Source organism: Paramormyrops kingsleyae, chromosome 9 (genome assembly GCF_048594095.1).
Source record: "Paramormyrops kingsleyae isolate MSU_618 chromosome 9, PKINGS_0.4, whole genome shotgun sequence".
NCBI lineage: Eukaryota > Metazoa > Chordata > Actinopteri > Osteoglossiformes > Mormyridae > Paramormyrops > Paramormyrops kingsleyae.
The window spans coordinates 23,538,621-23,610,238 of record NC_132805.1 but is presented as its reverse complement, the minus strand read 5'-3'; the positions used below and the strand labels follow the sequence as shown (position 1 = coordinate 23,610,238).

Here is a 71,618-nt window from a genome sequence, read left to right as displayed (position 1 = left end):
ATACCGAAATAACTGGTACAACAGCAGCATGGCCCTGCTAAATTAACAGAAAGAAGTTGAATCTATAAATAACTATGTAAAATGTTACAGTTCTAGTATGTGAAATTGACAGACTGTTTTATAAAGCTATTTTCATTCTTAACGAATTTTTTTACAGAATTACTCTGGTAGCCACAGCTGCCAGCACTTTCTTGCCGAGGTAACACGCTCTTTATTAGTAGTCCGGAAAAAAAACTACATCAGGCAGCCAAAGAGCCCCGAACCTATTGTATACAGGAAACACGAGGTTGTCAGACGCTCAACTGTAGGACACATACACGGTGGGAGATTTACGGACACTAATTACACACGAGGATCGGACAGGGTACACATAAGACACAGGTAAACACACGCGACAATAAGGAAATATAACCATTAGCAATAACAACAACAATACAAGGGCTATTTACAAATGCGCGCGGGGCATGCTGGGACATGAGCCCCGCCGGTGCTGCAGTATTTTTTATCACCTCAGTGGAAAAATATCTTCTTATCAACAGACCAGAGGTGTTGCTCCGAATGTACCGTCAAAAGCTGTCTGACAAACCAGAAAATCCTGAGTTGTGTGGACTATTTCTTGTTGGTTCGTAACGCAAAAGCAAGTGTGATATATCATTTAAAGTTTTACTGTTTCTCATCTGTAAAGCACAGAATATTAATTTGTAAAATGTTTCTTTCAGTATAAACAAAGTTGACCTGATTAAAAAAATATTATTTTCACACCGTTATGGTGTAATTTTAACTGTATTGTACTGGTTTTTATATTACAGTTTGTTTGCGTTTAAACTACAGTAATTTGTTAACTATACCAAAAAAATATTTTTTAAAAACATATTTTTACTGAAAAATTAACAGTTGTTTTTTGTTAAATATTTTACAAAATCTTAATGTCAAATATATGCTGCTCTATTGTTTTTCCTTTCACAGTTTTTTTATGTCGTTATTTTACAGAATTTCTCAGTTAATTTGATTTTTTACAGTGTAGCATAGCTTACTTTGCCTGCTGTGCCACTAGGAAGATCCCAGAAATTACGTTTTTAGTGTTGGCAAAGACACAGAGACATATGGTTTTTTCAGATAACATTTCATTTACAGTGGGAAACTAAGTTCATCTGGGACAGCTGGAAGCACTGGTTTCAGTGATGATGTGAAGTATTTGTCAGCTTGGTACAATGCACACAGATTAGGCCTCAAAGCTCAGTTACAGGTTAAATTCATTTTCTGGTTTACAATGGTAATATGGGTACATGGTCTTTAATTGCCTGAAATTGACAAATAGTTCTCAGAAATTAATTGTTTGTTCTTGCAGGAGAGAAAATGGCTTATGAGAAACAAATATTCTCTGGAGAAGAATTAAACGGCTTGTGGGACTATGATAACTACAGCGACCAAATTTTTGACAACACCAGTGACACATGCTGTTCTGGCCAAGTGTGCGACCCAGAGAAGATGATGCGATTTGATGCTGTGTTCATCCCGGTGCTCTACACCCTGACTCTGCTAGTGGGTCTGCTGGGGAATGGCTTAGTTCTGGCCATTCTCTGCCAGATGCGACGCACCTGGAGCATCACCGATACCTTCATCCTGCACTTGTCTGTGGCTGATCTTCTTCTGCTCATCACGCTGCCTTTCTGGGCTGCTGAAGCTGTCCAGGGCTGGAAGTTTGGAACTCCTCTCTGCAAACTGATGGGAGCCATTTTCAAGGTAATGGCTAATCCTTCCACCTAGGTTATGGGCAAAATCTGTCATAAATACATTCTGAAGCAGATCAGATGTTCCTCAAAACATTCACTTTAACAGGCATATCAAACTACATATGGAGATTGACAACAAGTTCTACCATCTAAAATACAGTGAATACTATAGAAATGCATATATGTCATGTTCACAAGTTTAATCTAGTACCACATTGAGCCCATATTTTTTTCTGTATCATTCTGGCCTTTTGCTCTCTCTAAGCTCCCTCACATTCAAAGTTTCTCCTCATATTTTTCTTCAGATCAACTTCTTCTGTGGCATCTTCCTACTCGCTTGCATCAGTCTGGATCGTTACCTGTCCATCGTCCACGCTGTGCAGATGTATTCCCGTCGAAAGCCCTGGCAGGTGCAGGCCAGCTGTCTGTTCGTCTGGTTCTTCTGCCTCATCCTGTCTGTCCCTGACTGGGTCTTCCTAGAGGGGCAGTATGACAGTAGATCAGAAATGTATAAGTGTGAACACAACTACAGTAAGTATTCTGCCAATGTTACTAATTGGCGCTTGGCTTCCCGCCTGCTCTACCACATTGTGGGCTTCCTCATCCCCTCTGTGGTCATGGTCTTCTGCTACTCCTGTATCCTGCTACGGCTTCACCGCGGCTCCCAAGGCATCCAGAAACAGAGAGCCATACGTGTGATCCTGGTGCTAGTGGTGGCCTTTTTCATCTGCTGGACACCTTTCAACATAACTCTCATTGTAAATACCCTACACGCCAACGATACAATAAATAGGACTTGTGAGAGCACCACAGCCTTGGACATATCCATGACAGCCACGACCACACTGGGCTACATGCACTGCTGCCTGAACCCCATACTCTATGCATTTGTCGGCATCAAGTTCCGAAATCAACTCCTGGAGATGTTGAAGGCCCTGGGCTGCAGGCTGCATGGGCAATATCGCATGCCCTCACGGAAGAGCTCTGTGTGGTCTGAGTCTGGAGACACATCCTACACCTCTGGCTTCTGAGGAATGCCTCTTACATCACCAGCTCCTTTTTTTCGATTGGCCACATGCCTTTTACATCAGCAGATATATTTTTTTAATTGGTCATGACTTTTTAAGGATGGTGAAAATATATGATGGTGTGATGCCAAAAATTGATCAGAAAAAGGAACAAAAGTGTAACACGTAATAATGAAACTAGCAGAGAGTGGTCATTTCTTGAAATAAGATGAGAGAGGGTGATGAGGAAAACTGATGCTTCATATGCATCATATGGAACAAATTTCCTGTTTTGAGCTATGGTGTCTGCCATAGAATGCTAGCTCATGAAATGACTAGGCCTATATATCAGAAACCAAAAGTCAAACAAGAAACTTTCAAAATTTCGATCAGAGATGATATCTGGATTTGGTTTCTTGTTATATAATAATAATGCTATTGTTGTTCACTGTGCTAAACATATTTTGCTCTGAAAAGGCTCCATAGTACAGTCATTATTAATCACAAGTGCTTCCATTACAGAATAAATCAGTAAACTAGCATTATGTCATTTTTGGTAAAGTAGTGCTGGTCTGCTATAAACCTACCTAATACATTTATCTGATGCTTTTGTCCAAAGCAATTTACAGTAGAGGAAAAAGCTGTAGTTTATTTGCATTCTCAGGGATTTTAGGTTATAAGCACAGCTTGCTACTTACTGAGCTACAAATATAGCTGAGTTTGAGGTATTTTCCACAGATAATCATAGGAATGTGCTTCTCTTTTCTGTTGCTTATATGGATGTGTTTGAACTGAAAATGTAGATCCTCTTTTGTTGAACATCAGTGTGTACAGTATTGTGTTCTTTTTTGTTGTTATTCTAGGTACAGGAGAAAAGATTAATAGAAAAACATTTCTGTTTTTAATAACTTTTAACAAATTTGAAAGGTTGTCATAAGTATGTTTTATATGCCATCCCAATGTTTTGCTTTAGGGCTTGTGAATGGTCCATCACTCCATCCATCTCCCAACTTATTATCCTGGTCAAGCTAATTTCAGCATAAGTATGGAAGACACAACTGGGAATTTAGAGACACCACTGGCCTAACTGCCTAACATTTTCCACCCCGGGGGAAATCCACACAACACGGGGACAAATGTGAGTTGTACCCTGTGGTAAATATTTCAGTCTTGAATCTTTCAGAAGTATCAGTACCCAGCAGTGTCTTCGCGACTTGCTTTTTCCTATAACTCAGCTCAACATACTTTAACCGACGTCCTTACAGTAAGTAAGAAAGGTCTTACTAAAAATGAAATAGACGAAAGATCATTGAGGTGAACGACAAAGGGACAAGGCAGGGCGTGTACGCTGTCATAAATCTGGAAGTACCTCCTTCAAACCTTCTCAGTCGCGAGGCAAATTCATCAGTGTCCTGCACTTAAAGGAAACGTGTAGATTTTTTTTGAGGAACAACTGAATTTCTCAGTTCCCTTCTTTACTTCGTCCACATGTAACCTGGGATAAATTATGTAAAACCAGAACGACGGGGTGTATTTTTGCCCAAGCCACTTTATTTACAACCCCTTACTTTGTAGCTATCTGGCGTCTGAAAAAACGGCATATTTGACTTGTAATGGACAAATGGTAGCTATAGGCTATAGCAGGGGCGTCAGAAGCATTTTGAATGTACGTGGGGCGGACACACTGGCATAAAATATACTACAAAAAAATATAAAAGCAACCAATTTAAATAAATAGAAAAACGAACGTAACTGCGGACTCATCTGCCAACTTAATTATCTTTCCTCAGATCAAGTCAGAGCCTTTTTCGTTTGCATTGTATATTTTAAAATGAGCTATTTGTCTCATAGAAATCGTTCAGTTCTTACTTGGTGTGAAACTCTCATCGGAGGTAGGCCTACTTACTGTAACGAAGTTCAATCTGATCGGCTGAAAAAGGTATACGTTTTACTTATTTAAAATATAAGATCTGAAAATAAACATCATCAATTGTGTTTCGATGCATATTGTTATCTACGAGCTATGTAGCCTTAAAAGTTGATTACGCGTAAAATACAGAAACGTTTTAACACAGTTTATCCTCTTAGGTATGCACTTTCTAACTTTTTTTATAATTTATATTCTTGCAAATATATTTTCACATTTTTACATTTTGCAGTTTTTTAACATGGGAGATTTAATGTGTTTTGGTGAAAATACATTTGCGATTTAGCCTATGTTTTAGTTTTATATGTTCAGAAATGTTATTTTAAACAATTTTATTAACATGCAAGCTATGGTTCAATTTATTTTTTTATGCATGTCACACATATTTGGCTTTTTCCTTAATAAAAGTTCAATCTAATGTCCTTTTGTTGTTGCGTGTTTGTAACTGTTGGTATTGTTTAGGTTAAATCGTAAAAATCAGTGAAATGGTCTTACCACGTGTCATACGACGGGGTATTTGTATTTCTTAAATTGGGCGGTGTGGTTGCTCGGTGGGTAGCACTATAGTATCACATCTTCAGGATTGTGATTTGTACTCGTCTATTAACTCACTATGAAATAGCTACTAAGTATGAACGGGTAATGCATCACTGTCTGTTACAAAATATTGCTCGTCACTGAGGCCAAATACACTCTAAGCGCATATCGTAACAAAAACCAGAGAAGTAAAAAAAAAAGGAAAACCAGTCATTCGCCTATATAGGTCTATATTTTTTTCAGCGTTCACGTTACTGATGTGTTTCTGAGTAAACCCAAAACCCCAGAAGGAAGTGCTTTTTAGATGATCAGATCTGATAAGCAATGTTTCCTTAAAGTAAGATGAAACATAATTTTTGCTTCTGTGGTTTTTCGATAATATGCATACGAGGAAGCCATGGGCTTACATATGAGTAAACAGGTGCGCTGACGGCTCCGGACGGACAGACTTTAGGATACCCTGCACAACTAACGATATTTCGCAGCTTCCAAGTTAGTGCCGAGGCCTGGGTGGGTTAGTAACTTTCCATACCCGTTTCATTTAACTCCTACTCGAATAGAAAACAGCCAGTTCACGCACTTCATACTGCAGTCTTGCGACGCTTAAGGACCGGGATACGTTCCTTATAATGCGTCATTAGGCGGTTTCGTCCTTGTACACTAACAGAAAAAAACATCAATTTGAACCTTTGAGAGTACAATTAATTGTCACTGGGGCTGTACCCTCAGGGGTCTGCCAGCTGTACCCTAGCTGTAAGTAAATGTACCTTTTATGGTACAGAAATGGACTCAGAAGAACATGCATCATTGGTGGTGCATTCATATTTGTAGTTGGGGAATAAGACTGTACCAGGGCTGTACTCTTTTTTTCTAATAGTGTACGTACTTAGATAAACCTAGATGGTGTAGCCTACTACTAAAGAAGATTGAATACACTCCAAAATAATGATAAAATGTGCACTAATTAGACCTATATAAACCAGTAACATAGCTGCCTATTATCATTATCAAATATAATGTAGATAATTGTGTATGTGCTATATTTTTCTTAGACTGGTAGTGCAGTAGGTTTGTTTACACCAGCATCAGTTTACACCCTAACAACATGGTGTGCCTCCAACAGTCTCATCCTCAATGTGCAGAAGACGAAGGAGCTGATTGTGGACGTCAGGATGTCCGAAAGCTGCTACCATCCCCCCATGTATATCAACGGGGTTGAAGCGGAGCGTGAACCCAGATTTAAATCTCTAGGACTACACATCAGCGAGAATCTGTCCTGCACGAATAACACACACTTCCTCGTTAGAACAGCACAACAATGTCTGCATTTCCTGAGGAGACTGAGGAGTACACTCCTCTTTCCCAAAATCCTCTCCACCTTCTATCGCTGCACTATTGAAAACATCCTAACCAGCTGCATCTCAGTGTGTTATCTGTATCTAACCAGTATCTACCTTTAATTTATGTACGTCTGGATACCTTATGTATAATGTTGCTAATATATGTCTCATTTATGTATATATGTATAGTTTATGTATAATGTACGCAACTTATGTCTAGTCTATGTATATTCCCTCCCACCACCTCCCCTGTCTCCCTACGTTTCACGTTCTTCTGAAGCCACAACTCTATTTTCATTTACACATGTCCCCGCACATTGCGTTAATTACAATAAAATACCGAATTGAATTGAAATGAATGGAATCACCACAAACAGGAGAGTAATGCGTTGAGCTATGAGGTCACTAGGCGATAGGAATTTTATGGCTCCGTCATAATCTTATGAGACTGCCGTCGTATGTGCAGTCCGTCGTTGACGGACATGTCCTTATTTGGAGCATGACTGTTTCTCACTTTTCATTGACAGATCATTCCTTACGTAAATACAATTACTGATATCATTGATGTACATTCACAATCTTCTTTTATTGTCTCAATCTGATCTCTTTATATATTTTTTCTTTCTACAATATGGTACAATCCTGAAAGCAAGTTTAAAATGCATTTTACTACACACATGTAGAGCGCATGTGCATGGAACAAATAAAACCTGAAACTAGTGGTCGCACTTGTAAGTTATGCCTTGTATACATACTTCTGCTGCCAACAAGTGGTAGAAACAAGACATAACAGCCATTGTACGTGCATAGTTTGCATATAAGTTTATCTGAACAGAACATGCTGTAAAAATATTTGTATAATTTTTAGTTAGGTGTAATAGTTGATATATGCATGAGTAAAAGAAGGGATAAAATATGAAATGCTTTATGTATATTGAAAAGTTATTGCACTATTATGTACACTGCCCGGCCAAAAAAAAAGTCGCCATTTGAATTTATATCAGCAAATACTTAAGAGCCAATGACTGGATCATTATTACAGCTCAGCTACGTTATGCAGCAATAAAGTGAAATCAGCTGAGTAACTGAATCTACTGAATGGCCAGGTTACACCTCCATTCATCATCAATGGATTTTTTTCTTCCCTGTTGGCATGGGCATATTCCAGGACAAGAATGCCAAGATTCATTGGGTTCGAATTGTCAAAGAGTGGTTCAGGAAGCATGAGGAATCATTTTCACACATGACTTGGTCACCACAGAGTTGTGACCTTAACCTCATTGAAGGTCTTTGGGATGTGCTGAAGAAGGCTTTACGGAGTGGTTCAATTCACTTTTCAATACAGGATCTCGGTGAGAAATTAATGCAAATATGGATTAAAATAAAGGGTGAGATATTGCTTAAGCCTGTGGAAACAATGCCATGACAAATGTGCGCCATAATCAAAGCTAAATGCGGTCCAATGAAAAATTCAAATGGCAACTTTTTTTTTTGGCTGGGCAGTGTATATGTAAACGTCTTCACTCATTTTAAAGATTATAAACTATGGAAGATTATAAGCACAAAAATTTAAATGGCTATTCATTTTGCAATTGGCAATTCAATATTCAGAGTGTCATGCCGCACCGGGGAAGTAAGAGCACAGAGACAGATGATTGGGAAAATACGGGGTTTAATGAAACACAATGGCAAGCAAACGCAGACTGACTATACAATGACCAGACTGGGGAAACAAACGGAAATGTGGACTAAATACATTGGACTAATGACAACAATCAGAAACAGCTGGTAAACATAGGGAATCCACACAGGGTTAGCGAGGGGGTGTGGCACACGGAAGGAACGGACAATTGGGGCACTCCGGGAGTGCCTAAGGGGAGCGAAGCGATGGGGACTGGGGACACAACAGCATCTGGGGAGACAAAAGCAACAACATCAATGGGGCACAGGGAACAGCACAGACACACAGAACAAACACAAGGAGACCAACTCTGACAACAGACGATAAACCACAGGAAACGCAGACATGCACAGGGACACCAAAAAAGGAAGCATGGGACCTGGGGACACTAATAGGGACAACGGAGGGACCACACCAGGGGGCACACCCACAGAAGGCACATAGGGACTAGCAGGGGACCTAGGCACAGAAGGATGGGAAGGACACACAGGAGGCACAAAGGAACACGGAAGAGACACAGGGGGCACAAAGAGACCAACCAGAGACGAAGGCACAGAGGGACGGGGAGAAAACGCGGGGGGTACATAGGGACTAGAGAGCACTCAGGGACGAGGGGGAAACACAGGGGGCACAAAGGGACCAGAAGGGAGCAAAGGCATGGAGGGAGGAGGAGTAAACATGGAGGGCATGAAGGAACTAGAGGGGAAAGACGGTGAAGCAGGACAGGCAGTGAACGCAGGGGGCGAGGGAGCTAAGGGCAAGGGGAACCCTCAGCAGGCGTGAGGTGGGGCACGTTGGAGCAGCAGGCCTCCACGGGGCCGGAATAGGGGCTGATTGGGATGCTGAGGGTGGTGAGGAGGGAGTCGAAAGGGGAACCAGGAGAGGCGAGGAGGACATCGGGGGGGGGGGGGTGCCGGTGGCCTTGAGACCGGAGCCGGGGCTGAAGGGGATGAGGAGGAGGGTGATGGGGCTGGTGGAAATGGCAAGGATGGAGTCGAAGGGGACTGTGACAGAGGGGTGAAGCAGGGACGGATTATGGACCGGGCCAGCGGGGCCGCTGCCCAGGGGCCCTTGGGGTGCCCAAAACAATTTGCAACGCTTATCAACAATGTATTTTCGTTTGTCTATTTTAGAGGGCCTACATTCTTTGATCCTCTGCCTACATGGGCCCCTGACCCTATAGGGCCTCTAAAATAGACAACGTTTTGCCCAGGGGCCCACACAACCCATAATCCGTCCCTGGGGTGAAGGGAACCGTAGCCACAGCAGATGGAGGTGTTGCCACCACTGGCTCTGGCACCGGCGACATGCGCTTCAGAGGTGGAGGTGCAGTCCTCGTCTGCCTAGGCGCAGGCTCCTGAGGACTCGTAGATGGGGAACCCACCAGAGTCTGTGGGAACAGAACCTGGGGGAGCGGAGGTGGGTCAGGGAATCGACCCCAACATCAGTGTCCCCTTCCTCTCCGGGAGACCGAGAGGTGGGAACCCAGTCAGGATCTGCCGTGTTGTGATGATGGAGGGGGAGTCCCACGGGGAGTCACAGGGGAAGTCACTTGAAATGACAGCAAGAGCCTGCCTGCATTTCCACGGACTTGAGAGCCCAGTGGGAACCAGGTGACAACACTGCGGCCACGTCACAAACCACGCCCACTTTCGGACATTATCATAGACTCCGCTGCGCCCCTCCTCAGCTGACGCACATTTTCGCGCACCTCCTACACGAGGCACGCATCTTTGAACGGGGACAGGGTCTCCAGAATATCCCTGGAGCGAGTTGCAAGAGCGAAAGCAGCAGGGTCCCGCAGGACCTCGGCTGTTGTAGCCAATATACTACCTTGCTCGCGGAGTCCGGTCATTCTGTCATGCCGCACCAAGGAAGTAAGAGCAGGGAGACGGATAATCGGGAAAATACGGGGTTTAATGAAACAGAATGGCAAGCAAATGCAGACTGACTATACCGGACCGGGGAAACAAACGGAAACGTGGACTAAATACATAGGACTAATGACAACAATCAGAAACAGCTGGTAAACATGGGGAATCCACACAGGGTTAGCGAGGGGGTGTGGCACACGGAAGGAACGGACGATCGGGGCAGGACACAGAGCATGCATTTGTCATTTCAATATTTAATCTGAGCATGTAATTTGAAAATACATTTTGCAATCTGCAATTTAATGTGCAAAGTGCTTATGCAATCCTTAATTCATTTCAAAATATTTGAAATAAAAAATAGAATAACAATTCACTGAATTGCATTTCGTATTGCCATGGGTTTTTGCCTCTTTATTCAAATGCAATGGCATCCCCGGCAATTGCATTGTGTGTTGGGGGGAAAACTCAATTGGCAATTCCCAACTGTCAGACCGCTCATCAAGGAGGACCTTCATTTAACGACGTCACTTCCTTGTTTAGGACCTCACCAACATTCAATGGATTTGTTCGTTTACAGTCAAGAGGGTCTAGCTGCAGACGCCTGTAGAGTGGAGCTCCACCCAAAATACATCACCTCCACAGGAGACACGTGATCTTTAAGGACTTAAAGTGGAGCTCCGGTTAGGGTTAAGGTTAAGGTTAGGGTTTATTCGCTGGAATGGAGTTGAGGTCACGTGTTTCCTGTGGAGGTGACGTATTTCCGGTGGAGCTCCACTCTACAGGCATCTGTAGCTGGACCCTGTGGCTGCCCAAATTGCGATCCTGACCCGATCTGCGGATGCATGCGCAAACTGGTTTTCCGCGTATACTGTTTTTAATTTATGATTGCTGCTTGGTTACTATAAAACTGTATTATGTGTATAATGTTAAATTGCTATCTTTAAGAAGTATTAATAAAAAATAACATTCATTCAGTTACTTTTATTGAAATTACTAACAACAATACCAGTCCAATATGAAACCACGTGAGGTACAGATACATTATCTTGTAGAAAAAGATTCTTTTATTGTTGTGACTTACTGAGAAACACGTTTCCCACATTTGCTCCACAGGGATCAAAAGCTGAAACAATAGTAACTAGACTATACCATTAGCGTAGACGCGTTCTCACGCATGCATTATCATAGATAGGGAGGCTGCCGTAAATAGGGCTTCCGGTCCAAAATGCTGGTGACATACGCAGGCACACATGTAAACTATGCATGAACTGGATCCGAAAGCTACGGATCCCGTAGAGTGTATGGATCACGTAGTGACACTTTTGTTACTGGCCCCTTTTCCACTCCACTGGTGCCAGTGCTGGCACTGGGGCTGGTGCTCGGCCGGTGCTGAAGTTGGGAACCAGCAAGAGCCTGCCTGCATTTCCACGGACTTGAGAGCCCAGTGGGAACCAGGTGACAACACTGCGGCCACGTCACAAACCACGCCCACTTTCGGACATTATCTTTATTTTGCGTTGCCTCGGTTACTCCGCCCACCTCTCATGACAACACAGGTGCTTCATCCAGACCAGCAAAGGTTTGGTGCCGGTTCGGAGCCGATTTTAAGGCACCGGCGCCATTTTTTTTTTTCTGTGGAAAAACGAGGCACTGATTCCAAAGTGGGGATCGGCACTGGAATAGCACCGGCACTTTTGCAGTGGAAAAGGGGTAACTGTGGTTGCCCGATCGGCGATCCTGGCCCGATCTGCGGACGCATGCGTAAAGTGGTTTTCCACGTACGTCACTATTTGATCTGTATACTGACTGCCTGGCTGTGGCTGTCCGATCTGCGATTCTTGCCCGATCTCAGTACGCATGCGTGACACCAGCCGCCGAGCGTGGCAGTGAAGTGTATACAGTAGGAAAAGTGCGCGGTCAGATTTTTTTCCAGAATTTTACAGGTAGAAAATTGGTCAGTGATCTCTCACCTAGGGACATGGCGTACTGCGCCGTGTATCCCCAAATTATACAATCAAAGGTATGTTAATTTATATCTGCTTGTTTCACACGGTGCGAAATTGAGTTAAGTACTGGTATATGTGTTGTTATACATTCGACATCCATCCGTCCAAAATTTAGGTTATTTTAATTTTTAATATTGTTGAAAATGTCTTTTGCCATCAACTGTGTTGACTAATGAATTGCCATGCAATAATCATGTTGATTATTGATGTTGAATTTTAACTTTTCTTATTATTATTTATTTTAGCCCTGCATACGTCTCTGCATCTCAGTACAACCAAATCTTGATGAAATGTAGTGAATAATTATTTAAAGCAAGCCCATACATATTCTGTTTTGCTATGCATGTATATGCACTCACCTAAAGGATTATTAGGAACACCATACTAATATGGTGTTTGACCCCCTTTCGCCTTCAGAACTGCCTTAATTCTACGTGGCATTAATTCAACAAGGTGCTGAAAGCATTCTTTAGAAATGTTGGCCCATATTGATAGGATAGCATCTTGCAGTTGATGGAGATTTGTGGGATGCACATCCAGGGCACGAAGCTCCCGTTCCACCACATCCCAAAGATGCTCTATTGGGTTGAGATCTGGTGACTGTGGGGGCCATTTTAGTACAGTGAACTCATTGTCATGTTCAAGAAACCAATTTGAAATGATTCGAGCTTTGTGACATGGTGCATTATCCTGCTGGAAGTAGCCATCAGAGGATGGGTACATGGTGGTCATAAAGGGATGGACATGGTCAGAAACAATGCTCAGGTAGGCTGTGGCATTTAAACGATGCCCAATTGGCACTAAAGGGCCTAAAGTGTGCCAAGAAAACATCCCCCACACCATTACACCACCACCACCAGCCTGCACAGTGGTAACAAGGCATGATGGATCCATGTTCTCATTCTGTTTACGCCAAATTCTGACTGAATTTGAATGTCTCAACAGAAATCGAGACTCATCAGACCAGGAAACATTTTTCCAGTCTTCAACTGTCCAATTTTGGTGAGCTCGTGCAAATTGTAGCCTCTTTTTCCTATTTGTAGTGGAGATGAGTGGTACCCGGTGGGGTCTTCTGCTGTTGTAGCCCATCCGCCTTAAGGTTGTGCGCGTTGTGGCTTCACAAATGCTTTGCTGCATACCTCGGTTGTAACTAGTGGTTATTTCAGTCAAAGTTGCTCTTCTATCAGCTTGAATCAGTCGGCCCATTCTCTAGCATCAACAAGGCATTTTCGCCCAAAGGACTGCCGCATACTGGATGTTTTTCCCTTTGCACACCATTCTTTGTAAACCCTAGAAATGGTTGTGCGTGAAAATCCCAGTAACTGAGCAGATTGTGAAATACTCAGACCGGCCCATCTGGCACCAACAACCATGCCACGCTCAAAATTGCTTAAATCACCTTTCTTTCCCATTCTGACATTCAGTTTGGAGTTCAGGAGATTGTCTTGACCAGGACCACACCCCTAAATGCATTGAAGCAACTGCCATGTGATTGGTTGATTAGATAATTGAATTAATGAGAAATTGAACAGGTGTTCCTAATAATCCTTTAGGTGAGTGTATGTTATGTGCGTTAAAGTTTTTTTTTTCTATTAAAGTATCTGAGCTTAACATGGATAAATGATGCATATCAATTTACTATAAATATAGATGTAGGATATTCTATCCCTATGGTATCCATGTCAAAAAAGTTAATTTAAAGCTTCTAAATTGACAGATGTTATCAAATTAATTTAATGCAGAATGCAATTCTTTTTTATATCAGTGATGATATTTATGACAGATGATAGCCACAGGCAGAAACAACTCCAGTGGAAACACCAACACACATAACAAATGCCTTATTTTGACGAGTAATATATTTCCTCATGTCTTTCTCATTCATGATTTGCCCTACAGATCTGAAAGGTTCCCATATAAATGCATCTTGTACTATATTTGCTTTTAATGGCCTATTAGTTCTTTTACTGAAATACAATGACAACCTTGCATGATTTTAGTACAACAGTGTTTCATAATGTATTTTCGTTTGTTTTTAGTCCATCATCTGTGCTCTAGCTCAGCTGACCGGTTTGTCCATACAGGAAGCAGAGAACTTGTTCCTTGCTGGTCCTCAGCACAGCAGAAGGTAAGAGTTGAAGGAAAAGACCTGCAAGATTAAATGGTGCATGTAACATTGTTAACTGTGTACGTTTTTTTGTCTGTTCTAGTGAGATTGAAGACTTTGACCGGTGAATAACCTGTCAAATGAAAAAGGACGGTCTGCTGTAGGACTGTACATTTTTGTTATTGCTTTTCACTTTTCTAATAGTTTTTTTTTCTTTTCTCAAAAGAGAAATTTTACTTTACACTACTCGCAATTAATAATTTATATATAAAGCAAGTACTGACTACCCTCATAATGTTTTTGCTCTTCACTTATTCTTCACTTTCCACAGTAAATGAGTTGCACACAATCTGAAGATAAATTGATCTTGAACTTACCACTGCTAATGCTATCTGCACACTGACCTAATATTTTATTATGTTCTTGTATGGCTTAGATTTGCATTTCCAGTATTTCTTCTCTTATTGTTTCATTCCTTATATTTCATCTGAGCTATATATAATGCACCATTTCAGGTTGACACAGTGATAATTTTGTTTTGCTTACACTATGAAGATCTTGATAACTTCTCAAAACATAATAAGCACATTTAGGGACGGCCACAGTTCCCCACAGCTTAAATACAGCAAAAAAAAAACATGAGAGGAACCAAGATTCTAAGAAGCAGTCTTAGAAAACAATATTCCACTTTACCCCGACCTGCCGAACTGTCATAAACATGAAAATGAGTTGCGTTGTGAACCTGCAGTTGATTACTTTTCCTCAAGGACCCGGATTGTGCATCTCAATAGGTTGAAATTGAATTTGTGAACTGAATTCAGATTCAAACTAATAAATTCAGATTCAGTGTTTTAATGCGACAACTGCAGATTGAAATATACACAATTCATATTCAGTTTCTAGTGGCACAAATATCAGCCCATAGTAAGTTCCTGTACCATCTGTGAGAGCAAAAACAACCTATCAAACGCATCTATTTCTGATACCCAATTGTTTTCCATGTCATCTGCTAAGGTAGAAATATTTGCTACAAGCTCTCCTGTCGCCCTTATTCTAAACCAGGGGAGGGGAACCTGTTCAATGGAGGGCCAGTGTGGGTGCAGGTTTTTGGGATGGCCTCTAAACGAACAAATCCGTTGAATGCTGGTGAGGCCCTAAACAAGGAAATGACATCTTTAATGAAGGTCCACCTTGATGAGCGGTCTAAAAGTTGGGAATAGCCAATTGAGTTTTCCCCCCAACACACAATGCAATTGCCATTGCATTTGAATAAAGAGGCAAAAAACCCATGGCAATACGAAATTCAGTGCCTTGTTATTCTATGAATTATTCTGTAATGAATTAAGGATTGCATAAGCACTTGGCACATTGAATTGCCGATTGCAAAATGTATTTTCAAATTACATGCTCAGATTAAATATTGAAATGACAAATACATGCTCTGACTGAATATTGAATTGCCAATTGCAAAAGGAATAGCCATTTGAATTTTTGTGCTTATAATCTTCCATAATAAACAAGTTAACATTTTTCGAAGAAAAAGAACCAAGGAATGTGTTTCATACCAGCACCAAAAATTTGGTAATTTCCTGTCTTACAAAGATAATTGTGACGGCGGGCGTGCGAGGCGAGTGGGGAAACAGGCGAGCAAAGCCATGAATACGAATAAACGGAGTTTATTCTCAGCAAACATGAAAAAGCACGACACAACAACAATTACGGATCTGGGAAACAAAGGCAGACGTGGACTAATATACACAAGACAGGCTGACTTCAACAAACAACAGGTGAGTACAATCAGGAATTAACACGAGGTAACGAGGGGGGTGTGGCACACACGAGGATCGGACGAGCCGGGCGTCACAATAATGCACAATTTAAACAAGTTTACAAATATGTCAGGAATCTAACATGACACTAGATAACATAATTCGGTTTGCAGATAATGGCCTCCTATGTTTGCTTCTTTCTACAGAAAAATGCTTTAAACTTCTCATTATCATTAGGGTTAGTGAAGAAAAACCAATCCAAATATACCAATTATTATTAAAGCTCTATCTGGCAAGGTTTAAGCAAAGTTGCTTATCACTTTTGTAGGGGAACCGTCCACTGGCCGAATGGCGGAATCCAATTGGACAGCCGAAGGCTTGAAATGCGTGTGGATCCATCCGTGTGCTTCTGTAAAGTTACTTACCCGTTTTAGGTAAAGACCGAATTATATCTGACTCCAATTTAATTAAAGATCTTTACGGCAATTTTAGTCATGACATTTCTGTTATTTAGATTACTTCTTGGCTGTGCCGATTTTATTGCTGAACTCCCACTAATCCCGGACAGTGAGGCACACCGGATTTGCCTTGGCCGATAGGGAGATCCAAGGATCTGCTATGTAGGTTTAGAAGTTGGGCAACCACTACAATGTAATACAGTGCCAGCCTAGATACCCGTCATGACCCGGCGGCCCATAACGCCCCAGAGGCTCAGCTGACAATCGTCGAATCTGAGCTAGTGAGGGCCACAGAGGTTAAGCTGATGTCTGCTGTAACTCAGCGTGTGCACACCTCAGAGGCTGGGCCGGATTTTGTGCCATAACTCAGCGTGTGCACGCCTCAGAGGCTGAGCCGGTCTATTACCATAACCCAGCGTGTGCGCACCTCAGAGGCTGAGCCGGACTTTATGCCGTAACTCAGCGTGTGCACGCCTCAGAGGCTGGGCCGGACGTTACCGTAACCCAGTGTGTGCGTACCTCAGAGGCTGAGCCGGACTTTGTGCCGTAACTCAGCGTGTGCGCGCCTCAGAGGCTGGGCCAGACTTTGCCGTGACCCAGTGTGTGCGCGCCTCAGAGGCTGAGCTGGTCTTTTACCGTAACCCAGCGTGTGCGCACCTCAGAGGCTGAGCCGGCATTCACCGTAATTCAACTTGGCAGCCGCATCGGGTCTCGGAGAAACGGGGTCGAGTCAGAGGCTGCAAGAGAGTGTTAGAATAACCCCAGTCTCTGAGGAACATGCAGAGGTTTAGCAAAGTCAGACAGCCAAGAAGTAATCAAAACACAGTTTATTCACAATTAATATACTGTATATCACATCAGTTTAATCAAATATAACATAATAGTAATTCTAACATGTGGCCACAATTCCTAAACTATATAATCCAATTAAAAGTATACAATTCCATACCTCAGCTGAGTGGACACGTAGTAACTGCAGAAAATATCTGATTACAGATGAAGATTCATACAGCACTATGTGGGAGCTCTGATTACAGATTGACTCCCCATGCTACTCTGGAGTTCTTCCTTAAGTATTCCAAACCAAGTGACAGACTGTATCAAAGGTTGTGATTGATTATTTTAGGGCCTGCTCTGATCTTCTGTGTGTGTCCTGGAGAACTATTGATCTTATCAATTCTCAGACCCTCAGCCAATCAAATTGCTTTAGGAGGAATGTGACAATTCCTTTGTTCTACCAGGTGATAAGATCATCCACTTTGGTGGGTTTAGTCTTATTTTCTATATTTCTCTTATGTTAGAACATGCCACTTTAATGTTGAGAGTATTGTGCCCGTCGTACTGTGACCATTCAAACGAGACCAAACATGGGTGTATGTGTCCCTAATGTATACCTCCAGTGTTAGTGTGAGTTAGTGAATGTAGGATGCATCTGTGTCTTGACGCAGCCAGGCCTTGTCACTGGAATCTGTCTGCAGGGTTCTGGCTGCCCAGTGGGGGTGAGGTGTCCCTTTTGATGTGGTGATCAGGTGATTTGGGTCCAGTCTTGTCGGAGCCGGTGGACCTTTGCTTCAGGACACTGGGTGGAGCATTACAGGCTTGCCAGAGCTCAGACCGACGGGGCCTGCAAGGACTCCAGCCTTACAGTTTTCAAGTATCATTAACAGCATTAAACAAAAAGAAGCCCATTATGGAGATCTCATTGTCCTCTAGTGCAGGAAATGATATCATTATGAAACCTGAATCAGCCAGTGACAAACGTAAAGCAGTTGACTTGAGCAAAGCCTTTGAATTATTCCTATCACAATATGAAAGATTACAGTTGAATGATACCTGGAAAGTAGTTAAAGTTTATCGTGCAGACTACAGTACAGACAAAAAATAATTTGTGCAATTTGCATTTTGAAATATGCATTAAGCAAAGAATCACAAATTACAACAGGGATTGTTTTGTATTAAATGGTTCATGCAAAATGAAAGTGAAAGATCTGAGCTCTATAGGCTTGTGTACAATTTTAACTCAAAGAGGTATATTTAGAAATTTAGATTTTTTTTTATACAGGTAGATGAATGCAATGGATGTGACAATCTCTACAATGAAATTTATTATGATAACAACTGGCAAGATTCAGGAGGTGTTTTAAACCTGCACCATGAAGAGCGTCCTGACTCAGAGCATCACCATCTGGTTTGGGAGCTGGAACAAGCAGGACAGCACAGGCTGGCAGACCACCCACAGGAAATGGTGCAAGGACGGAGCAGTGAAAGAGAGAAATATGCTCGGCTTCCTTTACATAGTCCATGAATGCCTATGCAGAATAGCTGGTATTTCAGCCAATCAGATGGTAGGGATACAACCAGCTTGGTTTGGTCACGCTTTCAGTCCTGCGAGTAAGCAGGGCCATGTCAGCATGGGTATGGCTTGGGTACGACTTGCATAATTTACAATGGAAAACCGCTTCTTCACACTTCGGCTCAGTTCTTGGAGGCAGTGGAAATTTGCTAAAATTAAAAATAGAGCCCACCCAGCCCACATTTGCTTCTTCTCACTGCTGCAGTGAGGGAGGCCCCACCACAGCCTGAAGGCCGAGAAAGTGTGACTGGCGAACCGCTTCTTCCTTCCAGATGTTTCTATCCTGAAGGAGGACAATCCCTAGCTAACAAGACACTTAATAAATTTTATCATTCCATAATGTAAATGGCACAGCACTGCACTAATAATAAAATAATAATAATAATAATACATTTTATTTGTGGGTGCCTTTCAAAACTCTCTAGGTCACCTTACAAGGTAAGAGCAATAATTTTACACACAGTACAGGCCAGTGTGAATAAGTGGGTTTTGAGAAGAGATTTAAACTCAGTAAGTGAAGTAACTGTGGGTATGTGAAGAGGAAGAGCATTCCATAGCCGAGGAGCACTGCAGCTAAAAGATCTTAATCCTACAGTGGGTAGTAATGCAGAGGGTATAGAGAGAAAAGCAGCAGAGGAAGAACGGAGAGAGCGAGATGGTATACGTATGGTTCAAGGAGTTCAGAGAGGTATGGTGGGCCCAAATTGTGTAAAGTTTTAAAAGTTAGGAGAAGAATTTTAAAATCTATACGAGAATGGATTGGAAGTCAGTGATGTTACAAAGGTGAAAGTAAGAAGCCTGAATAATATTATTAATATGTGAAACAAAAGAGAGAGTGCTATCAAAAATAACCCAGAGGATCTTAACCTGGGGGGAAGGAGAAAGAAAAGGTGCTAAGATTTGAAAGTGTGGACTTTTTACCAACTAAGAGTATTTCAGTTTTGGACCCATTTAATTTAAGGAAATTATGAGAACCAAACTTCTACATCCTGAATTGCTTTCAGAAGAGGCTCAGGTGGAAACACACTATTGGGTTTAGCTGAAAGATAAAGCTGAGTATCATCAGCATAACAATGAAAGTTAATGCCAAATTTCTTCCTGATCTGGTAACTTCCTACCTGATCTGGTAACTCATTTTAGCTGAATTAGCCTAGGTGGGTCTTAGACATATATAAACAGTGGCCGTAGTGCTCCCGTTTGACCGATCAAAACAAAATTTGGAGGGTCTGTCTATGGTACAGCCCTACAGTAGTGAGAGAAATTTGGTAATGATTGGCTGAAGCATGCCAGAGATATAGCTGTCTGATTGAAATGGGCGTGGCACCAGTAGAGTCAGGGTGCGGCTGGTGGCCATACCTTACCGAAAGTTTAATTTTTTTTTCTAAATCTTTAAAAGGACTGTCTCCTGATTTGAATGACACCAGATTTATGTAGGCTGGGCGAAAATTCTAGGAGGTTAACGAAATAACCTGTTTTCAGACAAATATAAATCATGCAAAAACATGCATTTGTCTGATTTGGTAGGACAAGCTAGGACTTCAAGGAAAAAGTAGGATTTTCAAATTATGCAAATTAGCAAAACATCTAAGTAGGCGGAGCTTCACAGTCCCATTGACTTTTTGGTAGGGCATGTCTGTCTATCAGCAGAAAAAAGAATTTCGATTGTCGGACATATAGGACAGGAGATATCGACCGAAACATCAGACTGAGTCGGACGAGTCGGAGGGGCTGAGTAGTGGGTAGGAATAGGCATCTTGCTGCCAAATTTGGTCGGCCTAGGACTTACGGTTTAGGCTGGGCATTCAGTTTTAGGGCAGAAAAATAATAATAAAAGAAAAAAAAATCTTAAGAAAAACAATAAGGTTTCATAGCACTATGTGCTTTGGACCCTTAATAATAATAAACTTGAAGCATAAAAACAGCAGCAATTACTGAAATGTTACAGTACAAACTAACTTTCCTGAAAATGAGGCAAGACTCAACTGTTGCCCTAACGAGGTATGATCTCTTACATTCGTGGAAGACAGCTGGAATTTCCGAAAAAAATACAGAAAAACAATGAATGTATTAGCATTTCATGACTGTAAACTAAGCAAAATGAAGGAAACGACTGATCAAAATAGTTGGACATCAGGGACAGAATGTTTCCATGCCAACATTGACTTGCTTTTAGGAAGTGAAGAACATGAATAGTAATCATGAAAATTGTCTTCACAGTTCAGAAAAAAATAGAACATGAACACTATAAGATAAACCCTGTCACAATCGGTGGTGCAGGCGAGCGGGCAAGTAGACGAGCTGACCCAGGAAGCAGGGTAAACGTGACTTTATTGCACAAAGACAGGACCGGGGAAACAAGACAGCAACGTCAATGACAGAACTGGGGACTACTGACTCAGACACGGACTAAATACAAGAGACAGGCTAAGGGTAACGAATCACAGGTGAGAACAATCCGGGAATCACACGAGGTAACGAGGTGGGCGTGGCACACATTGGGATCGGACGAAGCGGATCGTGACAAACCCCATATAATGTCTGAATTTATTCTTTATGGCCTTTGGTTCTATGGATGCCAGTCATAAAACTCTTGGTGAAAATGTCTGGCTAAGTCACCCAGATTCTGTAGGAATTTGCTACATTTTACAGGACAGCATTTTAAAATGTCACCTGATTTGTTGTATTATGCTAATGTTTTGTGCTATATTGAATGGCGCAAATAATACACGCGAAAAGGTAGTTGTAGTAGAAAATCTACTTTTGATGACAACAAGAACATTTAGAAAAATTAGATATTCTTAATTTGCATCAGAGAGAAAATATTGTGAATCCCACTTTTGTTAATAATAACATAAGAGCTTATGTCTCTTCAATAAGATCATCCCAAAACTGAAACTCATGCAATAAATTGGGCTAAAGTGAAGAACACATTAACACTCCCAACTCAAACCCAGTTTTATAAAATAACACATAAAATCTGTTCCACCGCTGTATTATAATACACAAAAATAGATTTTTAGAGTTATAAATGAAATGTAAAAACAGACATTACACAGGAGAAGGGCCACTACTTTCCATGGTTACTTTCCTATCTCAATATTCCTGAAAGTGCAATTACAGAAACGGAATATTAAAACTACTATTAAAAAATATTGTAACAATAAAAATCTGGAAAATCTATTACATGATTTTAAAGTAATTGCCACAAAAATGGACAATAATTATCACCTTGTCACATATTGTGCTTGAACGCCGGCATTTCATCCCTTTATAAAATCTAACATTTACATACATTTACAACATGCTGAAACTATTACTCTTTACAATTGCAAAATTCTAAGAAATTTCAAATTTGCAAACTTTCCATCAAAAATAACAGGCAAATAAGAGAATTTATGGGAATAAACTGGAAATTTGCAGGTGAGCCTACAAAAGGGAACTTAAATGTAGTTGAAAAAAAATCCTGAAGTGCGTGGGAGTAATCATGTGTGCGTAAAAACATCCCAAAATAAGCATCTGCATCAAAATGCAACGCTTATAAGTCACATTCTATGTTGTATTATTTGTATAGTTTGCCGTATCTGACAACTTGCACGGAGTTCAACATTTCCAAAATTCCCTAGCTTAACTTCCCATAGAAAGTTTCTGGACATTTCCACCCCTTTGCAACCCTATTACTCATAACTTTTTGTAAGAAATAGCCTCTCAGAGCTTCTTTGACTGGACACATAACCGAAGATAATTTCAATTTCCCCTTCACTTAGATCTAGGAAAACCCGGGAGACCTGAAACATCCCAGCCCGAGGAGAATTCCCACATACCATGCTACCAGGACTACAGTCAAGAGAGGCTGTTCCCCAACCTAGAGCGTTTTGTTACTGAAAGGGCTACAGTGATTCATAAATACTTGCTGCAAGTTTGCTTTCTGACTGCACAGCAGAATAAATCATATTTTCTCAGCATGAGCAGCTGGTTAGATGTTTTCTCCCCAACAAAAATGGCAAACAATTAAAACTAAGCCGTGTGAGTCTCCATACATTACACTATATATCATATATCACATCATATCATATCATATCATATATATCATCTTGGAGCAGCAATTTAAATATGCTATCAAAAGAAAATTGCTTCTCCCAAAACCAGAAAACAGCCTTAAGGGCAATAAAGCTACATTAGCTGTTACATACTCAGTAACAGGTCTTTCCCATGTCTACCATTTGGTTGGTGTATTTCTCCTCAGGAACAATAGGCTCATCCCACAGTGAGATTTGGTGATCAGGGGGCGAGGCGGAGCTCAGCCTCAGCCGGTGAAGCATATGGTGTCGAAAATTCATGCACAAGCAGCTGTAAAGTATGGGGTTTAACAAAGTGTGCAGATAGCACAGCGCAGTGGTCAGAGCCAAAGCTGTACTGAGGGCCACTGGGGTCTCAGAATAATCAAAGTCTTTCCTTCTATACATGGTGTCCACCATTAAGGTTATGCTAAGCGGTGTCCAGCAGATAAAAAAGGCCACCACTAGTGCCAGGATAAGCAGTAGGTTCTTTTGTGTTTGTAGTCTTTGTGACTTACTGTGCAGCAACAGCATTATGGAGACGTGAGAGAAGACCATGACCACTGTGGGGATGAGGAAGCCGAGAGTGAAGTACAGCAGGTGGGAAGCCAAACGCCAATTGCTGCCATTGGTGGAATACCCATTGTAGTTGTAGTCACATTTAAGCCTTTTTAATTGCTCTAGGAAGACCCAGTCAGGAATAGACAGGATGAGGCAGAAGAACCAGAAGAACAGACAGCTGGCCTGCACCTGCCAGGGCTTTCGACATGAATACATCTGCACAGCGTGGACGATGGACAGGTAACGATCCAGACTTATGCATGCGAGCAGGAAGATGCCACAGAAGAAGCTGATCTGAAGAAAAAAAAAATGAAGAAAAACATTGAGGTTAAAGACAGCATGAGAGCAGAACGATACAGAAAAGCAAAATGAAAAAAAAAGAGGAAAGTGAAACAAAATGATACTAGATGGAGCCTTTAAACTTTGCATGCTATTTATCCATTTCTGCAGTAGCTTCACTGTTTTACAGGGGGTAGATCTAAAACACTTTGATGTATTTATATTAAAGCGAATGCTTTGAGTAACATCTAAACTACAGCTGAGGGAGCCCAAACAATCATTCATTATACACCCCAAACACACCACACATCAAAAATACTAAGTACAATTACAATAAATTATTACTACACACTGAGTAACAATATCCACATTAGAATTTACACCAGCCGCTACATGTAGGACCAGAGCAACAAAAATCTTCAAGCATCCATCCCACCCCAATAACTCTCTGTTCTGCCTGCTGAACTCAGGCAAACGGTTCCACAGCCTTATGACCAGAACTGAAAGGTCAAGGAGAAGCTTTTTCCCCAGGTCATAAGGCTCCTAAACCAGGACAAGTGTCTCAGTGCCCCTAGATGGTAACACTGACATCACTCTGTTTACACACTTTGTACGAGCGCCCATAATCCTATGAGTGCTGCTTACATTGAGTTCATACTATCCAAATTGTCGGTACATTTCTCAGGTCTCTTGCACATTGCACTTATATTGCACAGCACAATCACTTTTACCTTATCACTTATGTATAGATTATGTACAGCTGAACATTACATATCTTATTTTATATTGTTATTTTTCTATATTTTGTTATTCTCTTATCATGCAAAGCTGCTCGGAGTAACCAGGCTTACATTTCACTACATGTTGTATGTGTACTACTGTATGTGACGAATAAACCTCTTGAATCTTGAATCAAATAGGTTATAACTTTGCAATACAATATAATTTTGACTTAATATGTTATAGCATTTTCATCTGACCAGTTCTATGCTCCCTGTATCCCCAGTTAAATAGTCTATGCACAGTGTACAAAAGAATTGGCCCATGGAAGGATCAGCCACTACCTTGAAAACGGCTCCCATCAGCTTGCAGAGAGGAGTTCCAATGGTCCAGTCCCAGGCAGCTTCAGCAGCCCAGAAAGGCAGCGTGATGAGCAGGAGAAGGTCAGCCACAGACAGGTGCAGGATGAAGGTATCTATATAGCTCCAGCACCGCTGCGACCAGCACAGAACCACCAGAACTAAGACATTCCCAAGCAGGCCTCCAAGCAGGACCAAGGAGTACAGAATGGGGATGAACACAGACCGAACCTGCTGGAAGTTATCCACGTCGGTTTTGTAATCAATGTAGTCATATGTGGTATTTTCCAAGAACAGTCCGTCCAGATCTAATTCAAACTTTTTCTGTTAGCAAACAAGCATATTTAAACATTAGGAGTGACATTTAATTACACGGTCATGGCAACTTCAGACTGCAGTATCCCCGTTGAAACTAAGGACAAGGCATATTTCTGCAAATATGTTTTTACATTAATCAGTACATAATTAATCGATAAGTCGCCGTTTTGCTGAAAATATGGTTTGTTTTATAAATTTATTTATTACAGCTTTTCCTTAATTAGCAGTTCGTTAGCATAAATTCAGAATGAAATAGCAGTAATTTAAATATCCGTGTTATACAGAACACAAATTTGAAGAGTTTCAGCATTAAGATCAAGGAGATGACTTATCTGTGAACAACGCTTTTAACACATGACTGTCGCATGTGTCGCCAGTCATCAAAAAAACTCAGGCAAGGTAACCAGAACCATAAATACATCTGCGTATAAGTCGATTATTTGTTTTTATATATATATATATATATATATATATAAATCTAGAAAGATACAAAAACATGAGCCACATTTAAACATTCATCACTCGTGACATAATAATGACATTTTGTAGCCCACAAAAAAAAACAATGTTCCGCTTTCAGTTTTGCTTTAGGTCATACAAGTTCATGTAGATGGCAATTATAAGTACGTTCCAAAGTTTAAGATAAGCGATGTACTATATTCATATATAACACATATACATATATTAAACATACAAAAATTAAATCCGCAATAAAAGATGGCAAAGATATACAACTTCGAACGAACTTACCAAATTGTCCATGACTTTGCTCTTCGGAGAAGTGTCTGCTGACGTCGATATTTTTCTTCTGCGGCTCACATAGGATATGGCAACAGCGCTTTGGCTGTTTCGCAAGACTGGGAAAACACAGATATGCATCAAGAAAGAAATGCAAAGAATGTCAAACTGAAAGCCAGTGGAAAAGCAAGACCGAACGTCTCCCTAAGACTCTACAAGTGAGCTTCGATCCTCCCAGCGTTCATGCAAAGAACGTTTCCTTTTTTTAACGTCATTTCAACCCGCGAAAATAAAAATAGCAACTAAAACACAAGCCGTTTTAGAAAAAGATATCGCTACAATATAACAATGTAATGTTGTTGAGACAGCTAAATCACAAAATACTAAACCAAGAAATTCGACATTTGTAGGGTAATAATTATACTAACAACATTTAATTAGTGGTCCCATGCACTGCATAGGCGGTATTAGCATTTCAGTTCAAAGATATATAACCATCTTCTAAATGCATATCCGCATCGCGACGGAGCTGGAAGAAGGCGGCGTACGGCACAAGCTGGGTAGGGGGTACACTCTGGATGAATTGCCAGTCCGTCACACATGCGGCAGGAGCCCGGAGAATTTACAGACTCCACACAGCATAGAACCCGCAACTTTAGATGTGCTAACCACTGGGCCACCCCTTAAAAGAGATCATTTAAATATATAACGGTCAAAGCAGTTATATTTTAAATGTCAAACAATGATGTTATACACAAAAGAAAAAGTAGGGGGAAAGTGTTTAATAATGGAATAATTTAAGCATACATTCAGACTCAGGACGGCATATTCAAAAGATGGCCGTGAATTAAAGGGAACTCGAGGCGGTTCTCTTATGAGCACTCCGTGTCTTTCGCATAGTAAAGAACTGATTTCCCATTGGACACTGTGAAGGGGGGTCGGGCGACGTGGTTGAGCAAAGGCAGTTGAGCAGGGGGTGGAAATTACACTGCACAACAAAGTTTTTGCTTCTTGAACACTGTTGGGTGTTCCTTATAGATTTTTCGCTGCTGATCACAAAAATTCATCCAAATTTGCCCATCAATTAATAGAAATCTTCAGTTTTGTCATGTATTTTTCTCATATTTGTGTCCAAAAATTTTCATTTCTGTAAGAGACCTATCAACAATGTTTTGTACAGTCTGAGAATGGAATCAGGCCAGGTTGGAAACTGTTTTGTGGAAGTTTGCTGCCTGGGCAAGCTGGAGCCAGCTTGACACTGCTTCAGCAGGCTAGAAAAGTGGCTTGCATACACAGATGCTGCTCATTGGGTTAATATAGAACTGATAGTGTGTATGTATTGTTTCAGAATATAGCATTGCTTCAGTAGCAATGTAACAAGCAAGGTAGATGCTATAAAAATTTACAGGATGATTGGTGTCGGTCCATATGTCTCGTCTTAACAGCCGCAATACATTCTGCTATATTCTGTAAATATATGCTTGTACCTCAGAGATGCTCAATGACTGCTCTTGTGAAGAAAGCATATCATCTGTACAGCTGTAAAATCAGTAATCGAGACAAGTAATGGGCACCTCACATTTGTTGTGCGACATGTGCTGTCTGTCTGAGACCCTACCTCAGAGGTACTTGAAAGACAATGTCGTTTGCTGTCCCGATGTTATGGCAAGAACAGAAAGACCATGTGACGGACTGTTACTTCTGTTTGACTAATGTGTATGGTTTCTCTGCCAAAAGTAGTCAATTGAATACCCTAATCTGCCTTCAGCAATGAGACCCGTGCCACATGACCACAGTCTTCCAATTCCAAAACCACCAGAGGAATGTACCTTAGACGAGCCAGATGAACAAATTGCAATGCAGGGAACTAGCAGGGACATTGATCCGGATTTTGAACCGTGCTCATCCAGTGATCCACATCTCATAACATAGTCAGAATTAAACAATCCGGTCAGGGATTTGGGTTTGTCAAAAGCAAAAGCCAAATTGTTGGGTTCGAGACTGTTGGAATGGTGTTTGATGTCACCAGGTATTAATATTTCTGCTGACTACTGTTTAACAATGTAATGTGATGCACCTGACATTGAATACAAATGAAAATCAAGAGCAAAATTCTAATTATGTTGAATTTAATAGTGTATGAGAAACATAAACACGATTGAATACATTATTGCTGGTAAAGAGTTAACAGTTCCTTTGTGATGCAGCAAAACCAAAGTTATATGTGTGCATACCCACCAGGTACCTGTCTCAATCAGCAAAAACTTTCTAGGAAGCAAAACTTTTCAAAAAATTGGGCAGTGTTATAAATCTTTTCAATGAATCTGTATTTTAAAGGTCGTTTAAATAAATAATTCTTTCAGAAGCAGTCATTGAAGTTTGCACTTAAAATTGTTTGGAGTGTTATATAATTCAAAATACTATATAGAGGGGCGTAGCAAGAAATTTAAGGACGCCTGACAAGATGTGTCCTTGGGCGGCAGATGGGGAGAAGTGTTACGCTTTTAGGCCCTGGGTCTCAATGCTCCTCCTTTAACCCTGATTATACATTTCTCATAGTATATATTTTATATTCCTTTATGTATTGTACTTCACGTTAAAAGCAGGGGTGGAAAGTAACAAAGTAAATTTACACATTACAAGAACAGAGTATATTTGTATATTCAAATATCTACTTTTACTTAAGTATTGTAACATTCAATAGACCTAAGAATTGCAGTGACAGGAACGAGTTGAGTCAGGTGGAAGAGATGGAAATAATGCCCTTTTATTAGTTCTTGAATCTTGGATTTAAGGTAGCCCATTTTAAACATGCTTTATCTTCTTTCACTTACACTTACCCCAGACTACCTTAAATCTAGTTAACGAACAAATCTCACTTCCTGATACAGGCTCCACAAGTACATAAACACCCACTGTAAAAAAAAAAGGGAAAAAAGTCAAAGGGTCACATGACAAAGTGCAAACCAGAGCGTGGGGACAGGCCGCTGCAAGTCGTAATAACTTGCATTTAGCTGACAAGCAGGACCATCGAAGGTGTATCTAGTAAATCTACAGATTGGCAGTTTTTAGGACTGGTACTAAAAGATATTCTCTGGCTGCATTTAAGGGAGCTTTTAATTTTCAAGTCAAAAAGGGAAAATGGTGGGTAGTGCTGATTAGCAGTGTTGTTTTTTGTCTTTTTTTTTTTAGTTTCTGTGGAAAACGATCGATTGGCAGTGTAGGGGAACCGTCCACTGGCCCAATGGCGGAATCCAATTGGACAGCCGAAGGCTTGAAATGCGTGTGGATCCTTCCGAGCGCTTCTGTAAAGTTACTTACCCGTTTTAGGTAAAGACCGAATTATATCTGACTCCAATTTAATTAAAGATCTTTATTGGCAATTTTAGTCATGACATTTCTGTTATTTAGATTACTTCTGGGCTGTGCCGATAAGGCGATCCGTGGATCTGCTATGTAGGTTTAGAAGTTGGACAACCACTACGTAAGGGATAACTACCGGCTGCCTGTACATTATCCCGCTTATTACATGGTTACTTGCCACATAAGGAAAAAAACTGGACATGAATATGAATTTGAAACATTTTATTGGCATATTTGTTTTAAGTTAACATTTTTAAACGGTAATCTTTGTTGGCGCGGAGGGATTTTAAACATACAAGTAGTACCGGCTATGCGTTATTACTTTGGAGTGGTTATTATTTGAAAAGAACGAACCTGCAAATGTCTCAACTGACCAATCAGAATCAAGCATTCCAGAGAGGCTTGCCAGAGCTCAGACCGACGGGGTCTGCAAGGCCTCCAGCCTTACAGCAGGTTGATTTAATTATGATTTAAAAACACATCATGGGCCTAAAGCAGTGGTTCACAAACACCACATACCATCTCAGGAAGTATTTGCTCATGAAGTTGCGGGGGGTGTTGGAAAAGTAGGCTAAAAGCTGAATGGTAACAACAATTTGGTTCCTTAGTAACTCAGATACCCCGCGACCCAGTAGGATAAGCGGGTTGGACAATGGATGGATGGATGGATAGTAACTCAGATACTACTCAAGTAGAAATCATGAACATGGAAATATAGTGCCTACTTGAGATAAAAGATGCGTTATGATTCATCAATCCACATGTAGTGCAAAGGATAGGTGGTGATCGATCTCCTTACCCAGGAACTTAAAGCTCTCAACCCGTTCTACCACCTGCCCCGCCATCCTGAGTGGACTGAAGATGAGGTTGTGGTGTCAGGTGTCTGGCTCAGCCCACAACAAAGTTCCTTAGTCTTGCTGATGTTCAGTTCCTGGAGCCAAAAGTCCGTGGTGTCTCCGTACTGCCTGTATGTGGACAGGGAGGCCACCAAGGCCATGTCATCAGCATATTTAAAAAGAGACAGGCCATTGCTATTGCAAGTAATTTCATTTGTGTATATAGAGAACAATATGGGTGACAGTACACAGCCCTGTGGGACTGCAGTATTTAAAACAATGTTGTTGAATATAAAATCATTCATGTTTAGGTCTGTACTTTAAAAAGTCCATAAAACAAATGTTGTGTTGACCTGCAAAGCTTGGAGGCGGAGTAAAAGTGTACTTGTGTTTGCTAAATTAAAAGCAGATGAAAAGTCCAAAAATAAAATCCTAACATATGAGATTGGAGAATCGAGGTGCCTAGCCACTATGTCCTCACAAACGCTAAAAAATTTGATCACATTAGCCCTGTCTTATCCTCCCTTCACTGGCTTCCAGTTAAGCCTCTGATTGACTATAAAATACTGCTATTAACTTATAAAGCACTGAATGGCCTTGCACCAGAATACCGTAGTGAGATGCTGGCCTCGTACAGCCCTCCGTGCTTGCATCGTTCTCAAGGCGCAGGATATCTGTTAGTACCTAGGGTAGAAAGAGCTACGGCAGGCTGCAGAGCTTTCTCCTATAGAGCTCCTCAGCAGTGGAATGGTCTTCCACCGGATGTGTGGGATTCAGGCTCACTCTCAATATTCAAGTCTAGACTAAAAACATACTGGTTCAGTCTGACCTATGGGGACTCTAGTTCTAGCTTTAGCTAACTCCTCACTTCCAGTTAGATCTGTAGTGTGAGGTGTAGAGCTGGGTGGGGATCGGTGCCACTGGCTTTGGATAAACTGAGCTGTCAGTGCTGTCACTCTAGCTTCACAATCCCTTGGAATTGGAGTACTGACATTTCAGGGACTCCCCATGCCTGCATTCCCACTTGCCTCTCCCTCTCCTACTTATGCTGCCATAGCCATATCTGCCGGAGCTTTTACATTGCACTTACATATTGCACTAACCTAACTGTTAACACTGTCTATTGTCTCCCCTACTTTGACTAATTGCATATTTTTTTCCCCTACCCCTCCTGGGGTATGCCGCCTGGAGACCCCAATCTATCAAGATATCCTGCACACTCTGCTACATGTGACATCTCCACTACCCATGACATCCTTCTGTACAGCTAGCCCTTCTGCCTGTGCCATCCTCCATGTATGCCCGGCTGCTTTACTACTGGTTGCCCGGCGATCGGAAGGAGCGCCAATACCAGCTTGTCATCACCTCCTTGCTCCCTGGTTGTTACTCATATTTTATGACTTAGACTGTGTGACTTGCCACTTAGCCATCTCTATGATTTGACTTTCCTTGCTGGCCCCAGGAGAATGGGCTCCCCCTTTGAGTCTAGTCCCTCCCAAGGTTTCTTCCTCCTAGGGAGTTTTTCCTTGCCACTGTCGCCTCTGGTTTACTCGCTGGGGGCTTTGGGCAGGAATGCTGTAAAGCCCTTTGAGACAGTGTAATGTTGTGAAAACGTGCCACACAAAAATAATTTTGTTTGTTTGCTGTTTATGCTGGCATCCTCAACTCCCTTATAGGCAAACTGAAACAGGTGCAGACTTTCACCTACCATCGTGGTAAGCTCCCACATATCCACCATCTCCATGCATTTGCAGAGGATGGAGGTAAGCACTACAGGCCTGAAGTCATTCATAGTTTTTCTATGGGACTTTATGGGAATGGGGATGATGTTTATCTCCTTCCATAGGGACAAAGCTGACATTCAGGAACAGCTGAAAAAGGGGTGCCTCCACACCACCCATGCAGTCGAGCTGCACAATCTTTCGGCACACGGACTTTAAGCCCATCCTGTCCAGGAGCCTTCCCTGGATGTACAGTATCAGTCAAAGGTTTGGACCATAGAATGGTTTATTTGTAGTATTCTCTACATTCTAGAATAATTACAACAACATTAAATATAAAATAAAAATATATTAAAATATTAATAAAATAAAATATACTATAAAATAACATATTTGCGATTATGCACTGACCAAAAAAAGTCTGTTCTGTGCGTTAGGATTTGGAAGGCTGCTGGTTCAAATCCTTGGGTTGGCAGAGTGATCCCACCACTGGGCCCTTGAACAAGACCTTTAACCCCAATTGCTCCAGGGACTGGCTGACCCTACTGTCTCCTCTACACCAGTTTCGTGATGTGGCCTTCTGGGATGCTTTTCCAGCTGTCCTGAAGGAGGTCACACATATATGCTGAGCACTCTTTGGATGATTTTTCTATACTCTCTGGTCAAACTCCTCGAAAACCATTTCAGCTGTGTAAGGGTCAGGTGGCCAGGTCTTGTGATTAGGGCTGCAACTAACGATTATTTTGATAATCGATTAATCTGTCGATTACTTTTTTGATTAATCGATTAATCAGATGGGGGGGGGGGGGCAAGAAACAATTTGATTTCCAGCAATTTTTAATAACCCAGTCTGTCTTTGTACAAAAGTTGTTTCCAGCAACTCACATAAAAAACAAATGTATGCTACATTAAGAGTATACAAAAAAAAATTAATAATTTGTAGCAGCTGAATCAACGTAATGAAATACGCAAAATCTTGTTTTATAAAGTGCAACCAGCATGGTGCTTTAGATAATGTATTCAGTACTCCAGTTTTTTAATGTAAAACCACAGACTACCGCTGCTGCTACTAAGAATATTATTAAATAATTGTCTAATGTTATTTAATGTTGATACACATATATGACAGGGGGAGAGAGCACGCCAGCGAGTCTGTCTGCATTTATTACGGACAAATAAAGTAAACATTTATTGCGAAGAAAAAGCCTTTTCCGCATCTTACGCTAAAAATTACTGAGCAACGCAAATAAGACGATTGGTGACGAAAAACCCGTGAACGGCGGGCGGCAAATTTTGTTTTAAAACGTGTCCGGTTGTTTCAGCATACTACAGTGATGAACTGTAAATAAGATAAATAACATAAGGCTATTTAGTTTGTTTAATAAAAGGACAAGATATAAACCTGTTCTATCGGAAAGGTAGCCTTAAATGACTTCTGTTGCGATCTGGAGCTATATAGAAAATGAAATTAAATAAAATTAACTTGGGGCGCCCACCTAATAGAATGGTAGGGTAAACACGTTGTGGTATATGTAGCCGCATTTCTATCCCCATAATAGCTGATTGTGTTGACAACCACGACTTCCCCTGCGTTCATTTAAACACATGTGCGTGTGTGAAGGGACGGGGCGGGTAACGCGGCCGGCAGTAACGCCATTGGTTGCAGTTATTAGTTATCCAATCCGACAGTAAACGGCTCATTAATAAGAATATTTTCAGAGTTATGGTCTCGAAATAAAAAATCCCGAGTCCATGACAAGAATGAGTACAAATACGGCTGATTCAAAGACAAGATCGAGACCTTCAAAAACTGGTCTTGAGTACTACAACATTTGATATTACTATAAATTTCTATCGTGAAGAAATGAAGCAGTGGTGTAGTGGTAACAAGAAATTTAAGGTGGGTAAACTATATGCACAGCAGTAAAAACGGTGGGTAACTACAGTATATCATTAACATTAGTGATCTTAAAAAAGGTGAGTAAAAGCTGTTTTGTAAATTTAAAAGGTGCGTAAATGGCGTTTATGTGCATTTACTTTTTTCTTTTATGGCGGTCGGCATCCAGCTTAATGGTACTTTACTGCCACCGCGGCTTTGGTTAGCTTACTGCTCCCAAATTAGGAGGTTGCCACTGTACTTATGTGTATAATAACGTAGACCCAACTAATCGATTATTAAATTAGTTGGCAACTATTTTAATAATCGATTTTAATCGATTAAATCGATTAGTTGTTGCAGCCCTACTTGTGATGTGACACTCGATTACTCTCATTTGTAGGCAGCTTGGCGTCCCCAAACTTTTGACTGGTACTGTAGCTTGGAGAGGATGGCAATGACCTTCGGCTCCATCACACTGACTGAATGGCTGGAATTTGTCAGGGTCCAGTCCTCCACAAAACTGGTCCCGTTGAACCTGGCATAGAAGGAGTTCAACTGCTCTGAGAAGGAGGTGGCGTTACGGGACTGTAACCTGTCAGCTTTCTGAGCTCTGCCCATCATGGTGTTTGGAGTCCTCCATACCTCCCTCCCCTTTATCCTGGTGACCTCCTTCTCCTTCGTAACTTTGTGCTGGACCTCAGCCAGCTCACTTTTGTGCTTCAGCTGCCTTTACAGTTCATCAACATGTTTTTGGTCTCCTTGAATAAATGCCATTTATTTGAGGCTGAAACAATATTTCATCTCTCTGTTAATACAGGGATTGTTATTAGGATAGAGCCTAACTGGTTCAGTTGGAATGATGCTATTAGTGCAGTCCTGCACCACTCTGGAGATCCGCCCCAGGACTTCCTCAGGACACCTTCAGGGGCTGCTGAGTTTAGGTGACCTCCCCTTTTTCCTGATGGAAACGGAGTTGGCACAGGTGATCTAGTCCTGGTCGCTGACAACTCTGGTTCAAGGGGCGAGCCAAACCGCAGTTCATGGCCAAACTCGAGGGTGGCAGGGATCCATGACACTTTGGGCCTTGTGCTGGTAAAACGAGGCCAAACAATACAATAGTCATGTACCTTACAGATACCAAGAGATGCATGAAAAACAGTTGATTACATTTAAATTAAATAAAACTGAGAACTTAAAGTTAACAATCCACGAATGGTGAGTGAGTTTATGTAAATGACACTGGCGCCATGATAAGGATTTGAATATACTATATATATGATTTCCAGTTTAGTTTGATAAATGCTACCACATGACATCTCCAACCTCAAAATAATCATGCTCATTCATATATTCATAAATAAATTTATATATATATGAATAATCATTACATTCTGGCATGACTAAGATTGCATCTCCCAGGTCAAAATATCTTGCCTGCAATACTGAAAACTCATTCTACTGGCACAGATGGGGCAGGAATGGCTGGATACTGATATGAGAGTTGGGCCAAATAGGAGAACCAGCTCTGGTTTTCCTTCCAGTTCAGGAGTATGGCATGGTAGGTTTAGGTAACTGGGTATCTCCTCTGATGCTGGTACCTGTGTAAATGTGGATGGCACTTAGGTGTCCATAAATGCAAAATGTTTTGTTCTCCATTTTGGTGGAGAAGGGTGGTTCTTAGCTGTTGCTTCTTTTGGTGGAGGAAGTAACAAGACCTTCTCAATTAGAATGTGGATGTTTTCTCTTTCTCTGCTCATGCATCAGTCAAGTTTAAATCTTGGGTCCAGGGTCACAGCCAACTGAATTCACTCCATACCAAACTCGGCCAGCCGTACCCCAATCAAGGATTTTACGGCAGTGACCATTGTATGCGTTGTCATTGTTGCTGCAGCATGGCGAAGGTCTCTGACACATGAAGTGACATAACTCACACTTACAACTCTATCAGTCTGGTATCTGTCTGTTGCTTCCTCAAAAGGTTCCTGGGTTTCACAGAGCAATTAGTCATGGTGTCATTTACTGTAAACCAAACAGGGGCTTCCAGCTCTGACAAAACATATGAATGTATCATAAGAAATGCCCATTATTTTCAGCTAGCTGTCCCATCTTGTTGCATTTGCAGCTGGGAGCTTTACATGAGATTCAAGAATTTCCACTGACCTTGTTGGTTTGTGGCAAAATGTGAGCCTCTATACTTTTGTTGTCCCACTTGTTCTGGAGTATCACGGACCAAAAGCTGGACAGTTTCTATGAAGCAAGGTAAAGTAAATTGATTTGCTAAATAGTGTACAAGAAGTATTATTAGCACCGTGCCTAGCCCCTCATTGCTAGCCTCCGTATTGTAATGGAAGGTGGTGGTCTGGGTATGCTAGCAAGGGAGCATCGGTGAGTGCCGCAAGAGCTGGTTGAAAGCTGTGGTGCAGGCATCCGTCCACACAAAACCACTTCCCTTCTCAGTAAGTAAGTGCAGTGGCTTTACAAAGAAAGTCTTTTACAAAGCATTGGTAATATGAGCCTAGCCCAAGGAAGCTATGCAGCTTTGCCACAGTCCACAGACCTGGCCTGTCTTGCACAGCCACAGTTTTTTATGGGTCGCTGGCCATGTCCTCCCTGCTGATCAGGTAGTCCAGGAAGTCTGTCTTGCCAGAGTAGGGAACACTTCTCGGGGTTCAGTTTTTAGGTTCCACACTGCCCCAACGAAGTCAGTGACATGGATTAGCAGATCATGAGATAGATAACACACTCATGGATGCATGGCAGTGGAGAAGAGTCCTTCCTCGACACTGCATTCAGTCATTGGTAATTGACACCAAAACACCAAGAACCGTCCTCCTTGAGGAGCTCGTGATGAAGAGTCACCCACTGGCTCAATGACTCCCACCTCCTGGATCTGCTACTGTGCTGCTTCACCAGGGGCAGATGGTGCGGACACAGGCAGATGAGTGGGGCATCTCCTATGTTGATGTTTTGCTGCACCAGGGAAGTGGGCTGGCAACCTCTGTTCCAGGCAGCGAAGATGTCCCGGAATGAGTTCAGAGGAGTCCTGAGCTTGTCCTGTTTCTCCACCTGGCAGGTCCATCATTAGCCTAGACTAGACACCGCAGGGGTCGACGATGTCGGCCGGCCAGACCTCCTGCACCACTGTGTGTCCTGCCAGCATGATTCCCAGCTGTCTTTTCCCCCTCATAGCTGTGCACAATGCCGTCACTTAAGTCAGCTGGATGTCCATCACTTCCCAGCCGGCTGGCACCATGTCTGGGCAATCAGGGTGGTGATGGACCCCCGTTCCATCAAGGCTCAGCAGGAGTCCCATCCGCCAGGCTGTCGATGTGCAAGTCGCAGGTCTCCCCAAGCTGCCAATTGGGAACACCTCAAGTATTTACAATGGCACATAACACAGAGGCTATGGACAAGGCTCACAAGCATGCCGGGAAGGCTCCGCTATATGGAGCCATCTCATCGGTGCTACAATAATAATAACCAGATGAAAAAAACAGCATAGACTCAACAAAATGTGTTCTTTGCCTTTAACCCATTTGTGACATAACAGTGGGCAGCTAATTCACCACCCACGGAGCAGTACCTTGCAGATCAGAGATTTGAACCAGCAACATTTCAATCATGAGCATGTTTCCCTAACCATTAGGCCACCGCTGTCGCAACAGCAATATTTAATTAATGATGTTGGTCCACCAGCGCGAAAACACAGCATATGTTGGTGTAACCAGCAGGCATTATGCTGGTCCTGCTGGTAACCAGCTCTGCTGTTCTATGCTGTTTTTTCAGCAGGGATTAATGATAAAAACAATAGGGTTCTATTATTTATAGAATAAAGAATAGAATAACTATCTGTTATTCTATTCTTGGACCTCTAATAACAAAAATACATGGAAATCTGTAAAAAATGTAGTGAGAAAAACCAACAGCCCCCACTATCGGCAGATATAGTAAATCAAAAGAGAAATAAAGGTACAGTAATTGATTTAGATGGTTGGTTTGTAAACGTAAAGGTCTGCAATGCGATGAAACCCAAGATGAATGTGGTCTGATTAGGAGTGGTTTTTATTCTTAGAAATTGGTTTGAAAACCAGGGGTCGGTTGCACAAAACACCTTAAGTTTTCCCCTTAAGTATTGTCATACAGGTGGCTACGAGAAAGGGTATTTCTGAGTTCCAAAAGGGATTTACAGCTTGGAACGAGCCCATAGCATAAAACCGCAGAGCAACGCAGCTGGGAGAGCACAGCTTCGGATTGTGGAGTAATCCAACTGTAGACGATCGGACAAATCATCAATTGACTGCCGGTCAAATTTATAAAGCAAAATCAAATCGAATCTAAGGGGTTCTCCTGGTCGCGGAAACTTTTTAGGATGCGTTCATTTTCGTTATTATTTATAATAAACTCGGCCATGTTGCAGTTAAGGTACGGTTAGAGGTACCTTAATTTTTTTTCCCTTAGTTTGGTTTCTAAGGTCTTTTGTGTAACCGTTAAGGGATTCCTTAAGTGTAAGACCAAGATAAGGAGAAAAACTTAAATACTTAAGAAATTTTTAAGGAAACCTTAAGGAGGAGACTTAAGGATGTTTTGTGCAACCGACTTTATTTTAAGGAGACCTTAACTCGGACTTTAAGGAAAATCTTAAGGTGTTTTGTGCAACCGGCCCCTGAGTCTCATGTGTAGCATTGTCAAGCGATGACAAACAAAGCAGCTAATTATGTTCCCTCAGAACACTGGGGGTTTCACAGGAGGATTTGTTAATTTCCAGAAATAAACTATTATTTTTTACGACCCCTTACGTTCTGTTCTGTTGTAACATTTTGTGGCCATTGTATTCTGTGACTCTAGGTGCTGTTGTTCGGAATGAATATATATACAGTGGTATTTCAGAACTCGAATTTAATCGAATTTAAGTTCGAGTTGTGATCAAATTTTCCCCATAAGAAATAATGGAAAACCAATTAATTGGTTCCCAGCCCCAAAAAATTACACCTAAATATGTAAATATGGACCGGATGTCACGATCGGGCACCGGCGAACCGGCAAGCAGGGGAGAGGAGCCAGGAAGTCGGGTGAGACGAGGAATTTATTCCGTGGAAACAGGACTGGGGAAGCACGACAGCAAACATTAATGACAAGTCTGGGGAAGACTGACTCAGACGAGGACTAAATACACAAGACAAACTGAGTTTAATGAGCAACAGTTGAAAACAATCAGGCATAAACACGAGGTAACGAGGTGGGCGTGGCACACACAAGGATCGTATTGAGCTGGGCATGACACCGGATAAAACAAGAAGAACATATACTGTACTAAACACATCTATCAAGCACATTTATCGAAACAGTAATTTGTAAAGTAAGAAAATAAATGTATCCAAACAATGTGTCCTGCCCCGATTGTCCGCTGCTTCCGTGTGCCACGCCCCCTTGTTAACCCCGTGTGTAATCCCCGTGTGATCAGCTGTCTCTGGTTGTTGTCATTAGTCCTCTGTATTTCATCCGCGTTTCAGTTTGTTTCCCCAGTCCGGTCATTGTATTGTCCGTCTGCGTTTTGCCTGCCTTACCTGTAATTAAACCCAATATTCCCCAATACCCTGACATCTGCGCCTTTGTCTCCGTTCCGTCCTCGCGAAGCACAACAATATTATTATAATTAAATGTATTAATGGTTTATTATTAATATTAAAATAATGAATAAGAAATCTTTATTTTTAAATGTATTTTATTATATAATAATTACTGTTACTGTCTATCATTGTCTAAATGTATTTTTACTGTCTAAATATATGTATTCAGTTAGTGTAAACATGCACGATGCTATCACAGCTAATGGTAGACTAAGACTGAAGCTTTACACTTTGTTTCCACTGAGAGACGTGCCACGTGACTCATTCCCCGTGCGTACAAGTTATCTTAGGTCGGCGTTCGAGGTTTTACTTCTGAGATTCAGATCGAGCTCTAGGTAATTTTTTTTCGAACTAGTTGGTTCGACTTTTAAGAAATTCGAGTTCTAATGAGTTCGAGAACTGAAGTACCACTGTACAGTAGTTCCCGTTCACGGGAACGAGCCCTCTATGCATTTGCCTTAATGTTATTATAACTTTTTCAAGACATCGCCATTCAGGATTGTCATTCTGTGATCTTATTTGTATTTCTTAGTGTTGTCTGAGGAGTTCTGGCAGGGAAGAACTCCTCGTAATTTTAAAATCAACATTTGAAAAAAATATAGGTGGCTATGAGAAAGGGTATTTCTGAGCTCCAAAACATGTAGCCAATGTTGGATTTTGTTTCCACGTTTCTGTCACGCCCAGCTTGTACGATCCTCGTGTGTGCCACGCCCCCTCATTACCTACGCGTGCTACCCAGATTGTGATCACCTGTTTCCTGTTATTTCAGCTTGTCTTGTGTATTTCAGTCCGTGTTCAAGTCTGTTTCCCCAGTGGCCTGTACTACGAAGCGGGGTTACTGGCTTATCGGGGCAACTTGTCGGATTTAAGGTACCACAGTTTAAATGGACTTCATATTCGCTCACTTACATTTTGCCCAGACTACCTTAAATCTAACAAGTTACCCCGATAAGCCAGTAACCCGGCTTCGTAGTACAGGCCACAAGTCTGTCATTGATATGGTTTTGCTGTGTGCTCCCATGTGTGCTGTCAGACCTAAATAAACCCCGTTTTGTCGTATTTACGTCTCTCTCGCCTGTTTCCCCACTCGCCCACACGCAGTCGTCACAGTCTCATTTTATTTTATTGTTTTATCTCAGCTTTTTTTTTTTTTTGCAATATATATGAAGGCATATTTCAGATAAAAATTTTAAAAAACATAATTTTTCTTTTCAATTTCACTTACTTTCTGATACAGCTGTTACTAATTCGGTTGATGCAGCCTATTTTGTGATGCATGTACCATACTGTGTACTGTAGTGCACTGCATTTACTGACATTAGGAATACTCGATAGGAAAACTGGGTGACATAGCTGGCTTTGCTGTGTCCTGTGCATCTCGAGTAGTACTACAACTTGCACCAATTTTGACATCACTGGATCCCATGGCACGGAAGTTATTGCAAGCATTTATTGCAAGTATTTTGTTATTCAGACAGTAAGTTGTTGACGGCCCCTAAATCAGCTGTAGGCGATCATATGTGCGGCTGTGGAATTGTAGTAGGCGTCTTTCGACCGCTAATGCCGGCGTGAGTGAAACACCGCCACAAGTTCTGGAGAGTGTGGAACCGAATATCTGTCAAATATCCAACCTAAAACTAATTTCACCTCGGTCATCACAAAATGGCTGCATCAACCGATTTGGTAACAGCTGTATGTGTCAGAGAGTAGGACAACGGTTAAGTAACAGAAAGTAAACTGATGAAACTGAAAACCAGAATTATAATTGTCACACTCCGTGTCGGGCGAGCGGAGAATCAGGCCAGAGAGCCGTGAATAATAATAATAATAATAATAATAATAATAATAATAATGCATTTTATTTGTGGGCGCTTTTCTAAAACCCAAGGTCACCTTACATAGTCCATAAAAAACAAACAATAAAACAAATAATTAAAAAAGTTATTTACATAATCAGACAACAATAGGTCTAAAGCAAATAAGCCAACTTAAACAGATTAGTTTTGAGGTTTGACCTAAACAAGTGAAGAGAATTCTAAAGACGGGGAGCAGAGCAAGTAAAAGCTCTGTGTCCCATGGTGATAAGGCGGGCAGATGGAACAATAAGATGGGTGGAAGATGAAGATCTGAGAGTTCGGGATGGGGTGGCAATGTGAAGCAGGGCAGACAGATAGCGAGGGGCAAGCTTGTAAATGCATTTGAAAGTGAGAACTAGAATTTTGAATACTATTCTAGTTTCTATGGGCAACCAGTGAAGCTGTTGAAGGACTGGGGTGATATGTTCCCTGGAGGGGGTACGAGTTACTACCCGAGCTGCAGCATTCTGAAGGATTTGGAGTTTACAGAGGGACTTGTTAGGGAGACCAAAGAGAAGAGAGTTACAATAATCAATCCTAGATGTGACGAGGCTATGAACAAGGATGGCAGCAGCATGGGGAGTGAGGAAGGGGCGGAGTCGGTTTATGTTGCGCAGATGGAAGTATGCAGACCGGGTGATATGACTAATGTGTGACTGAAATGAAAGAGTACTATCTAGGATGACGCCCAGACTCTTAACCTGGGTGGAGGGGTGTATAGCAGAATTATCAATATTGATGGAAAAACTATGGGAATTGGATAGAGTGGAAGTTGTACCACAAGTAGAGTTTCAGTTTTATTGCTGTTGAGTTTGAGAAAGTTAGAGGAGAACCATGATTTAATCTCCATTAGACAGTCTGAGAGGGAAGATGGTGAAAAGGAGCAGCTAGGTTTAGAGGAGATATAGACCTATTCTATAATACAATAACATGGGGGTTTATTCAGGGCAGACAGCAACGAACAGTAAACCTCACCACTGCACATGACATTAAACAATGACAGATCTGGGGGATACTGACTTAGACGCGGACTAAGTAAATACACAAGACAGGCTGAACTTAACAAGCAACAAGTGATTACAATCTGGAAGTAACACGAGGTAGCGAGGGGGGCGTGGCACACACTAGGATTGTACGAGCCGGGCGTGACAATAGTGTTATTTTCAAACATTTATTTATTTGGAATATGCCTTTATATATACTGCAAAAAAATGTAAAATTGAGATAAATCAATAAAATTTAATAAAATGAAGAAACGTGGTAATAAGACCCAACATTGGCATGTTTTGGAGCTCAGAAATTCTGGAAGTCACCTCCATATTTTCCGAATGTTGATTTTAAAATTGATTTATTAAAATTTTATATTGTTCTTTCCTGCCATGACTTCTCTGACAACATTAAGAAATACAAAGATCACGGAATGACAAAAGTAAATGATGATGCCTTGAAAAAGTTAGAATAGGTCTAATTACGTTACAGAAAATGCATACAGTGCTCCATGCTAAGGAATTCAATTAGAAAATTTTCAAAGTCTTTTGAACAGATTAATCTTTTGCCTTAATATACCATTACAATCCATACAATCTAGCTTGATGATAGTGTAAGTATTGGGCCCTGCCCTGCCCGTTCTGCTCTTCATTTCCCTGTTTGGTCAGTAGGTGTTGCTGACCACCCCATTTCAGTTTTGAAGTGATTGTTAATGACAGTGATAGCTTACACCTGTCTATCATTCAGCTCTATAGTTAACCATGCAGTGTATATAGGTGCATGCACTTTCCTTTTTCTCTTGTTGATCTTTGTATTTGCTGTGTGCTTTTTTTCATGGTTAATATGTTGATTCTGTGTGCTCTTACCTTGCATATGTGCTTTTGTTAATCCCATTGTGTTTCACTGGTCTTTGTGTAGACCCCTTGTTGCTCTTATTTCCTGTCCTTTTTTGAGTTAATATTAAAGCTCCTTTTATGTCAGCCACTTAAAATCTTTGGTTGGTGTTCTGCATGAGATACTGGACTTCAATGTATACAATAGGACTGAATAATTTATTTCAAATTGAAATCATGATTTGAAACAATGTGATTAGTAAATCACAAAGGCTGCGATTTTAGTTTATGCATTATATGCCATGTGTGACCCAGGGTTTAAAACTGTTGTGAGAGTAGTTCTACATTTTTATATTTGACAACATAAAAAGTTTGGTTTGTTTAGAAACTGTTCCGGAATGACGTATTTAATAAAAGTTCTCATCCTTACATTAAAATATAGACCAATTAATATTTTGATGGTATCTCATCGTAATGCTGTGTCATATGGTTTAAATATATTACACACTGAATATTTAACTGAAGCTTAACTTTTAAAAAATCTGTTGTAAAAATCGTGAGTAGATATTTTCCCCAAATCGTTTAGCCCTAGTATACAAAAATGTATGCCTTCTATTTCAGGACTAAGGCTGCTTAAGCCTAAAAAGTCCTGAAAAGCCTGCACATACCAGGACTATGGTGAAGTACTGTAAAAGAACATTATGATGTTGTTAACATGAATATAAATCAACAATATTCCCAACAACACATGAAACAGCGCCTCTAGAATCGCAGAATACAATGGTCACATAGCTGAAATTATTATACAACACTTCTGGGACTGGAAATCTTAGTCAAGCAATGTATTTATAGCTAAAAGGCATTACACACCATGATTCCCTTTACATTTATGCGTGATGTCTAAATACAACATTGTTGGTATTCCCAATAACAATAATTGCAGTTACTGTTGTCAACAATAAACTGTCACAATAAACAGTCACAGTAAACCACAGCCTGTTTCCCATTTACAGTGAATGGCCACTGATTGGAAGTCCAGTAAATGTAAATTTTGTTGTCTGTCAAAGGCTGTCATCACCATGAGAATGATACAGCACCAAAAATATAAGCTGCAAGCATGATGTCGTGAGCGAAGGTGAGCACGGACCGGGGAATCAGGAGCGGGAAGACGGAGAATACAGAAGGAGAGGTTTATTAAGGAAAACAACAAAGTGAGGCACAAAAACAGCAATGACTTCAATGACAGGACTGGGGAAACATACTCGAATGCGGACTGAAATACACAGAACTAATGACAGAAACAAGGAACAGCTGGTAAACGCAGGGATTTCACATGAGGTTAACGAGGGGGGATTGGCACACAGGAGGGCCGAACGAGCAGAGCGTGAATGAATCCTTCAGGAGACCAGTGGTGTTTTTGACACCAGCTGGATGCTGCTACATATTTCATGGCCTGATGCAATATACAATACTATTAAATGCCGATACTAGATCCGTAAAAAATTATTTAACCTGAGAAGTACTTGCTACAATTCAATATCCTGCAAAAATGAAAAAGTAATGCAGATGTTTTTTTTCCTCTGCACTACTCTGCATTTTTCCCTTTGCTCTGCATTTTTGTGGGAATTTAGGAATTTTTTTAGATGTCTTTTTGCTGTTTTTTTTATTTTGCTGTCCTAGGTGTTTCTTGCTTTTTCACTTCTGCATTCCATAGCTTTGTTCCCTGTTCTATGTTTGTTGCTCTTTGTCTTGTCAGACCTCCATCCTTTCTCAGATATGAATCGCAGAATTACATGATGACAGAGAAGTAGGACGTGTTTTCGCTATCTGTGCTGAGGGTACCAGATCTTCTGCGTCTCTGCTGGTTCATCCCCCATCCTTCCAGACCTTGGTAGCCCAGAGAGCACAGAAGCCCCTTCCACATGATCAGCAGTTCCTTTCGGAACTTCACCCCCACGAATCCATAAAGCAGGGGATTGAAGGCACAGTGTGTAAGTCCCAAGCTCTCGGATATCATGGTCCCAATGTCCAGCGCCTTATTCATTTCACATCCCAGTTGAAACAGGTTCAAGCGATTCAAGTATTCAATGAGCCGGAATCCATTGTAAGGAGCCCAGCAGAGCAGGAAGATGGAGACCAAAGAGATGATGAGACGCATTGACTTGCGCTTCTGCCAACGACTTGCATGACACAAGGAGCGGAAGATCCTGATGTAACAGTACAGCATGACCAGCAGGGGGAGCCCAAAGCCTAAGATCAGGTTGACCATTGGCAGCACCACGTGCCAATTTGTCTTCTCAGGGAAAACGAGGTAACAGACTTGACGATTCGAGTGTTTCAGTGGAATGACAGTCTGGTATGTGACATCCACGCAAGCTAATCCAAGGCAAGCTGTCCACACCACAGCACAAGCCATCTGGGCATGGCAGCTCCGGCGGTGCCACCCTGCAGTTACCACATGCACGATAGCCAGGTAGCGGTCGAAGCTGATGCATGCCAGGAGCAGGATTCCACTGTAGAGGTTGACAGAGAAGATGGCGCTGATCATCTTGCAGCCCATTACTCCGAACACCCACCCCTTTGCCCACTGAATAGCATAGAAGGGAAGTGTCATGGCGAGCAGGAAGTCTGACACTGCCAGATGCAACAGGAAGGTGTCAGTGAGAGAGTATGAACAGGGACCTTCACGAGACCGCCGGTAGCGCCGCACTACGCACAGCACTAGCACATTGCCCACCACTGCTATGACGAAGACCAGGATGAAGACCACTGGAATGAAGGTCTCTGCAAACTCAAACGTGATCTGGTAGCTGCAAGGTGTGGCATAAGATGATGTGTGATCATCTGTCATGTTTAGGTAATCGTCGTCCTGAAAGCAGAGCAGAAAGAGCTCATGAAGTCTTCAGATAAATCAGCACTTAGTGGAAGAAAACCGACGGCTTTTTGCTTAGCCAAGGACACAAACAAAACAAATTAAGCTCTTATAATCTGACTCAGCAATGGCACCTCAAAAACAGCTTAAATACTGTATATCAAAATGGATACTTTTAAATTGCAAGCATTATAATTATTTAGAATGATCAGCAAGAACATTGTGTGAAAAAAGTTTACATATTGTAGCTCCTCACTATTTTAGTCATGAGGGACATGGGATGTTTTCAGAATCACACTTTGCCTGGCCTGGGATGGTGTTTTTTTCAGAATTACTCTTCCTTTAGGCAACACTAAGTTTCTGTATATAAAGCCAAGAAGTAGCAATACCCATATGAAAATAAACAGCATGGTTCATACTGTATAAGGCTATCAAGAATTTTTCTTATTTCAATTATATATAACAACACATGATGTTTATTATATACAGTATTCACTACAATTCAATGTTTTTATTTGTATGATTATGGCCATATTCATACCAAAACACACACTTGACATGTGAGGCATTCAAGGGAAAAATCTATACGAAAAATATAATACTTTTACATTACATTACATTTTACCATTTTCTACTACACAAGGCTGTAGTAGAAAGTATATTTTTATTGTTTGTTGTTTCTTAAAATTTTATATATTTTTTTATATTATTCTGATGAAATACATCTATGATCTTCCCACATTCAGTTGGTTTAATTAGACATGAGAAAAATCAGTGAGATTAACTCAACTATGTTATATTCTCAGAACACAAAGTGAACACATAAAATGAAAAAGAATGTTTCCGTCTCACAAAACTCAATCTAGTTATGTGGAACCACTGTCCATGATTAATTTGAGTTCAGTCAAAGAATTAAAAACTAATACTGACAAAACATTAATTTAATATGCATTGTACATGTCATATAGGATCTGTGGTGTGTTGGTGACCGCCCAGGGTTGGTTTCTGGCTATGCCCGTTATTCCCGGGATAGGCTCTGGGCCCCCCACGACCCCAGTGGGGATTAAGCGGTTACGATAATGGATGGGTGGATGTTATATAGGACTTGTATCTCTGACAGTACATCGATTTAATATGCATTAGACATCTATGTAAAGTGTATATATTTCACAAAACATATGACTAATGACACATTCATTTAATGTGGATTGTACACGAATGCAGGACATATATGTTTGACAGTACAGTAATTTCATATGTATTTTACATATATGTCTAATGACACATTAAGTTAATATGCATTGTATATTGTATAGTGTTATATAAAGAGCTTATATGATTTGGGTAAAACACATAAGAGTCATATTTTGTTTTTAAAATCTTTTCTATATGGGTATACACACAGCATTCAGGTTTATACAGTCTCAAAAAACAATCAAAACACAATATATATAACATGGTTACTTGCAGCTGTAAAATCCCATGCTATGCATAAGCATAATCAGGTTTATTTTTGTTTAAAAACTATTGCCAGATTATATGTTTAATCCTTGATGCATCTCATGCAATTCCTGATTGGGCTTCTTTTGATAGAGAAATAAAATGTTTTCATTTTTGGTATTAACACTGAATATCAGGTTGATGATTTTGGTGATGGTGTCATCTAATAATGCAGCACATTTATTTAAAACATTTTGCATAAAAAAACATGTAAAGCATTTAAACATTATGATTAGATTTTAGGACAACTGTTTTATAAACTATTCTTGCTTTTCCAAATGCCCACCCTTCCTGGCATTGTTTATCAGGCAGATCCTGAGACAGATTCAGGGTTACTCACCTCATCATAGTACTCCGGGGTCATCGTGGAGAGCTGCTGCTCAGCCATTTTGGCAGGAGGTCTCGCACAACACTATAGCTGCAAAGTGATGTGTCTTGCCAGACAAACTCTATGCTCTTTGTCAGCTCAACAGGGTACTAAAATAAGGAAGTTAGACAGCAAGAAGAAACCATACACCCCCTCCACAACCACTGTGTCTATAGTCATAAATATTGGTTTGTAATCAACAGATTTTATTAAACAAGTGAGGAACAGATAACACAATATTATCGGTGTTTAATCAATCTGCAGAACCCAGCAAGCTGTCATGGTTTCGGGATTTTGCTGTTTAGACTTTTCTTTTGCGATTTGTATGGTTATTTCTTACTTCTTTCTGATGAGAATCTGTCATGCAAAAGCATGTCTTGCATCAAAGCCAGCAAGATGGTACAAGGGCTAAATGACTCCAAATTTTGGAGATAAAAGAGGGTAGAGTGGTGAAGTTTGGCCGGAAAAGTACAAAGTGTCTGATCTCAGGAAGTAAAACTGCTACACTGAGTTTGTGCTTGCGGTTCGGTTCAGCTTATGGTTTGCTTTGTTTTGTGCTGTTTGCATCGCACCCTGAGGCACGGTTTAGCAGAGGGTCCAGGGTTAGCCCCTGCAATAAAGTGCTCCTGAGCGTGTTTATAGTCTGTTACTTCTAATATGGTGAAAAAGGCATCATTGATGTACACTGCTGTTTATTTTAATGATTGTTAATTATCATGCATGAGCAAATGTGAAATTTTAGGAGTCCCAGTGGAAGTGGTGGAGAATCACAGGGATCTGTGCCTTAGTCATTACTCTGTGTCTGTCTGGTTTACATAAAATGTATATTTTGGACATGTAGATAAATACAGATAAATTTGCTGCTGAGAACAAAATTATACAGTGCAGCAATATTAAGCTGAATGAAAATGAAATTCATTTAAATGTAGAAATATACAGTGCAGATTTTTCTAGATCATATACACGGAAATACACAGAATCTTGATACAGATTAAGAAGATCATTCATGGTTACTAACTTACTGTTGTTATTGCTACAATAGTAAATTACCACTAGTTGATAATCATGTTAAATAAAAAGAAAGCATAAAAAAGTAATATAGGCACTTCAGCAGTAATCATATAATGAATTAAGTTTTAAGCCTTAATTTTATGATATATAAAACATGTCCACAATTTCCTGTTTCAATAAGAAGACAAGAGGCTTTGCAATGTGAAACTGGGTTGTTCAAAACCACAATCTGATTGCTGAGCTTTTCAATCCGCTACACACGCCATATTTTCATGTGGGTGGTGTCTACGGTCACACCCTTTAAGCTCAATGAAATTATAGAAAATAATGAAAAATCAGGCAACAAGACAGGAATCATAACAAGTGAGCACAAGGTTCATTACAACAAAACAAAATATATACAGGTACATCTCAAAAAATTTGAATATCATGGAAAAGTTCAATATTTCTTGACAATCCTTTCAGAAAGTGAAATTCATATATTATATACTGTAGATTCATTACACATGGAGTGAAATATGTCAAGCCTTTATTTATTGGAATTTCGATGATTATGGCTTATAGATAATAAAACCCAAAATTCACTGTCTCAGAAAATTAGAATATCACATAAGATCAATTAAGAAAAAGGATATTTTAAACAGAAATGTCAGGCTTCTGAAAAGTATGTTCATTCCTATGCACTCAATACTTGATTGGGCCTCCTTTTGCATGAATTACAGCATCAATGCGGCGTGGCATGGAGGCGTTCAGCCTCTGGCACTGCTGAGGTGTAATGGAAGCTCAGGTTGCTTTGATAGCAGCCTTCAGGTCATTTGCATTGTTGGATCTGGTGTCTCTCATCTTCCTCTTGACAATACCCCATAGATTCTCTATGGGGTTCAGGTCAGACAAGTTTGCTGGCCAATCAAGCACAGTAACACCATGGTCGTTGAACCAGCTTTTGGTACCTTTGGCAGTGTGGGCAGGTGCCAAGCCCTGCTGGAAAATAAAATCAGCATCTCCATAAAGCTTGTCAGCAGAAGGAAGCATGAAGTGCTCTAAGATTTCCTGGTAGATGGCTGCGTTGACTGTGGACTTCAGAAAACAGTGGACCAACACCAGCAGATGACATGGCACTCCAAATCATCACTGACTGTGGAAACTTCACACTGGACTTCAAGCAACATGGATTCTGTGTCTCTGCACTCTTTCTCCAGACTCTGGGACCTTGATTTCCAAATGATTTGCAAATTTTACTTTCATCTGAAAAGAGCAACACTCCAGCACTTTTTCTCCTTAGCCCAGGTAAGACGCTTCTGACGTTGTCCCTGGTTCAGGAATGGCTTGACACGAGGAATGTGACATTTGTAACCCGTGTCTTAGAATTCTTGAATGGATTTTGCTTGACAATCCTTCTCAAGGCTGCGGTTGTCCCTGTTGCTGGTGCACATTTTCCTACCACACTTTTTTTGTCTCAACTTTCTATGAATATGCTTGGATACAGCACTCTGTGAACAACCAGAGTCTTTAGCAATGACCTTTTGTGGCTTACCCTCCTTGTGGAGGGTGTCAAGTTAGCAGTCTTCCCCATGATTGTGTAGACTCCTGACCCAGACTGAGACCATTTAAGGGCTCAGGAAACCTTTGCAGGTGTTTTGAGTTAATTAGCTGATTAGGGTGTGACACCATGACTTTCCAATATTGAACTTTTTCACAATATTCTAATTTTCTGAGATAGTGAATTTTGGGTTTTATTTCTGTAAGCCATAATCATCGAAATTCCAAGAAATAAAGGCTTGAAATATTTCACTCTATGTGTAATGAATCTACAGTATATAATATATGAATTTCACCTTCTGAAAGGAATGTCAAGAAATATTGAACTTTTTCACGATATTCTCATTTTTTGAGATGTACCTGTACAAGGTCATTAAAAAATCAGCAGTTGTAGTAGAGTTTTCTCCATAAGAATGTTAAAATGACTGGGAAGTTGGCAGTGGGGGGCACAGCTAACCAAAAAGTTAGCTTTGATAACTACTAATTCACTAACTCCAAAGTTTAATTCGATAGCACTAAACCAATAAATCACTAAATCATTTTGCGGAAGCTAATGATAACTGCTAACTACTTAGTGTCATTATATGAATTTAGCTTCAATTTAATTTTGGGCTCTGAAACCCTTAAAACACACCTAGAGAAGTGAAATTCTAACCTGTTTGGCAATTTAGTTCTGCAGGACTGGGGTGATTACATGGATATATTTAGGACCCAACTGGAGTTTGTTGGATTTTGTGAAGTCTCCAGAATAAATTTTCTTTCAGTGATATTCCATTTGTGAGATATGTATTTTTGTTGGAAGAGTCCTATTCCACAACTGGCTCATGCTGACATTTTGCCCTCAGTGAAGCCACTTCAGGAATACAAACATGGTGCCGTTTACCCAAAACTAGGAGTATATCTCAACCCCAAGAATGCAAAGATCATACTTGTAGTCTTGGCAAGATCAGTCTTGCTAACCTGCATCCCAAGAACGAACTTGGCACGTAATGAACCATGGGATTGGTCTCGTTTGGTGAGGATGCAACTGATGCATCCTTGATATTTGGGATGGGGCAAGTCCAACATCCAGGGATTTTTAACATCCTCTGTACTTCTGTTCTTGAGTATTGGAACTATGCTTCAACAATGGAAGATGATGTGAAATGGATACACAAGAACGCAAGAATGATCAAGTACACATATTAATTAACAGCCCTGGTCTGTCTTGTATCATGTGTACTGCAGTATTTTTGATCAGTGAAGACATTATAAGCAGTCTGATGTGCAGATGGATGGACACCAAGCGATATCAGATGGATGTCAAGTCCTTGAGCGCATTAACACAGTAGCAGCAACAATTTCACCCGCAGAAGAAATAACAGATAAGTAACTTGTCCTTTTGTAAGTCTCAAAAGCTCTGGAATGGTCCTCAGGGGCTCTGCGCTGGAAGAAAATTTGCTTAGCAGAAACATTTATCCAACCTGCAATTTGGTCCACATGTGAGGCTCCTTATACCATAACCAAGCTCAATTACCCCCCATACCCCCTGCCCCACCTCTCTGTGCTGACTTTAGCTGTGTCCAAATTCAGGGGCTGAAATCAGGGACTGCATCCTTCTAAGGCTGCGTTCAAAGACCAAAAGTGTCAGGGTGGTGCGACAAAGCTGTCCCATTTCAAAGGCCCCATCAAATGAGGTCTAGAAATGTATACTTCTTTTTCTAAGTCTTGAAGGGTCCCAACATATCCCACTGCGCAGAGTTAAAGTGGGTGTGTCCTAACTACTGTAGGTGATAGGAGAAGTGCTTTGTGACTCAAGGGTAAGGGCAGGAACAGCTGGTGACACAAATAGGAAATTATGTGTAGGCCAGACCATCCTACTAACAACAGACAGGAACAAATATGTATGATTTTAAGGTTTACAAATGCCTTTTACCGTTAAACTTTATTCAGCCCTGTACAGAATCACTGAGCAGGTTACCGTGTTACATACACACCACTATAGCCAGTGTCACACAGTGCGGTCCCACACAGTGAGCAGTGGTGGTGTGTTGGGACAGACCCAGCCCTGTAAAGAATCACTGAGCAGGCTATCCTGTTACATACACACCATACACAGAGAATCACATATTATTTTGAAACATGCATTTCTGATTGAAGTTGATTGTCCCAAAGGTTTTTTTTGCAAAATCCTGCTTCTGTATGTGTGGAGTTTGCATATCCCCTTCTTTTTTTCCTGCAGTCTGAAAACAATGGGGGGGAGCAGTGTATATCTCAGTGGGCTAAGCCTCACTGATCAGAAGGTTATCAGTTTAAGCCCAGCCTTAGCATATCTGCAGGTCCTTAAGCAAGGCCCTTAACTCCTAGCTCTCTGGGCAGTGCTATGCTACTGCTCTACAAAAAGCAAGTCACTGGAGGTGCAAAATAGAATTTCCCTACAGGGATCAAAAAATAAACACATCTATTATCAATTAACATATAATTATAATAAATGGTATTTCTAAATTGTCCATGTGCCCTGCAATGCATAGGCATCTTATCCAGGGTGTCCTCTGCCTGTGTATTCTGGCATAGGATCCAGGATAAGCGTAGTGGATGAGTGGATTTATAGAAGATGGATGGACAAAAAAACTGTCAAAATTCATTTTAAAGGAATTTAAATTTAAATTTCTTGGATGGAAGTGCACAAAAAGGTATTCTGTTTTTTAGTTTGTCAATCAACAATAATAAGACACAATTACCACTTAGGAGACTTTAAAAAAAGGTAGATGGGTGTAAAATTTATCAGAGCATAGAAATAGTACAAAAACCAAGCTTAGAGCTTCTACTGCCTGTACTATTTCTCATCATCGCAGAGAAGTTCTAACAATATGCTAAAAGCAATCCACACATCCACACCTTCAACACACAGTGTAACTCATACAAACTGCTCCTGACTAATTTCAAAAGGAGTATATTATAAACAGGGCAATGGATAGAATGTCAAGTTCTTGTTCCATTTCAGAAATAATATGGCCAAAGGTACGTGGCATTTTCAATGAGCAGAAATCACACACGCCCCAAAGTCAAACATTTAATATGGCTTATCTTATTTCTATGGAGACTCTGGGTATAAGTGTTTTGGGCGTTTTGGGCGTCACTTGTGAGCACTTAATTCTTGGTTTATTTGGATGTATCTTGGAAGGTGATCCTGTTTCATCAGCCAAAGTGTTTGACCAGGTAGGTAAGTGAATTTCCACTCTTTTCATTTGCATAGGGTCCAGAAACAGAGAAAGACATTAAAAAAATATATATAGAGAATATGGGGTAAATGAGATAAGTTTTTCACATCTTGTCAAAGTTTGATGGCAAGTTGTATAAAAACATTGTGGTTATGTTCTGGAGGAGATATTTCTGCCTGAACCTACGATTTAAAGCCATATGAGAAAACTTTGCATTTTATAGTAGCATTTTATGTTTACACTAAAAATTGGTGAATACTAAATTATCCATTCCTTTCTACAGCTGTTTATCCAATACATGGCCACAATGAGCCCACAGCTGAATGTTGATGTGTAGAGAGCAAGGCAGTGTGAATATTCCAATCAATTCAGCCACACTGCATCAGTCAGGCAGCACTTAAATAGTCAGTAACATTTATATTACTTAGTGTTCTGGGCTGTGCTGACCTTATATTGCCCAGTAGTTATGTCTGATTTTCCTGTGGGAACTATATGTTATTTATGTGATGCCGAAGTGTACTGATGAGATAACCTGATCACTTTGAAACAGCAGTCTGTTAATGTGAATGCTTCATGTTGTGCAGTGTGTATCACATCATATAAAGCTTTTGCTCCAATACTACTTACATCTGTGCCGGGACATTATTTGGAAGCTCAGCCTAGCTGCACTTACACAGCTATGTGCTTGTAATGTGCTATTTGCCTAACTTGTCACTTTGAATGCATATGCTACATAAATTAAATTACATTAAATTAAAAAGTGTTAAACCACATATCTCCATAACAGCCTCAGTATCTCAGAAACTCTCATACACTGAAAATGGATTAATGTTTGTGTTTTTCAGAGTACATGCTTTGGTGGGTAGCATAATGTCTCTAAATAAAACATACAAACAACACCAAAACCATCTACTGACACTGATATTGCAAAAGTAGATTAAACATGTAGCTTAGAAGCCAGCTTGTCTGCGGATTTCAGTACAAACCCTGCTGCACTCAAGGCATTCTTGCATTTTCACAGTTTAATTTCCAGCAGGATTCAGTCCCACAGCCATGGAGTACCAAGCCAACGTGATGACCAGCCAGCCTCAGGTCACCATCACCAGCTACACCATGACCTCCCAGTCTTCAGAATGGAGCTCGAACTTATGTGACTGTTGTCAAGACTGTGGCATCTGTGAGTTACTACAGAATCATAAAATAAAAGAGGGAGCTTAAAAGTAGGAAGCCATTGCAAGAAAAACAATATGTAAAACAGACATTTGTTACTGACAAAAGACAGATTTTCACACTTCATTTTGTGGCCTGAAAGTGGTATGCAGTGTTGGGGAAGTTGCTTTTAAAAGGATAGCTTTTCAAGCTACAAGCTACTTATGATTAATATGATTAATAGCTAACTACATTGAAGCTATTTCATCCAGCAGTACTTAATATTTGTGCTGTAGGATACTTTTAAAGCAAATTAATTTAAAAATGTGAAATATGATGTTAAAAGTTTAAACGAAAATCTGTATTTTTAACAATGTAATGTCAAATCACAATAAGGTTTCAGGATTTGGTGTAAACCAATAGTACTTCACGAGTGCTTTGTGAAAATTAGAAGGGTTACAACAAAAAAATCTGTCGGAGAACCAAAGTGCTTTGATGCGTTTTAATTAAAATGTCTAAAATATTGTATGACATGAAGGATTTTTCAACACTTTAACATCCATCCCCAGAGTATTCAAGCAGAAAACACCAATCAGAAACACCTGGTAGTTGAAAATACCCGTCTTTGTAAAGGTCGTCGTCTACTTACTACTGCGATTGGTTCTGACTGACCGGTCGTTATGTCGGCCCTTTGTTTTAAATGCAAAAATGATCCTTGTGTAGTATACCGTAAAATAAAATAATCTTTACATCATATTGTTTGGTGTTTTTAACATTTTAATCGCCATTTTAGTTCATTATTGCTACACAAACGGATATAAATGTATACTGTGCAGTAGCCTGTGTAATGAACACACTTGGACCGCTGATGGACTAACTGCTGAGCCTTTACTAACCAGGCAGAGTGTGACAGGCAATATGGATCAGGCAGAGACGTGGTCATGCAGACAGGGTTGAAATCCAAGAGATCAGAAAGCAACGGCTGAAACAAGGTCGGGATCCAGGTTCGTGGTTGCAGGCCAGAGTTTCGGCAACTAGGGAATCCGTCCGAGCACACGAGGAACTCACAGGGAAGAAGAGCGAGGGGAGGAAGGGCAGGAGTGTTTTCCAATGCATGAAGCAATACCTCGCGTTGGATTGCAGTTATTGTCGTGCTTATACTGTATATCTAGTGTGATTCATGGGCATTGGTCGGCGGCAGCTGCTTCCCGCAGGCGTGTCGTGACAGCCTGAGCACAAGACGAATAAAAGAGCGGGGATGCATGCGCTGCCGGCAGTCGGGATGGAAACTGTCATATACTCACGCTACGTAGCTATTTGAAGAAAAAAAAAATACAAAAATGTTTTCATACAGTGTGATAATATCAATTATGAGGGGTCATTAATGCCATTATTAAGATGATGGAATACATGCATGCTGAACACGCATATGCGGCATGAAGACAAACATACGGAAAGTACACGTTCGTATTCGGAATGGAGACTTGTAGGCAGAACATACGCGTTCACGTTGCATTAGGGATCGAGACATGCACGCCAAACACGCGCATCCGCCATGAAGGCTTGAAGATCCGTGCTCATTTATTGAGTTGTTACGGACACCGAAGCCCATAATGCTGGACCGACAGCGTCAACGTAAAATTTTTGGATTTTTTTCTTTAACAAAAATACTAGTGAATGATGTATACATTGCATCTGCAGTATTGTAAGATAAAAACGTATCAGAGATTTTTTTTATTTAATGACGCCCCCATAATTAATAATCAGTAGCACTGACTGCAAATATTAAGTAAAATTATGATACCAACTGTACTTGTAAAGTTGAAAACTTAAAAATGAATAAGCAGATGGAAATGACTGTGGATGGATATATATATATATTTTATTTAGTGATTAATTGTCATTTTTGACACACCACAGGACACAAGAACAAAATGTGTTCTCTGCATTTAACCCATATGTGACAATGTGACATAGCAGGAAACAGCTAATTCTGCACCCAGGCACCCAGGGAGCAGTGCTTGGAGCCAGTACCTTGCTCAGGGTCCCTCAGTGGTGCCTTGTTGGTTGGGGATTCAAACCCACAGTCTTTCAATTATAAGTGCGTGTCCATAACCATTAAGCCACCACTGGCCTGTATTTCATGAGAGAGCAGTAGCTGTATGGACATGGCTCTGCTCTGTGTACCGAACAGGCCTTTGTGGAGCCTTCATCCCCTGCGTCCTGGGGTGTAAGGTAGCAGAGGACCATGGGGAAACCTGCTGCCTGGTCTTCCTGCCCGGAGCATTAGTTGCCCTAAGAACCAGCATCCGAGACAAGTACAGAATCTCTGTAAGTGGATTTCAGTACAAATAAAATCCAAGCCTCCTAAATTGATGCCTTGCATTAAAAAATAATGGTGTGTCTTCAAAAAAGAAAGACAAGAAAAATATTACAGGAACAGTCAATGTCTTGCTTCCTGTTTTAACACTAGAAAGACTGACTGGGTCAATTGACCCAAATCAAACAAAATCACTGCTATTTCTCATTGAAGTTCTTGCTACAAAAATCTGAAAAAAGTTAGCTTCAGTTAGCTTTCGTTTGACAGCTCATGCATATTTTGGCCAAGCATTTGCCGCAAACAGGACGCTTGCACGTGTCACAGGTAGTGACAGTTTTGTTGCGTTTACAAGCGACCGTGACTTGACAGCTGACTCTTCTCTCAAGTTGCCCTGTCGGTGATGGTGTTATGACTATTATGTTATTGTTATTATGACTTGGTTATCTAATTCATTTGCATGACATTACGTCAATTGACCCAGTCAGTCTTTCTAGGTATATACTGCTGTAAAATACTAATTTCACCAGCAACTTCATTTGTGTTACCATGTTCTGTCCAAGAATGATAAAAAAATAAAAGTCAGATTTTTTCAGATTTTTGTAGCAAGAACTTCAATGAGAAATAGCAGTGATTTTGTTTGATTTGGGTCAATTGACCCAGTCAGTCTTTCTAGTGTTAATGTGTGCCTTTCTCTACATTTCTGAGAAACAGGTGAAACGATCTCATATACTTGATATAGCTTAATTGCTGTATGTAATGTATATTAAATATTACAGAGTATTACACATGATGTGTTTGTTAACCATTTTGTTTTTCTTCCCTTAGGGATCTATATGTGGTGACTGGGTTGTCATGTCTTGTGTGCCTCTATGTGGACTCTGTCAGATGGCAAGAGAGCAAAGGATGAGAAGCTGATCATGTGACTCAGAAGGGAGGGGCCATGGACATTCACTGATTTAAAGTTCTAACTAAACTTAAACTTAATTGAACGAAACTTAAGTTAAACTTAATCTAAGTAAACCGTTCTAACTAATTTTAAGTAAATTCTGTTAAGGTGAATCTAACATATGAGAATGTCCACAGAATAAATAATTACAATTCAGTAAATATTAATGTTAATACAGGATTTTATTAGTCAGTGATTGTTATGGAAGTTATTCCAATAAGCCTTTTTTTTAATTCTGACCGTAGCATCACATTATTCTAACAGCTGTCTGAAATGACATATCTTACAGTATTTTACAATTATATCTGTGTCATGGAATGCAGGTGAAAACAGTGAAATACATGAAAAACAGTCTGAAAAATGCTGGTAGAAAAGCAGCTTAATTAAAATCAATCAAATGGTAAATTACAATTCAAAATAATAAATCTCCTTGATACATTTGGCTTGTTTTTCCTTTAAAGGTGCTATAGAATGAAAATCTGACTTTACCTCCGCATAGCTGAAAAGGGAGAGTTGGAGAAATTACATGACATGGAAATGAAATACCATGAATTGCAAATATATATTGTCCTCTCTTTCAAATATAATTCCTGAATATGAAAAAAAGGAAGTGAAACGGGCTGTTTTGAAATCCCTAAATTATTACATAATCGTCTTAACCATGCCCCCAATCGTAACATATGCCCACACTCTTTCAAGCTCAAAGGGCATGCACATTCAGGCTTAAACAGTTACACAGGTATTGTGAAGAACGAGGCGGAGGACAGCAGCTAAAATGGCAGGCTGCATGAGGCTGTGACGGGGATGTCGCCCCTTTTGATCTTGTTCGTTATGTGTGAGCTGTCGCAGTGCCTCACTGTAAACGAGCCAATCAGAGCAAAGCTCATGCACATATTAATGAGCAGACCAAATAAGGGAAAACAGACTTTCATTCTAGGGCCAAAACATAGGGGTGGTAAATGGGCCTGTAAAATCACTGCATGATATTTTTTTGACTATGTAGGCACCAAAGAACAATTTGGTAAAAAAAAAAAAAATGCATTCTGTGGCACTTTTAGTATTATGAATACTTTCCATTAAATATTTATGGTCCCTTAATTTCACCCAATCTGGAATGCCGCATATTATGTCTGACATGTGCAGCTCTCAGCACCTACTTGGTTTCCCTCTAGGGGTTGAACACTCTTAGGATAGTGCTTGATATTTGTTCAGTTCTACCAGCCCTGTTAGCACCCAAGCAAAAGGTGATATTCAGCCCTAACTAGCCATCCAACAACTGACCTGCTTTGTTTTTGTCTGCTTTCCCATAGATGGTTCCCTGTGTGTCTTTGGATGCTTTTATTTTTGCACTTGTCTTTAATATGAATATCTCTCTTATTAGATTCTTAGTTTGTAGCATATTGTATAGCTCTGGCCCCAATGCTAATTGCACACAAAATTAAAACCAAAATAAATTAACCTATTTGTCAAAAATATATAAATGGGCTCAAAACAGGACGGTGATCCCTTGTACAAAAAGAATAATGGCAACAAGCAATCAGAAAACGAAGCAACACTTCTTTAAAAGAAGAGTTAAAACAATTTATTGAGGAGGTGACCAAAAATGAATGCTAATAAAACAATTCCTATAGTGTTGTGCAGCCAAAGTTGGGTAATTCAGGTCCAGAGAGTAAAAGTCCAGACCAGGAATTTGTTTCAACCAACCAGTTGAATACTCTGTGACTGTGACTCTCTATGCTCACTTGGGTGGTTGAAACAAAATCTTAGTCTGGACCTGAATTACCCGACTCTGTGTGCAGCATACCCCACACAACAAAAACATCACTGCAGCATTCAGGACAAAATCTTAGAGCTCCCGAGGACTTATGCAGGCACCAGAATCACATCTTTCACATGCACAATACACCATCTAGAGCAGTGTGTGTCTTTGGTGTGCAGTGTTATACCTCTCCTCAGCCACGGTTTGGGGATTCAACACTGGAGTCAGCAGCTGTTAGCTAAGATGTCTTCCAATAACCAGCCACCAGCAAACACACCATCTTTTGCCATCTGTCACACTCCAAAGCTGGACCAGGTCTAAGGATCAGTGTACTCCCAGGCCACTTGGCCACAATGTCCCTGAAATGTCCTTGATGGTTGTATATTACCTGGACATTTAGACCTAATGCAGAGAACTCTTTTCAACAGGTACAAAGCGCCGTACCCAGCTATGGGATCACCAGGGTCCAGACCTTGGTAATTTTTTTAAGAGCTAAAAGTAACATCTAAACAGCTAAATATTCACCTGAATGTCTCTGGGCCTAGACTATTCTTAATTCTGTTCAAATGTGTTATTAATAGTGTCTGCTGTGTGTGTGTGTGTGAGAGAGAAAGAACTAGAATATTCAGTATCAGCATGATAGAGGATGTGTGACACTTGAACCGCACAAGCGCACTTCATTGAAAGCACATAGAATTTACGTTGTGTGTGTGTGATCATGCAGCATTGTGTGGGAGGGTGCACAGGTTGCATATCATTCTCTTGCATTTTTATGTTCATATATGGTTACAATTAACCTTAATTTACATGATTCTTACTGCTCTATTATGACATAGACCTAAATTCAGTAAGGTAAATTCATATTATCATATTTCGTGCTCCTGAGGGTTTCATACCCTGAATAAATCCTGCATTCCCCCCAACTCCCTGGACTCTTGTGCCTGCTTCCCCTCCTACTGGAAATTGTTTGTAGTTGTGCCCATGGTGCAATAGAAATGTAATCAATGCATGCACAGATTTGGATACATCAGCCTTGCCAAGGCCATGTGCCTCACTGACACTGGTGGCACAGAAACAGTGAGCTGTCAGACGGTACACAGTGGACTGAGAGCAAAATTCTTGTGTGTTCCTCTTTTCAATGCATCATGTACCAGACCAAGGAGGCTCATTATATCACCCTAGGCCAACTTGTATTTATCTTAATTGTGTGGCACCCCTAAATGTACCGGACTACGCCACCCCTTGCAATTCACTGACTAAAAAAGTGCCAGAGCAAGGGGACCAACGCTTAAATAAATACAAACACAGGTTTTACAAAAATATAAAAATACAATCTTTAATAAATACTCATGTGGCTGGATTGGTCACCAGTTAAGTAGGTCACTACCTTAATAGAGGGGAAAAGACAGTAAGCAAACACAAAATCACCAAGACATTGGGGCAGAGGCCTATTGAACCCAGGGAGGGTAGACACCCTGGAGGGAGGCTGGGAATTGCACATGACTGTGCAAACATGCTTATCCTAGTGTACACTTCAATCCAACACCCTGCAACCCTCACCATACTCAGGTACTTTAAATGGTAAGGACAACAGAGCTTCACACTATGTGGCACTGCAAACGTTAACACAAAAAACACTAGAAAACCCAGCTTTCCAGTGTGATCTCCCTTAAACGCATTAAGCTACCCTGTACAACCCACGCCCAGGTTTAAATGGGCTTTAAATGGGCACACTGCTTTAAATGGGCAGGGCCCTGCTTACATTACTGACCTCCTCCAGCCAAATTCAGCCCCACGGTCTCTTAGGTCCGCTAACACAGGACTATTATATGTGCCACGGTCACGTCTGAAACAGAAAGGTGATAGGGCCTTTGCTGTGGCTGCTCCTCGCCTTTGGAGCCAGCTACCCACAGATATTAGATGTGCCCCCTCTATTGCCATCTTTAAATCTAGATTAAAAACTCACCTCTATTCACAGGCTTTCCTATAGCCGTAATTCTCTTATTTCTGGTGTCCTAATGTGTCTATTCTTGTTGGATAAGTTCTGCTTGTTATAACATGCAATTATTATTATTTTTATTATTATCATTTATTTTTTATTTACTTTTTATTTACTTTTTATTATTTTATCATTGATGTACAGCACTTTGGTAAGCAATAGCTGTGTTTAAATGTGCTTTATAAATAAATTTTACTTACTTTACTTACTAATTAAAGATACAGGAAGGGGGCTGAGGAATTGACAAGGAAAATATACAAAAATAAAAATAAGCCTACTCTAGCCTGTGACATACAGAGCAATCTCACATACAGTGTCCATTAACACTTACGCTATAGCGCACAGGCTAGAGGAAAACAAAATACATATAAATAAGCTATGAGCAGCACCACATTCACACTGTACGGAGAACAGCAACTAGCAATGCAGCACAGCCATGTAAACCTGAAAGCAGAGACAGCCCAAACGCTGCTACACCACAAACTGCATCAGATACCCTGCTGCCGCGAGGACCCCACATACCTTCGTGTTCCAAACTACATGATATATAGGTGGCCCAATCAATGCCCGTCCTAATCTCCAATTATCAACACCGGCAGAGCGGGACTGCATAACTGCGCCCAAGCAAAAGAGGGAGGGAACCACAGGACAGAAAAATGGCTGTCACTACCAGCCCCCAATCCAAACATGACCCACAGGCTACAATCCACCCCCTCCAAATGAATCGGCGGCCCGACGATGCAGCCCAGGTAAACACATTAGCCTTCACTACCTGGCTGCACCCCTTCTTCCATCCTGATAGCAACCGCCCGGGGAAGCCGGTAGGGGTTGGAATGCTGGCCTGCTGTAGCTCTGGATGAACGTCTCAAAGCTTGGGCCATATTCCCCGGTGTGGTGTCAACTTCAGCAGGGGCCCAGGAAGGAGGCAAACCATAGGCATCCTGAGGCTCATCCAGATACAGGCCAACCACGCCTACCTCGGCACCGTCCTCTAGGATGTCAGGGTCAACAGATACATCTACTTGTTCCGCAGAGGGGAGAACCACCTCTTGCTCTTGGTTGCAACCCCTCGGGGACTGCCCTCAGCTCAGAGCGGTGTACCTGACGAGCTGGTCCATCTTCATCTACAGGGGCCACAGTATACAATGTTGCAGTGCCCAAGGGTTCCAGTTGTCTTGAATCTTGTTGCACCCCGGTACATGATTACGCAGGTACACCATCTGGCCTGCTTCCAGTCCAGGATCATCCACGGTGTCATTATGCCTCTGATTCTGCTGGTTTGTCAATGCTGCTGCTCTCTGCCGAACATGCTCCTGGGTTATCCTCACACTCCATTCATGTTGTTGTATCCACTCTTCCAAGGTACCAATGCCCTGGGCCCCCACTCCAGTTCCAAGCAGGAAATCCACTGGCAATCTTGGATGGTGTCCAAACATGAGATAATATGGGGTGTGACCCATAGTCTGATGTGGTGTTGTATTATACGCAAAGGTCAGCTGGGATAAGTGGTGGGGCCAATGTCGTTTTTCAGTGGGTGGCAGGGTACGTAATAGGTCGTGCAATGTGTGATTGAATCTTTCACACTGGCCATTACCCTGCGGGTGATAAGGTGGCGTCCTGCTCTTCTGAATACCGTAGAGCTGGCACAACTGTTGAATCAACCTACTCTCAAAGTTTCGCCCTTGGTCTGAGTAGATACGGGCTGGGGGCCCAAAACGATGAAACCACTGTTGGACCTAAATCCGGGCCACAGTGGAGGCCCTTTGGTCTTGGGTGGGAATTGCTTGAGTGTATTTAGTAAAAACATTGGTAAAAATCAACACGTTCTCTTGACCATCGCTGGCAGGTTCCAAGATGGTAAAATCAATGGCCAGGATCTCATTAGGCCGGGCTGCCTGTAACGTCCCCCAGTGAGCACGAACCTTTGGCTGAACAGCCTTCCCCAGTACACACCGCCAACACTGCCGGCACCACCGTTCAGCATCCCTTGCCATATTTGGCCAAAAATAGGAGCTGGAGGGTTCTCTCTGTGCCATGACGCCCCTGATGGTCGTGGACACTACGTAGGACCTCATCTTGCAAACACAAGGGAAGTAATAGCTGAAGTGTCTCCGAGCCCCCCCCTGGACAATTCGGTATAATACCTCTTCCCGCTGAGTGAGATGATCCCATTGGCGCAGCAGTGCTCTGCTAGAGCTGGATAATGACTCCCGCTCTTCTGCCCGTGGACATCGCCTCTCTTGATAAAACTTACGGACTGGGCCAATGACAGGGTCTGCCTCCTGTAGCAGACCCAAATCTTGAGGTGCACGGCCAGGTAATGCTACAACTTCTCCACACTGAGCCTCAGGGTTAGATGATTGGCAGGCAGCGGCCAGGGGTCACAGCAATGGAACCTCGGTCCCGACAGTAAAACGCTCCAAGTACTGCCGAGACAATGCATACGCATTTCCATTACTTCTTCCTGGGCGATACTTCATAGAAAAATTAAAAGAAGCCAGCTGAGCGGCCCAACGTTGTTCAATCGCCCCCAACTTGGCAGTCTGCAGGTGGCTAAGAGGATTGTTATCAGTCAAGATGGTAAACTGATTCCCGAGCAAGTATTCTCTAAACTTTTCTGTCACCGCCCACTTCAATGCAAGAAGTTCAAGTTTCATTGAACTGTAGTTGTCCATGTTCCTCTCAGTGGGCTTCAGCCCTCTGCTAGCAAATTTGATTGGCCGCACCTTCCCATCATGCTCTTGAGAGAGGACTGCCCCAAGGCCCCCATGGCTAGCGTCAATTTCCAGAAGAAAGGGCTTTTTGAAGTCAGCATAGGCCAGGACAGGAGCAGAGGTAAGCCTCTCCTTCAGGGTCTGAAAGGCGTTTTCACACGCCTCATCCCAAGCTGTCAAAAGGGGAACAGAAGGAGTCTTCCCTTTCTGTCGTGGCCCACTAAGCCTTCCCACAAGGCAATGCAGAGGGGCTGAGATCTTAGAGAAGCCTTTCACGAACCGACAATAATAACTTGCAAACCCAAGAAATGACCGCAACTCTGCTAGGTGGCCTGGTCGCCTCCACTCCTTGACTACTTCTATCTTTGCGGGATCGGTGGCCACTCCCTCAGCAGAGATCACATGCCCTAGATAACTCACTTGGGACTGGAAAAACTGACACTTGGACAACTTAACCTTCAAATTCTGTTTCTGCAACCGAGCAAACAGTTCTTTTAACCATCCCAGATGTTGTTCTACAGTTGTGGAGAAAACAATGACATCATCAAGGTACAGGAGGACAGACTGATACCGCTGATCCCTAAAAATGCGCTCCATAAGGCGCTGGAACGTGCCAGGAGCATTACATAATCCAAAAGGCATTCTATTAAATTTGAAGAGGCCAAAGGGGGTGCAAAAAGCAGTCTTTGACTTATCAGCTTCTGCAACTGGAACCTGGTTATACCCGCTGGCAAGATCCAGGGTGGAAACCACCTTGCCCCAGAAAGCGCATCCAAAGACTCGTCTATCCTGGGAAGCGGGTAAGCATCACGCCGGGTTTTGGAGTTCAACTGTTGGTAATCGACACAAAGACGAAGACTCCCGTCTTTCTTAGTCACTAAAACAATTGGTGAAGAATAGGGGCTACAACTTTCCCTTATGACTTGACTCTCCAGTAGCTGTTGAATATGATCTTTGACCGTCTCATTCTGAGAAGGGGGAATTCATCGATAAGGCTGACGGACCGGAATATTGTCAACTAAGGGAATCTCGTGAACAATCAAGGAGGGATACCCCAAATCCCCATCACCCCTGGAAAAGATGTCCTCATATTTGGCAAAGAGAGCCTTAGCCTGGGATGCTTGCTGTGGTGTCAGTCCCTTGAAGTCAGGGAGGGAAGGAAGATGAACATCAGAGTCCGGAGTAACCTCCTGGGTAGAGACAAAAGCACAGCACTCCTCCCAGTCCCGATGGCATGGCGCGAGGGAAGCCACACTTCAGAATAACCTACATTAACCACCGGGGCATGCAGGAGGCCCTTCTTGGCCGAAATGAGTGTCGGGGATACCAGAAGACCTTCGGGCAATTGCCCATCCTCGCTGCACAACGGTTCAAGTAAAAACTCAACAGCCTCCAGCTGGGGGCATGTGACCGGGACCATAGTAAGCGTACCAGGCCCAAGACAAACTGGGATCTTCCCTTGAACCCTCACCTTAAAAGGCTTGGAGGCATGAAGGACAGCTTGGATGTTCTCGCAATGCCGCAGAACCCGTTGAGCGGCTGGGCCTGCCGACTTAACTGGAGGGGAATGAAAGAGCTGTGGGCCATGCTGCTCAAAAAGAACCCTGTAACACTCCCCAAGAACATTCATACCTAATATGCCTGGTGTTATTGCCTTACGGTCTTGTAGGGTGTCATTAATGGGGTCCCTGACAACCAACACCCCTCTCCCCACAATATGCTGCCCCAGAACAACCACATCTACCTCCATGAATCCTGTGTAAGGTACATCTAGCCCATTGGCTGCCTTAAGCCCCAACCACTTACAATTTTTCCTCTGCATATGACTAAAATGCTTGTTAAAGAAACTCTCTGTTACAGTTGTAACCATCGATCCAGTATCAACTAAACATGGGACTACCATCCCACCCATCACCACACTCAACACCGGGCACTTTCCCACTAACTGACCCAGTGAGGATAAACATGCAGAGCCAGTGTCCTCCCCTCCCAGTGTGTGACACTGGGGGGGGGTCTAGTTTCCCAACTGGCTAGTAGTACTACTGGCCAGGGGTACTGACTGACTGGTAGGGTCCTCAGTTAGCAAAAGAGAAACTGGCCTACTATTTCTCGGATGGGGAACATACTGGCAATACCGAGCTATATGGCCTGGCTGATCACACTTAATACAAATTGGCTGATCATCAGCCGTCCGTTTAAAACGGCCAGCTCGGTAGGACTGAGGAGCCTGGAATTTGCCATGAGGCTGCCCTAGATGTTTAACCAGAAGGTCAAGTTGGGCTTGTTGTTTTAAGACCATCTCTTTTAACTCTGCTACTTCCAATGTCTGAGCAACGGTGACTTCGCACTGAGATATGTAAGTGGTCTCACTACTGCGCCCAGGAGCACGAGGACCTTGGTCACGGCTAGACTGCCCCTCTTCCACCCATCTAGTGGCCTCACGTCTCATTTCCAACAAAGACAAACCCTCATTTGCTCTAACCAGTCTTTTAAGTTCCCTATGCAGCAAATGATCCCATACATTTTCACAAAACTGGTCTCGTAATACTATGTCAGAGTTAATAATGGAACCTGATTTGGATTGTTTCACCTTATCCATAAGCTCCATAAGTGCATTACAGGAAGAAGAATTTTATTCATTTCAATTCAAAGAAATTCAATGCAATCACAATACATATGAATGTCACATAATCCAGCAAAATATAATTATACAATAGATTAACTTTCTAGATAGTACATGTCGATATCGACCTTATATACACTCACCTAAAGGATTATTAGGAACACCATACTAATGCGGTGTTTGACCCCCTTTCGCCTTCAGAACTGCCTTAATTCTACGTGGCATTGATTCAACAAGGTGTTGAAAGCATTCTTTAGAAATGTTGGCCCATATTGATAGGATAGCATCTTGCAGTTGATGGAGATTTGTGGGATGCACATCCAGGGCACGAAGCTCCCGTTCCACCACATCCCAAAGATGCTCTATTGGGTTGAGATCTGTTGACTGTGGGGGCCATTGTAGTACAGTGAACTCATTGTCATGTTCAAGAAACCAATTTGAAATGATTCGAGCTTTGTGACATGGTGCATTATCCTGCTGGAAGTAGCCATCAGAGGATGGGTACATGGTGGTCATAAAGGGATGGACATGGTCAGAAACAATGCTCAGGTAGGCCGTGGCATTTAAACGATGCCCAATTGGCACTAAGGGGCCTAAAGTGTGCCAAGTAAACATCCCCCACACCATTACACCACCACCACCAGCCTGCACAGTGGTAACAAGGCATGATGGATCCATGTTCTCATTCTGTTTACGCCAAATTCTGACTCTACCATTTGAATGTCTCAACAGAAATCGAGACTCATCAGACCAGGCAACATTTTTCCAGTCTTCAACTGTCCAATTTTGGTGAGCTCGTCCAAATTGTAGCCTCTTTCCTATTTGTAGTGGAGATGAGTGGTACCCGGTGGGGTCTTCTGCTGTTGTAGCCCATCCGCCTCAAGGTTGTGCGTGTTGTGGCTTCACAAATGCTTTGCTGCATACCTCGGTTGTAACGAGTGGTTATTTCAGTCAAAGTTGCTCTTCTATCAGCTTGAATCAGTCGGCCCATTCTCCTCTGACCTCTAGCATCAACAAGGCATTTTCGCCCACAGGACTACCGCATTCTGGATGTTTTTCCCTTTGCACACCATTCTTTGTAAACCCTAGAAATGGTTGTGCGTGAAAATCCCAGTAACTGAGCAGATTGTGAAATACTCAGACCGGCCCGTCTGGCACCAACAACCATGCCACGCTCAAAATGGCTTAAATCACCTTTCTTTCCCATTCTGACATTCAGTTTGGAGTTCAGGAGATTGTCTTGACCAGGACCACACCCCTAAATGCATTGAAGCAACTGCCATGTGATTGGTTGATTAGATAATTGCATTAATGATAAATTGAACAGGTGTTCCTAATAATCCTTTAGGTGAGTGTATGTACTAGTGAATGATGTGTACATTACATCTGCAGTATTGTAAGATAAAAATTATTTAATTGATTTAAACTGTATTCTATCAATATATATATTTAGTTTATGTCAGCCCATTAAGTCCTTTTCCATGGACATATATTGATTGATTTTGCATATTTAACTGCTTACGTGTGTTTTCAATCGTGAGGAGCCTGCAGTACCTTTTCTTGTGAGTGTCAGTGGTTTTTCAGATGGATAATGTCATGGATAGAGTTACTTGTATGACTGTATGGAGTCAGATCAGGTTAGGTTGGGGAGCATGCGCTGATGCAGCACATTGCCACACCCACTATACAGCGAAACTCCTCAAGATCCTGGCCGGTGATCCCCCAGGCAAATACACGGTCCTGTCCCACCCTCTGGAAGTGGCCATCCATCTGCTGCAGGCAGGTGTTACGTGGGTGTCCCCTTGGCCTGTTCCAACTGCTTGGTCCTCAGCAATGAGGATCCTGTGAGTCGGATCACCCTCAGGGAAACGCGCCACATGGCCGTAGTGCTGTAACTGACGCAGCCGTCTGCTGACTTCATAGGAAGAGTCACCAGAGACATGAATGTCACTGCCGAGGTAGGTAAATCTCTTGACATGGTCGACATTCTCCCTGCAGACAGACACACTACTGATGGCTGTGCCCAAGAAGTCATTAAATGCCTGGATCTTGGTCTTTATCCAGGACACCCGCAATCCCAGACACTCAGACTCCTCACTCAGTCTCTCGAGAGCCCCAATCAGAGCCTCCATCAACTCTGCTAAGATCACCACATCGTTGGCAAAGTCAAGATCAGTAAATATTTCTTCACCAATGGACGCCCCACATCTGCTGGACCCCACGACCCTGCCCAACACCCAGTAGGAGCAGGAACACACCCCTGGCGAACTCCAGAATCAACTGGAAAGAACACAGAGGTTCTCCCTCCACTCTGCACAGCACTCATAGTACCAGTGTTTAGGCCGACCATGATGTCCAGCAACTTCGGAGGATCCTGCAAAGACTCAGGATATCCCACATGGCAACTTGATCAACTGAGTCGAATGCTTTACGGAAATCGACAAAGGCTGCAAAGAATCTCTGCCGATATTCATGCTTGTGCTCGATGAGAACCCTCAGTGCAAGTATAAGGTCAATGGTAGACTTCTTAGGCATAAAACCAGACTGTTCCAGTCACTGACAGACAAGCAAGTGATCACAGATCCTATTAAGGATGACCCTAACAAGGACCTTACCCGGCACTGAAAGCAGTGTTATTCCCCTGCAGTCACCACAATCCAGGCGATCACCCTTCCCTTTCTAGGTATGGACTACAAGTCCCGTTTTCCAGTCAGTTTGGATGATGCCTGACTCCCAAATGGAAGCAAACATTGTCTATAATCCCAGGAGGACAGCCTTACCACCAGCACGGATAAGTTAATGGCATTCTTTCATTCTGAATAACAGTGACAAGCATAGATTTTTCAGGCAGGTGCTCAAATGGAGGGGACGTGGCTGACCTGGAATTCAGTATATGCTGTGTATGTTACCATGCTGTGTTTTTAACATGCTTATCTGTAATTCATATTGAAATACTAAGCTATATTTCTACATCAGCTCCTACACTATGTATATGAGCTAAATGTGAATTCAACATTTTAATTCTAATTCCTTACAGTCAAATTTGAATTGCGATTCTGCAACCTGTTTTCAACCAATTTTATGAATTGAATTTGAATTTCAAGATCATTCTCAATTCATTTCTGTAGCTGCATTTCTTGTCAGACTAAGGATTATATATCTGGAGCTTTGAACCTGCATAACTTCACAGAGCTTACTGTTTCTTCGTTCTCTCCAACAATTCTTTTACTCTGTCTGTTCTGAGTTGCCCTCGCAAGCCGTGGCATTTCTCAGCTTAGTCAGTTTATTATATTTTATATTTATTATATATAATATTATATTTCTTAAGCAGTGAAGTGCCCCTCCAAGTGAAAAAACTATAAATAGCAGGGACTGGATTTTTCAACATGAAAAAATGATTTTTTACCAAAAATCGATTCCAGTATACTACAGTCATCTTACAGTGTGGATTAGAATGTTAATCAGTTACATTTTTGGTAAGTTCATGCCAGCTGCATGAAACAAAACAGCTGACCACATTCCGCCCAAGTGCCTTCAGTTTGACACCTGTGTTAAACAGTGAGGGCAGGAAAAGGAACCCAGCCATCTTAGCCAAATGACAGAACGGTATGTGGACCACCCTACAACAGGCAACTACTGCAGCAGAGTATGGCTGAAACCAAACTGTATAATAAACCTTCAATAAACAAGGAACAAGGATAAATACTGAAACTGAATCCAACTGTCTTTGTACCTTAAAATCATTTTTGAATATGGACATTATTTCTAGGAATTGTGATCAGTATATGTAATATTTAGTCATTTATTAATTTGTCAACTTCTGTATCATATATCTAAAATAGCATTTAAATTTTTTGTTGGTAACAAAATTGTAAATTAGTTCTAATTTATTAACTCTATATAATATGCCTAGTATTATTTTAATTTCATCAGCAGTAGTTAATTGTCGTAAAACTACCTTTTTGTATGGCTAGGCTGTATTCTAAAATTTTCTTTTCTGAATATACTCTTTGTTACTTTCTTCTTGTTCCTCATTTTTGATTAAAACCAAAGCAGAGGGAGAAGATTGTGGTTAACATGTCTTTCAGGGGAAACAGGAAAGGGACTTTATCTTCCTCATTTAGAGCAGTTTGAGATGTTTCTTCAACTAGGAAATCAATCACAAAGCATAATCAGCACTAACAGAGGTAAGACAATGCAACTTGATAAAATCTAAAGAAGAATTCAGTAATTTGTTCATTGTTTTACTGCAACAAATGTTTTGTATTAATTATACTTAATTAAACTGCATTACTACATAATGGTATAGAACTAGTGATAATCATGTGTTTAGTTAAAAAGAAACCTTTTGTGAAAAGCATAGCACAGTACAAAATAGCTGTTTAATATGTTACAGCAAGTTGCAAGTGCAGATTAATATTTTCAATGATATTTGTTCAAAGGAAAACTGCTTCTGCTCAAGAAATATCACAAAAGTGGAACTATAAATGAATACTGTAATTCTGTAATTTTAAAACAGGTATGTATAATAAAGGAATTGAATAATAAATTGAAAGGGAAATGTTGTATAGTAACTAACATTTTTATTTATTTATTTTAGGGATATCTCAGGAATATTACTGGTGGATTCTCTTTGTGAAATCCCTGCCAAGTCTGGTTCACCTGGACAACTGTTAAAATACATTTTCCATTGTA

At 41.3% G+C, this 71,618-nt stretch overlaps 5 protein-coding genes and 1 long non-coding RNA gene across 18 annotated transcripts in view; 4 read left to right on the top strand and 2 right to left on the bottom strand.

Moving 5' to 3' along the window:
- The window catches only part of LOC140577540 (C-X-C chemokine receptor type 3-like), an 8,223-nt gene extending 3,134 nt beyond the window's left edge, over window positions 1-5,089 (top strand). The window contains exons 1-3 of one of the 3 annotated variants that reach the window (XM_023833204.2): window positions 1-381; window positions 1,349-1,743; window positions 2,039-5,089. The exon at window positions 1-381 is cut by the window's left edge and continues 1,770 nt beyond it. In XM_023833204.2, the coding sequence (XP_023688972.1) occupies window positions 1,357-1,743; window positions 2,039-2,764 (1,113 nt within the window). In that variant the 5' untranslated portion in view covers window positions 1-381; window positions 1,349-1,356 and the 3' untranslated portion in view covers window positions 2,765-5,089. Of the gene's footprint in view, window positions 382-427; window positions 623-1,348; window positions 1,744-2,038 lie in introns of those variants that run through there. The other 2 variants (XM_023833202.2, XM_023833203.2) reach the window with 2 other exon arrangements.
- Window positions 5,090-21,103: 16,014 nt separating this feature from the next.
- LOC111854837 (C-X-C chemokine receptor type 3-like) lies at window positions 21,104-30,045 on the bottom strand. Of its 8 annotated transcripts, none has more exons than XM_023833251.2 (4): window positions 29,985-30,045; window positions 25,835-25,941; window positions 24,752-25,090; window positions 21,104-23,702 (listed from the first exon to the last, which is right to left on the bottom strand). In XM_023833251.2, the coding sequence occupies exons 1-4, from the start codon at window positions 30,028-30,030 to the stop codon at window positions 22,983-22,985; spliced, it is 1,212 nt and encodes a 403-aa protein (XP_023689019.1). In that variant the 5' UTR covers window positions 30,031-30,045; the 3' UTR covers window positions 21,104-22,982. The 8 variants fall into 8 exon arrangements, with proteins under 8 accessions (XP_023689019.1, XP_072572678.1, XP_023689021.1 ...); XM_072716577.1 differs by having other exon boundaries at window positions 24,752-25,000; XM_023833253.2 differs by lacking the exon at window positions 29,985-30,045 and adding an exon at window positions 26,630-26,675.
- Window positions 30,046-31,590: 1,545 nt separating this feature from the next.
- LOC140592666 (uncharacterized) lies at window positions 31,591-34,657 on the top strand. The gene is made up of 3 exons (XR_011993050.1): window positions 31,591-31,784; window positions 31,868-32,009; window positions 32,180-34,657. It is a non-coding gene; the product is annotated as an uncharacterized lncRNA (long non-coding RNA).
- Window positions 34,658-41,073: 6,416 nt separating this feature from the next.
- cxcr3.2 (chemokine (C-X-C motif) receptor 3, tandem duplicate 2) lies at window positions 41,074-47,813 on the bottom strand. Its single transcript, XM_023833197.2, has 2 exons — window positions 47,637-47,813; window positions 41,074-45,793 (listed from the first exon to the last, which is right to left on the bottom strand). The coding sequence occupies exons 1-2, from the start codon at window positions 47,682-47,684 to the stop codon at window positions 44,714-44,716; spliced, it is 1,128 nt and encodes a 375-aa protein (XP_023688965.1). The 5' UTR covers window positions 47,685-47,813; the 3' UTR covers window positions 41,074-44,713.
- A 5,513-nt stretch (window positions 47,814-53,326) lies between these two features.
- Window positions 53,327-58,090, top strand: cnfn (cornifelin). 3 transcript variants are annotated; one of them, XM_023833304.2, is made up of 4 exons: window positions 53,327-53,411; window positions 54,435-54,590; window positions 56,757-56,893; window positions 57,708-58,090. In XM_023833304.2, the coding sequence occupies exons 2-4, from the start codon at window positions 54,467-54,469 to the stop codon at window positions 57,795-57,797; spliced, it is 351 nt and encodes a 116-aa protein (XP_023689072.1). In that variant the 5' UTR covers window positions 53,327-53,411; window positions 54,435-54,466; the 3' UTR covers window positions 57,798-58,090. The 3 variants fall into 3 exon arrangements, with proteins under 3 accessions (XP_023689072.1, XP_023689071.1, XP_072572679.1); XM_023833303.2 differs by having other exon boundaries at window positions 53,328-53,415; XM_072716578.1 differs by having other exon boundaries at window positions 53,348-53,415; window positions 54,447-54,590.
- A 12,982-nt stretch (window positions 58,091-71,072) lies between these two features.
- Window positions 71,073-71,618, top strand: part of tlr21 (toll-like receptor 21) — a 4,404-nt gene continuing 3,858 nt past the window's right edge. Inside the window, exons 1-3 of one of the 2 annotated variants that reach the window (XM_023833259.2) lie at window positions 71,073-71,110; window positions 71,366-71,442; window positions 71,524-71,618. The exon at window positions 71,524-71,618 is cut by the window's right edge and continues 3,858 nt beyond it. The gene's annotated coding sequence lies outside the window, so the exon portion shown is untranslated. The remainder of the gene's footprint in view (window positions 71,111-71,365; window positions 71,443-71,523) is intronic. The other variant, XM_023833258.2, reaches the window with a different exon arrangement.

Bases quoted from the DNA above. Each gene is read 5' to 3' on its own strand.
- LOC111854837 (XM_023833251.2), bottom strand. From the start codon at position 30,030: ATGGCGGGGCAGGTGGTAGAACGGGTTGAGAGCTTTAAGTTCCTGG. The intron at 25,091-25,834 runs GTAAGTTCGTTC...GTTTGCTAACAG, and splicing joins GCAAAGTCATGGACAATTTG to AAAAAGTTTGAATTAGATCT. The intron at 23,703-24,751 runs GTAGTGGCTGAT...TTTTTTCTTCAG, and splicing joins TGATGGGAGCCGTTTTCAAG to ATCAGCTTCTTCTGTGGCAT.
- cxcr3.2 (XM_023833197.2), bottom strand. From the start codon at position 47,684: ATGGCTGAGCAGCAGCTCTCCACGATGACCCCGGAGTACTATGATGAG. The intron at 45,794-47,636 runs GTGAGTAACCCT...CTCTGCTTTCAG, and splicing joins CCCCGGAGTACTATGATGAG to GACGACGATTACCTAAACAT.
- cnfn (XM_023833304.2), top strand. From the start codon at position 54,467: ATGGAGTACCAAGCCAACGTGATGACCAGCCAGCCTCAGGTCACCATC. The intron at 54,591-56,756 runs GTGAGTTACTAC...TGTACCGAACAG, and splicing joins TTGTCAAGACTGTGGCATCT to GCCTTTGTGGAGCCTTCATC. The intron at 56,894-57,707 runs GTAAGTGGATTT...TTCTTCCCTTAG, and splicing joins GAGACAAGTACAGAATCTCT to GGATCTATATGTGGTGACTG.